Below are 72,089 nucleotides of genomic sequence, written 5' to 3'. Positions count from 1 at the left end.
TTGTGATTGTAAATTTTTATATCCCATATATGAAAATATTTTAGTACAACATATTTCAATATTTAAACCAGCCTTATAATGGCTTTGTTATATTTTATTCTGCTAGTTGTTGTCTGCATTTCTTACCTATCTAAATCATGTTTTCAATTTTATTAATATTGCAATAGGTGTTATTGCAATATAGTTTGTATCTGATTCTATATGTTATCATCGCAGTTAGAATACATACATGCCACTAACAAGCTACCTAGATATTACTTAATTGGTGTTGTAAACAGTTAATCTTATGTGATATTTAGATGTCTGAGAAAACTTTCATAGTATCTGTGGTTGAAACTTTTCATTAGGCAAGGAATATATTATGACTTTTCCCAATTGAAATAATGGAATATAGACTCACACAATACTTGAAAACATATTATGCAATTTATTTTTAAAAATTAGATTATATTTGGAGGAAGAAATTCATTCAAATGTTATATAAGAATGACACTAATGTTAAAAATGTATTTCCTCTATTATTGACTACAGAAGCGAAAGTGAGTCTTTGGTTTAAAAATAGAAAATATAAGTATTGTAGGTATGTTTAGGGGGAATAATCCTCAACTACAATATCTTAATTCCCTGCAATGTTTTGTAATGATGCTTCTCTTGAGGGCTGGGGCAAGACTGTGCACAGAAATTATAAAGTACAAATTCTTGCGTTAGTCAGATATAGATGTATGTTTATCAACAAAAACATATGATACATGTTTAATTGTCTAGCATCCTGAAGGATGCTAGAAAAGTTAAGCATAATTTAATGCATGATAAGATTACAATTCAGAATACGTGGGATAAGGAGAAAATAGACCAAGAGGCTATTCAGAAGGACAGGAGAAAATGAAACACGAGACTACTATTTCAAGCCTTGAATATCAGGCCTTATGATCTCATATCAATTTATGCATAAGACTGATGATTGAGAAGATAAAAACATTGAGTGAGCCCCACACCATGTTTCTCCTCAAGACTGGAAACAAAAGGATTGCTTTTTCTGGGCTTCCTCAGAAAGAGGCCCCAATTGTCCCTTTTTCTTTTCACAAGCCCTAAAGAACCTCTTGGGTTTCCTTGTACTCCCGTGCATGGAGCTCTCCATCCTAGCGAGAAAGATCAAAGTCTTGAAGCCATGCCTTTTCTCTTCTCAACTCCTTTACCTTATTTTCTTAGTAAAGATGTAAATAATTCATGAAATAAGCCATTTGCTTTTTCCTTTTGTTTATTTTTCTCAGTAATTTTGAGAGAAAACTATTGCAATGGGAATGATTAGGGACTATAAGACTTTCGAAATTCATTTTTAATAGAGAAAGTGTTACTGCTTTCAAAAAGAGTATTGTTTTATTTTAAGAAAACACCCCTATCTTCACAATTTTGGTCAAGTTGTTTTCTCCTATTTAAAGTGTCTTTCCTTCGAGCCAGTTACTTTCTCAAGATCCACTGCAAATACTTTCTTCCTATGCAGGCATTTTATAAAATTGGCAATGTCACATACTTTGACGTAGGAAATTATTTTTCTTAACTAATTGTCAATGTTGCCATCTGTAGTCCTTATTGCAGAGGAGTAGACTCAGTCATCTTCTATAACTCCAGATATGACTTCATAAAATCCCAAATAAAAGACATATATTTTGATATATAAATACATTCGCTATTAGCCTTGCCCAGTAAAGTCAATATTCTGGAGATCAGATTGGAAAATACCAGGGCCACCCTTATGGAAGTTGGTATTAGTAAAATTAAAGCCTGACTATTTCACATTATATGTTCACACATGTAGGTGTGTTTCAGATTGATAATACAGAATTCCTTCCCTACCTATCTCAATTTTAAATTGTCTCATAAAAAATGTTTTGCTTAGAGTATTGATATTAAAGTAGGATATTCTAAACATTGATTTTTCTAGATTTCTTATGGTAAAACAAACTACAAAGCTGTATTTCAAGGCTTTGTAGGGTTCACTCCTACTTAACTCATGGTCCTAGGACTTTACTGAGACCTGCAGTAATGGAAGTCCCCTTGTATCACATCTGCCCAGTGAGACTTACCATGAAGACAATTAAGTTGTCCCTTCAGGGCCTGTTACTCCCATAGGTACCTTCCTAGGCCCTAAGAGGGGCCCTTACACTGGGTTCATAAAGTAGAAAATTTCATAAAATTTCAAGATATAAAATATTTTCTCAACAACATATTAAAATCACTGCCTGAGTTCATTCCACTTTCTCCTTTGACACAATTCTTTCCTTGTCTGTTGAAGTTAGTGTGGCCCCAGAAATGTTAGGTATCTAGGAGGAATTCGGGTTGGTCAAACCTTTATTTGAAATTTAATGGGTTGTATTATGTGATGGCAGTCATCTCATTAGAAAATATCGCTATTCCTAGCCATCTTAGTACATAATGTGCCAGCTCGACACAAAGCTGCAGGGCAAGAGTTCATAATGTGGCCAGAATTGGAAGAATGAGGGTAGTGGAAAAGAAACATGCTTTGAAATATAGCCATAACTAGTCCTTCAACAACTCTTCTAACTATAAAACATGCAGAATGGTTAGCAGACCATTCTGTTTCCATTGATGCGAAGTGAATGTAGAAGTTTCTCCCTGCAAGGAATAAACTTAACATAGCATAAATAATTTAAGCAACCGCAGGACATTTTTCCCCCATGGGAAGAGAGGGAAAAGTATCTATCAGAATTTCTGTCTTTGTAAGACACAAACCTGTAGAGGTGCTATAAACAGCAAGTAAGTGTGTGTGAAGTTGCATGTTATATGCATTCCAGTGCTTCAGATCATATCTTTTTATCCAACAGCTCTTCTCTTGCTGAACTCTTGAAGTTTCAGACAAAATGCTAACTAGATCATACTTAAAACAGTAAATCCTGAAGAAGAAAGATAAATTTCTCATAGAAGTAAAAAATAGACTTCTGGATTGTTTGATAATCCAATTAATGAAGAGGAATTCATCATGTGAATACATAGAAAGTATTTAAATTTCTTGCTGATTCTATTTCAATTTGACAGGAATTGTTGACATTAATAGAGACAAAAAGACTCATACATTACTGGAACGATAGTATTGATACCGTATTGGTTCAATGTATGCTGTCAGTTTAAGAAATACTTAAAATTAGTCATTCCAAGAAAACTTAAAATATAAATTCCCTGAATTCTTATAGCTCATATACAAAATGAACTTGATTAAGATTTTCCCAAATTTGACAACAATACTAAAAATTTATGTGGCATTACAAACTATGAAGCTCTAATAAACCTCTTGTAACTATCAGTAATAATAAATACATTTAATCATGCTATTCTCTTTATAGATAATATAATAAAATTATTGTCCTAGGAAGAGGTGTTCCTAGAGAATACAGTCAGCAAACAGGCAAAATACTGCGTTACTGCAGACTGTTAGTTTTTGGTCAAGTTTTCAAGTATTAATTTGCATGATTTATTTTTTTCACAAAATAAATATTTTCTTTCTAATATTGTATGTATAATTGTATATTCTGTTTCTTAAAAAAGTCCTCCAATATATTTCAGGCCTCATTAAAACTAGATTAATTCATGTGTTTCAGTACCTTTTCTGCTATTAAGAGGAAGACCATGTAATTTATTTTAAAAACATTAATGTTTTCCAGTGAAAGTTTTACATAGATAATTATAGGCTTTATATTGGAAGAGCCCCTAGCAAACTGGAAGTAGCCCATGCTATTTATAGAAATACTCACAAGATAAATTTCTGATGGATTGCATAGATAGAGGAGTATTTGTCTCTTCTGGAAAATTGGTATGATTCCTTGTTTTTCAGCTGTTAAAGTTATGTCTCATTGTTTTTCTTCTTTCCTTGACTTATATTCAGAGGTAAGTTTTGTGCTCAATTGCAATGGATTCCCTTAATTCATCATTTCCTGGATAATTCCCTATCCCAATTTACCTCTAATCCTTTATAACATAACTTTCTCACTCTGTTTCAGCTTTTATTAAGTAGTTACTAAGTTCCTTAAAAATTGTTTTTCTAGTACATACTGCTTCAGTGTATTTTTTGGAAGTTAGTATTATATGGAAACAATAGTTGAAAATAAAATACTTTAGAATCATTATTATCACAATAGCTACCATTTATTAAATAGTGACTCTGGGTTAGCTCTTTTATATAAATTACATTTTATCATTTTGTTTTCCTTTGTGGTAATAATTCCTAGCTCCTACTCATTCTGTTTAGACTAACTAGTTGCTTAGATATAAACTACTGACAATTTATATTTGCTTAGAATAGCACAAATTATAATAAAACCATTATCTTCTAGTATCATTCATTCAACAAATACAGGACACATTTTAATATAATGGCCACTTCCTCAGAATATAAATTGATTGTCAGCTTCACAATCATGAATCAAATGATTTCTTTTGGGCACTTTCCATACACACACAAATATACAATATATAATTATAAAAATATAAAAAGACATATAAATAGATATGTCTTTTTATATTTTTATAATTATACTTGATATATGTATATATACTCTCCTATATGTGTATCTTCTAAGTGTGTGTGTGTAGGCACATGTGTGCACAGTTTTTTCAAATATTTTTAAAGGTGTCATATCCTCTGTGAAGGTATCCTGTAATTGTGACATTACTATGGCAATTGTATTCAATTAATGCTTGGCATCTTGACTTTAACAAAGTCCATATAACTTTCACTGCTAAACAAAAAGACAGAATTAATTTCTGGCCATTGTAGGAGTCTCCTATTAACTTAATAGAACCCTGTAGCTGTGAAGAATACTGGGGAGTCTTGGCAACATCACCAGCACAGCAGCCTTGGCTAACTTCCTGAATTAGGCCTTTTCTTTGCAGGTATCCATCTGCTTTCTAATTTTACTTCTCAGTAGCACTAGGTGCTGTCTTCAGTGAAACCCATCAACTTTCTTGATAGTGGCCATTACCTTTTCCAGAGGAGGATCTTAATAAAGATTCATATCACATGACCTCAGTGGGAAAAGTTGAGCCACAAAGGAAATCTCTGAACATTGTATTTCTGATTGTACAACTAAGAGAATATTGTAGTCTACTGCCGAGATCAGCTCGGTTGTGGAGACCCTAACCCCGCGGCACTAGAGGAATTAAAGATACACACACAGAAATACAGAGGGTGGAGTGGGAAATCAGGGGTCCCACAGCCTTCAGAGCAGAGAGCCACGAACAGAGATTTACCCACATATTTATTGACAGCAAGCCAGTCATAAGGTTTACTAAAAATATTCCTTACGGGAAATAAAGGGATGGGACGAAATAAAGGGATGGGTCTGGCTAGTTATCTGCAGCATGAACATTTCCTTAAGGCACAGATTGCTTATGCTATTGTTTGTGGTTTAAGAACGCCGTAAGCGGTTTTCTGCCCTGGGTGGGCCAGGTGTTCCTTACCCTCATTCTGTTAAACCCACAACCTTCCAGCGTGGGCGCCAAGGCCATCACGAGCATGCCACAGTGCTGCAGAGATTTTGTTTACGGCCAGTTTGGGGGCCAGTTTATAGCCAGATTTGGGGGCCTGTTCCCAACAGTCTATGATGAACACACACATAGGAGAGAGGGAGGGAGGGAGAGAAAGAGAGCGAGCGAGAACGTGTGTGTGTGTGTGTGTGTGTGTGTGTACTGAACTGAGAAATGGAGGAAGGAGAAAGTCTCTTGTCAGAATTCAACCACACCTTGTTCCTTCTTTCTTTTTCGTGAGTAATGAGAATACTGAGATTCAAGTGCCTCCTAAGAACATTGATATAATATGCTGTGAATACTCAAAGTATACAATGAAAGAGAAAACAGACTTTTCCAGGCAGGAACACTAAATATATAAATATTATATAAATAATATAAACAAAATATAATATTTGTTTATATTATAAACAAATATAAACATGCAATGAGAAGAAAACATTGAGAAAGAATCAATGCCCCCTTTACTTTTTTCGTGTATTTTGTCCATTAACACTGATCACAGCAGTCCTTCTGTAAATGCATTCATATTTTAGTCATTTAAAAGGTTATCTTTTCTAGACAGTAATTTTAAGCCAGTGAACTTACATTAAAATACTAAAAGCTGTTTATGAGAAAATCAAGCAATGAGGAGATACAAAAAGTTAAAAAAACAACAACAAAAATATACGAATCAAATATACAATAAAAGAAAATGATTGGCTGCACGCAGTGGCTCACGCTTGTAATCCCAGCACTTTGGGAGGCCAAGGTAGGCCGATCACAAGGTCAAGAGATTGAGCTCATCCTGGCCAACGTGGTGAAACCCCATCTCTACAAAAGGCACAAAAATTAGCTGGGCATGGTGGCAGGTGCCTGTAGTCTCAGCTACTCGGGAGGCTGAGGCAGGAGAATTGCTTGAACCCACAGGGAGGAGGTTGAGTGAGCCGAGATCGCGCCACTGCACTCAAGCCTGGCGACAGAGCAAGACTTCGTCTCCAAAAAAAAAAAAAAGAAAAGAAAAGAAAAGAAAATGAGTGCAGGATAGCAAAACAAATGGGTAGTACTGTGTTCAAAATATTGACATGTTTTGGCTTGGGCCGGTGGAAGCAGTGCCAAATTTTGCTCACTGTGTGCTGAGGAGGGGGCTGGGGATTAGAAGAGAAATCAAAGTCCTGAAAAGTACCACTCACAGCTCCACTCAAGAGAATAATGGAAGGCGGATGAGTTTCGGGAGTCTGGGGGAGGAAGTAGACATTTCCACAAGATTAGAAGCCCCCACCTGACCTCTTCTGAGTCACTGTAAGGGACTGGGAAAATGACTGTACTTCACCATTTTGGTGATTCCCTAATGGGCACAAAGCCGTAAAGGAAAAGCTAAACAGTCCCATAAATGCTTAGTGCTAATTATTTCCAGTAGCAAACTGCAATTTAATCAAGCAGAACATAAAAGATAAAATAAATAAGCAAGAAGTTGAGAGCAAGTGGGAGGAAGACATTGCTTATGGAGTTCCTCAGCTGTTTCCCTCGCCACTATATTTTTAATCTCAAAATTAAATCAGTTTAACTCATGGACATAGACAGTAGAAGGAAGAACAATTACCAGAGGCTGGAAAGGGTAGTAGAAGATTGTGGGGAAGGGTAAGTATGGTTAATGGGTAAAAAAAATATGTAAAAAGAATGAATAAGGCCTAATATTTGATAGCACAGTAGGGTGAGTATGGTCATTAAAAACTTAGTTGTATATTTTAAAATAAAGAATGTAATTGGATTGCTTGTAACTGAAAGGATTGAGAAGATGGATTCCCTATTTTCTATGATGTGCTTATTTCACATTGCTTGCCCGTATCAAAACATCTCATGTACCCAATAAATATGTATACCTAGTAGGTGCCAACAACAAATTTAACAAATAACTTAAAAAAGTAAATGCCAAAACCACATTATGCATATGTTTTTCTCCTCTATTGTTAGGAAGTGGATATAAGAGAAAAGATGAGATAACAACTGAACTAATCATAATGAATGTGTCAGCGTCTCCAAATTGGGTTATGGGAATTATCTGATGTCAAAGGTCCTATCTGCACTGGGCAGGGATGCATCCCCCACACAGTGGAATGAACACAGGTATGGAGCATTTAACAAAACTTGGACAAAATAGATGCAGATACCACATAGTCCTACTGAACCCTTCCAGTTCTGCAGTCTCTTACAACCCCCAGTCCACGTGCTACAAAAATCCAGTCCTCAACAAAACGCTCAGAGGAGAGAGAGGCTTCAGATACACAGTAATCAAGAAAAACTTACTCTATTTCAGTATAAAATAAAGGGTATAAATAGAGCTGCCAATCTACACAAAAGAGCAAAATGAAGGACAAAAGTCAGAATTTAGGCAAAGTTAATATAGCATAAATAATAATAAAGTGAATAAAAGGAACATGGCATATAATGAAGAGAGAACAACTTCATTCTGAAAGAAAATATAACCCAAGAACTGACCCCAAATCACAAAAACCTTGTCAGTCCCCAAGTTTTCTCTAATAAGATACCTATTCTGAAAATACTGGGTTTATATCTTTAGGGAGATTGCTGAAATGCCCTTTGAAATCCACATTATTATTGAATATTAAAAAAATCAAAGTCTCTATTAAATAATGAAGATGACTTTAAAAGTTGTTTTGTAATGACAGATGCAGAGTAAAAATTAACAAGTTTGCTAGATAATTAGATAATTTCTGGATAAGCTGTTATTTATATTTAGACCAGGAATAACATCTTGTTTCTCACCATAACTTAGAGAAAAAAAGGGCATGGTTAAAGAAATACCATAGCTATCTACACATTACTTTCAAGTTCTAAAAGTCACTTTCCAGGGTATACAAAATTATTTTTCTTACCTAGTCTTTCTCTCCATACAATATGAGATTTAATAATAGAGTGAGTTTGTAAATTTTGATTTCTGTGAATGTGCAACTGACATACATGCTTTCTGTTAATTTCTGTTCATGCTTCACTTTTTCAGAAACAGCAGGAGTGAAAGGAAGATAGAGCCAAAGAGTCCAGATCAGCATGGTCATTAACTGACTGAAACCTTGGGAAAGGCAAAACCTCTTGGGAAAAGCAAAAATTCTTAGGTTTTCACTTTTTTCTGTTACAAAAAATATGAACATTTTACCTGTAAACTCTGTCTAAAGGAAAGAATAAAAATACCTTTGACCTTAATATTTAGCTTTCTTGTCTTTTTCTAACTCTTGGTTCTTCTAGAAAAAGTTATTGGTCCAAAGCTCTAAGAAAGGTTTCTATTCATGGTATTGCACTGGACCTAGAGTCACGAGAGCAATAATTTAGCCCTAAATCTGCCAGTCATTCATCTTGTGCAGTTGGGACTGTTACTTGACAGTTCTCTGAGCCTCTGTTTCCTCCTGGATAAAAATTAAGCAGTTGAGTAAGCCTTTTCTTGCTCCTCCTCTTTTTCTATCATTTTAACCTTTAACAGACTTCTTTGAGGATCTTATAAACCATAAAACTTCTTCCTATGAAAATATACACAGGCACAATGCTTTGCATGTAACTTCAGTGGAAATTCCTGAAGGGGCCCATTGATGCCACATTAATATTCTATGAACCAGATAATCTGAAAAGTCTTTGCTAGGAGTATCATGGTAGAAATCAACCTTACTATTCTAAGGCATCTGGTACGATTTCATTTTGTAATATCAGAAGATCTTTTCTCAATATGAATAATTTTCCTTCTCATATGTCTATTTCTTTGCATATACATTTTTAAATGTTGGTGAGTTGTGTATCATTTTGAACAGGGTCCTGTGTTAAGTCTGTTTAAAGATTTTAGGATATGAAATGAGAGAAAGCGTGAAACAGTGAATCAAATCCTTGGCTTAGGAATCCATTAAGTTCTATTCTTCAATCTCAGATGTTCTCTATAACTTTGAGTAAGTCATTTTATTGTTCCTTTCCTAATAATGGTGATGAAACTTACTTCCATGATTTCTAAGGTCATGTCCAAGTCTGAGTTTTTATTATAAGTTAATAACAGGGAACCACTGTTTTTATTTATATGAATGCAATGCCATATGGAATTTTATGAAATGATTTATAGTGAATTATGTTGTGTAAATTTCTGGATTTGTTTAGCTGAGTTCACCCAGGCATGGTTGTATAGCCAGACTCAGACTCACCTGAGCTTCTCCAGTTTCTCTATCCTTGGGTCAGTAAGACAACCCCTGAGACAGCTCAGTCTTTATTGGTATAGCTTGCCTGTGCATGCAATCCCAACCTATGCCCTTAGCTTTGTTTCCTGACAACTTAGTATCCCCAGATAAGAAGGCCAGCATTGTGCATGACTTTCATCTTAATGTTGCTAGAGCTATGGAGACTCTGGTTTTATTCACAATGTTCACACTCTGGTGAGGTTCCAGGCCATGGGAAGAGCAATCTGGCTTTTCCAGTGATTGCCTGGTGGGGCTATATAAAGTTTACCCTGAAATTATCAAGGAATTAATGGCTCTGGATCAACCTTTGAACAGTAAGAAAAAATACACTGAAAGGAACAAGAAGGTAAATGATTTGTCCTTCTCCCCCTATGACAGCTTCTAAGCACCATCCATAGTGACTAAGAAATCAGTTGTACTTTCTTTTTGTTTTTCTTTGTTTGTTTTCTTTTTTGTTTCCAATTTAAATTTTATTTTCTGTCAAAGGAATACTTATACATAAAAGCTTTATAGAACAAGAATCTATTTCTTTCATCAGATGTAATTTGTTAACAGTAATTTTATACCACTCTTTAAAAATTATACTTTATGTTCCAGGGTACATGTGCACAACGTGCAGGTTTGTTACATATGTATACATGTGCCATGTTGGTGTGCTGCACCCATTAACTCGTCATTTACATTAGGTATATCTCCTAATGCTATCTATCCCTCCCCCTTCCCCCCACCACACTACAGGCCCCGGTGTGTGATGTTCCCCTTCCTGTGTCCAAGTGATCTCATTGTTCAATTCCCACCTATGAGTGAGAACATGCAGTGTTTGGTTTTCTGTTCTTGTGATAGTTTGCTGAGAATGATGGTTTCCAGCTGCATTCATGTCCCTACAAAGGACACAAACTCATCCTTTTTTATGGCTGCATAGCATTCCATGGTGTATATGTGCTACATTTTCTTAATCCAGTCTATCATTGATGGACATTTGGGTTGGTTCCAAGTCTTTGCTATTGTGAATAGTGCGGTAATCAACATATGTGTGCATGTGTCATTATAGCAGCATGATTTATAATCCTTTGGGTGTATACCCAGTAATGGGATGGCTGGGTCAAATGGTATTTCTAGTTCTAGATCCTTGAGGAATCGTCACACTGTCTTCTACAATGGTTGAACTAGTTTACAGTCTCACTAACAGTGTAAAAGTGTTCCTATTTCTCTACATCCTCTCCAGCACCTGTTGTTTCCTGATTTTTTAATGATTACCATTCTAACTGGTGTGAGATGGTATCTCATTGTGGTTTTGATTTGCATTTCTCTGATGGCTAGTGGTGATGAGCATTTTTTCATGTGTCTGTTGGCTGTATGAATATCTTCTTTTGAGAAGTGTCTGTTCGTATCCTTTGCCCACTTTTTGATGGGGTCGTTTTTTTCTTGTAAATTTGTTTGAGTTCTTTGTAGGTTCTGGATATTAGCCCTTTGTCAGATGCTTTAAAGTTCATATGGAACCAAAAAACAGCCTGCATTGCCAAGACAATCCTAAGCCAAAAGAACAAAGCTGGAGGCATCACGCTACCTGACTTCAGACTATACTCCAAGGCTACAGTAACCAAAACAGCATGGTACTGGTACCAAAACAGAGATATAGACCAATGGAACAGAACAGAGTCCTCAGAAATAATACCACACATCTACAACCATCTGATCTTTGACAAACCTGATGAAAAGAAGAAATGGGGAAAGGATTCCCTATTTAATAAATGGTGCTGTGAAAAGTGGCTAGCCATCAGTAGAAAGCTAAAACTGGATCCCTTCTTTACACCTTATATAAAAATTAATTCAAGATGGATTAGAGACTTAAATGTTAGACCTAAAACCATAAAAACCCTAGAAGAAAATCTAGGCAATACCATTCAGGACATAGGCATGGCCAAGGACTTTATGTATAAAACACCAAAAGCAATGGCAACAAAAGCCAAATTTGACAAATGGGATCTAATTAAACTAAAGAACTTCTGCACAGCAAAAGAAACTACCATCAGAGTGAACAGGCAACCTACAGAATGGAAATCAGTTGTACTTTCTTGTGAAGATATCTTCAGTAGTCACCTTTTATTCACTTTGTATGTTAGTCAGGGTTCTCCAGAAAAACAGAAGCAATAGGACACCTATCTACATCTATCCATCCATGAAGATATTTACTATAGGGTATTGGCTCACATATTTATAGAGGTTGGAAAGTCCCATCATCTGCTCCCTAGGAGACCTATGAACAATGGTGGTATAGTTTGAAGGCCTGAGAGCGAGAAAGCCAATGATATAAATTCTAGTTCAGGTATACCTGAAAATCAGGAGTGCAAGGACAAGGGAAAATTGATATTCTAGCACAGCAGTCGGGCAGTTAATTTAGTCTTCCTCCATCTTTTTGTTATATTCAGGACCTCAGTTGATTGGATGATGTGGGGAAAAGAAAGAGAGATCAGCCTGTTACTGTGTCTATATAGAAAGAAGTAGACATAAGAGACTCCATTTTGTTCTGTATTTGAGATGCTGTTAATCTGTGACCCTACCCCCAACCTTGTCCTTGCAAGAGACATGTGCTGCGGTGACTCAAGGTTTAATGGATTTTGGGCTGTGCAGGATGTGTCTTTGTTAAACAAGTGCCTGAAGGCAGCTTGCTGGTTAAAAGTCATCACCATTCTCTTAATTTCAACTACCCAGGGACACGTACAGGGCCAAAGGTCGCAGGGACCTCTGCCTAGGAAAGCTAAGTATTGTCCAAGGTTTCTCCCCATGTGATAGGCTGAAATAATGCTAAAAGATTTATGGAGATGTTTGCATATGCATCTCAAGGCACAGCATTTTCCTTTAAACTTATTCATGTCACAGAGGTTTTTGTTCATATGTCTTACTGCCGATTTCCTCCCTACAATGATCCTATTGTCCTGCCACCCCCTTATCTTTAAGATGGTAAAGATAATTATCAATAAATACTAAGGGAAGTCAGAGACCGGTGCCAGCATGGGTCCTCTGTAAGCTGAGCGCTGGTCCCCTGGGCCCACTTTCTCTTTCTCTATACTTTGTCTCTGTGTCTCATTTCGTTTCTCAAGTCTCTCGTTCCACCTATCGAGAAACACCCACAGGTGTGGAGGGGCAGGCCACCCCTTCAGGATGAGGCCCACGTGCTTTACTCAGTCTACCAATTCAAACACTAATATTTCCCTGAAACCCCCTCATAGACACACCCAGAAATGAAGTTTAGCCAGCTGTCTGGACATCCCTTGGCCCAATCAAGATAACACATAAAATTTACCATTATGCTCTCCCTCTTACCGTCTCCAGTGCTCTTTTCATTCTTGCTCCCCTGGTATTGCATGCCTAATAAAGTGTAGCATGTAAGCTTCACCTCAGGCTCTCTGTTGTAATGTATCCTGGCTCAGACAGTAATGTTTAGAATCTTCCAAATTTTCTTCTGGTCTACAAGAAAATTTGAGGAAAATTATAGCAGTGTAAGTGGAGGGAGCTGAGTCATATGGTACAATATCAAACTTGAAGTTGTTACAAATGTGTGAGCCTATTAATACTAAAAGAATCTGTAAGTGGTTTCTAATATCTGTAATGTCAGTCTTCTAGTATATTCTACATTAATCTGACCCCGACATTTTTATTCTCCTGAGTTTATTTATGATTTACATGAAGGAGGAGTATTTTATAAAGAAAGTAGATAAAATGAAGAAGAAATAGAGGGGCAAAAAGAAAAGAGGTAATAAGAGAAATGGTGAAACTGATTTAATATTTTTAGACTACAGGAAGATATTTAATCTCACATACATTAATATCTGTGGAAGTCCAAATTTAAAATGTTGTGCATGTGCTAAAACATACAGTTTAAAAAACTTGATCTATGTTCATGTTTTAAAGCCGAACCTATCTTAAAGTGCATTTATCTTTTTTTCAGTGCTATAATAAAACCATAGTGCTGATTTATGATGAACGTGGATTTCTCTTCAAGGAAAGACTTGTTGCCTCTGCTGATGGAATTCCTGTCAGCAGAGACCTTTCAGGTGCCAGTGACTCTGGAGAAGCTCTGAGCTGTAGAGCAACCTCACCTAAGGTCACGCCCTACCTGAGTCAGCAGACTCCACTGATTGACGGAGATTATAAAGACCTGGCCATTTTGTCCCAATGAGGTGCACCTGCAATGGGTCATATGAGGTACAAAGCTCCCTGTGAAGTCAACTCAGGCTGTTGTTGACTTACGTTGTTCCTCAACTTCTCTCTCTGCCCAATCTAGCTCCCTTTATCTCACAATCATAGGTGTTCATCCCAAAGACATCCCTTAATATAAATAATACACAATATACTCTATATGCTAATCTGTTCCCCATTCATTTTTTATGTAAATCTGTGTGTGTGTGTGTCTCCATGTGTGACAGAAAAGCATAAAAGTCAACCCTCTAAACTTTTATTTATATAACTGGTCTCCAAGCCGAAGTGATAATAAAATATTTAGAATTTTGAAAAGCCCAAATGCCCAGTAAAAACAGATACATCCTGAAGAAGTGCATTAACCTTTTGTTTGCTGGCCCTCTGAAGGTCAGAGATGGAGCAGTCAAGATGAAAGCATTTAAATGTTTTAGCAACTGACATGGAGATCTTGGATTATGCTAACTGAATATCAGCCCTCCCCTTAGCAAAGTAGGACCATTGTTGCAGCTGGTTCCTAACATGGAGTCAGATTTGGGGCAGGAACTCAGTGCTCTAAAGATTTTTACGAGAAAAAAAAAAAGGCAAATAAACATGTACAGTTTTCCACAGTGGTAACATCCTCTGTCATATGGCAGCCCTCTAACTGATCTAGAGCCCACAGTGTCATCTCTTTTACTCTAGAAAAGGATTTATAGCTCTGCACCTCTACCAGCAGCGTCAGCAAAGTGCAGACAGGAAAGTGCCTTCACACAGAGTAGCTCAGAGGAAACTGCTAGACTAAGCAGTGAACATTCCTGCCGAGAGACTACCTTTCAAGTGACTTGCTCTCTACTTCTCATGGCCAACTAGAATGCCATTCTAAACAAAACTACAAAAGAGAGAGAAAGCAGGCTACAGAAAATCTCTTCTCTCTCTTTTGTCACTCAGGTATTGACCAAAGATGTACATATTTTTATTGAAGATATTGCAATTGCTAACATTAGATGACTTAGACCTCCCTTTCTAAATTGTGAGCCAGCACAGTAAAATCACTGGAGTGAGGATGGTGTTCTACAGTTTTTATCAATATATGATATTGATTTGGATGCTTTTAGTATTTACCATAATAGGTGGCATACTTTCGCAGCTTGCTTTTTTACACATTTAGTATTTTTTAAAGATCTATCTACATGGATTCATGTGGTTCTATTTCATTAATTCACTACTAAGTAGCCTTCCATCACAGTGATATACCTTAGATTTTTTTAACTTTTATTTGAAGTTCAGGGGTATATGTGCAGGTTGTTACATAGGTAAACGTTTGAGTCATAGGGGTTTGTTGTACTGATTATTTCATCACCCAGGTATTAAGCCTAGTACCCATTAGTTATTTCTCCTGATTCTCTCCCTTCTCCCATCCTCCACTCTCCAATAGGTCCCAGTGTGTGTTGTTCCCCTCTATGTGTCCATGTGTTCTCATCATTTAGCACCCACTTATAAGTAAGAAAGTGCAGTTTTTGGTTTTCTGTTCCTGTGTTAGTTCTCTAAGGATACTGGACTCCAACTTCTTCCATGTCCTGGCTAAGGAAGGACATCATCTTGTTCTTTTTATGGTTGCATAGCATTCCATGGTGTGTATGTACCATGTTTTCCTTATCCAGTCTGTCATTGATGGACATTTAGGTTGATTCCTTGTCTTTGCTATTGTGAATAGTGCTGCAATGAACATACACATGTGTGTGTCTTTATAATAGAATAATTTGCATTACTTTGGGTATATGCCCTGCAATGGGATTGCTGGGTCAAATCCTCTTTCTGTCTTTAGGCTTTGGAGGAATCACCACACTGTCTTCCATAATGGCTAAACTAATTTATGCACCCACCAACGATGTATAAGTGTTTCTTTTTCTCCATAACCTTGCCAGCATCTGTTATTTTTTGACTTTTTGTAATAGCCATTCTTACATGTGTGAGATGGTATCTCATGGTGGTTTTGATTGGCATTTCTGTAATCATTAGTGATACTGAGCTTTTTGTCATATGATTTTTGGCCGCATGTATGCCTTTTTTTTTTTTTAAGTGTCTGTCCATGTACTCATCCACCTTTTAATGTTTTTTACTTATAAATTTGTTCAAGTTCCTTTAGATGCTGGATATTAGATGTTTGTCAGATGCACAGTTGTCAAAAACTTTCTCCCATTCTGTAGATTTTCTCTTTCCTCAACTGATAGTTTATTTTGCTATGCAGAAGCTCTTTAGTTTAATTAGAACCCATTTGTCAATTTTTGCTTTTGTTGCAATTGCTTTTGGCATCTTGATCATGAAATCTTTTCCTATTCCTGTCCTGAATAAATAGCATTGCCTAATATCTTAGATTTTTAATCCTCTTCTGTATATAGGCAGTAACAATAATTTCAGTATTTTTCTATTATAAAAACCTTCAGCAGATTTTCTTGTATATATCCTATTACAGATATGATAGGTTTCCTCTGGTTTATAGAAAATTTATCTAGAGGTGAATATTATGGGTTGTAGTGTGTGTGTGTGGTGTGCGTCTTTGATTTTACTATGTGTTTCCACTTTCATTACGCAAAGTAGTACCAATTTACACTACCACCAGAAATATACATAGTGTCCTATATCCACAAAAAATTTTGAATTGTCAGATTTTAAAATGTTCGATAATATAATCTAATAAGAAGGACATAACAATATAATGACAATGACAGTTCTTTTATTCAAGAAATAATATTTCAGAATATTTCCTTATGTTTATTAGCCTTTACATTCTTGGATAATTTTACCCATTAAATTATTTTACTTAGTGATTTGTACAATATCCTCATATATTCTAGATATAATCCTTTGCCAGACAATGCAGTGCAAATAACTTCTGGTTTAGTTTGTAATTTAACTTTATTTTATAGTTTATTAATTTTATTGTTATCAACTCTATCAATAATTTTTTATATCTTGTATTTTTGCAAGAAATCCTTACGAATCCTAAGGTATAAACACATGCTTGTTTATTTTCTTCATAGGTCTTTATAATTTTGCTTTGCACATTTAGGTCTTTGATCCATTGAGGATTTATTTTTCTGCATGATTATAATGGGAATCTGATAATTTTCCCTCCTACGAATCGTCTCTTTTCTTGTTAACATTCATTGAATAGTTCGTGTTTTTTTCTCCAGATGCTGCCTCTGTCATACCTAATTTCCCATTTATGCTCAGGACTCTTTCTGTGCTGTCTCTTGCTCTATTGGTTTAACTACTGTCTTTTTCAGCACTAGCAACAAACTTTTAATTAATATGATTTCAAAATATTTTCTCTCATTCGGTAGATTGTCTATTCACTATGTTACTTGTTTTCTTTGCTGTGTATAAGCGTTTTAGCTTGACGTTATCTAATTTGTCTATTTTTGCTTCTGTTGCCTGTGCTTTTGAGGTCTTCCCCCAAAATCTTGGCCCAGAGTAATGCTCTGAAGCATTTCCCTAATGTTTTCTTCTAGTAGTTTCACAGGTTCAGGTCTTACATTTAAGTCTTTAAACAATTTTGATTTGACTTTTATACATGGTGAGAGATAGGGATACAGTTTCATTTTTCTGCTTGCAGATATCCAGTTTTCCCAGCACCAGTTATTGAAGAGACTGTCCTTTTCCCAGTCAATACCCTTAGTACCTTTGTTGAAAATCAGTTAGTTGGGAATACTTGGATTTATCTCTGGGCTCTCTAACCTGCTCCATTTGAACATGTGTCTGTTATTAAGCCAGTACAATGCTGTTTTGATAGCCTTATAATATATTTTTGAAGGCAGGCAGTGTAATGCATCCAGCTTTGTTTGTTTTTTCTTTTGTTGTTGTTGTTGTTTTTACTCAAGATTGCTTTGGCTATTTGGAGTCTTCTGTGATTCTACATAAATTTTAGGATTCTGTTTTTCTATTTTTGTGAAGAACATCGTTGTTATTTTGATAGGGATTATATTGAATCTGTAGATTTTTTTTTGGTGATATGGTCATTTTCACAATATTAATTCTTCCAATCCATGAGCATGAGATGCCTACATATTAGAAGAGAATATTTTCAAATTAATGTAGCCAACATGGAACTGATAACCAGAATATATAAGAAACTCAAACAACTTAATAGAAAAAAACAATTCAGTTTAAAAATGGGCACACGGCTGGGCTCCATGGCTCACGCCTGTAATCCCAGCACTTTGGGAGGCTGAGGTAGGTGGATTGCTTGAGGTCAGGAGTTTGAGAACAGCCTGGGCAACATGACAAAACTCCATCTCTACAAAAAGTACAAAAATTAACTGTGTGTGGTAGTGCACACTTATAATCCAGGTACTCTGGAGGCTGAGGTGCTCGGATTGCTTAAGCCCGGGAGGTGGAGGCTGCAGTCAGCTGAGATAGTGCCACTGCATTCCAGCTTGGGTGACAGAGTAAGACCCTGTCTCAAAAACAAAATAAATAAATAAATTTTTAAAAATAGGCAAATGTCTCGAATAGACATTTCTCAAAAGACAACATACAAATCACCAATAGGCATATGAAAAAATGCTCAACATCACTAATCATTAGAAAAATGCAAATAAAAACCACAATGCAAAATCATTTCACCCTATTTAAAATAGCTATTATCAAAAGGACAAAATATAACATGCTGGCAAGGATGCAGAAAAAGGAGAATGCTGGCACACCTTTGGTGGAAATGTACATTAGTACAACCATTGTGGAAAACAGTATGGAGGCTCATTAAAAAATTAAAATAGATCTACCATATGACCCAGCAATTTCTGCTGGGCATGTATCTAAATATAAAACAAGGAAATCAATATATGGAAAAGACATCTGCACTCCCATGTTTATTACTGTACTATTCCTAACTTTACAATCAATGGATGAAGGAAATGTGTTATATATACACAACTGAATACTATTCAGCCATCCAAAAAGAATAAATTCCTGTCATTTGCAGCAAGATAGATGGAACTGGAAGTTATTATGTTAAGTGAAATAAGCAAGAAAGACAATTATTATGTGTTCTTACTCATATGTGGGAGCTAAAAAAGTTGATTTCGTGGAGGTGGAGAGGAGAATTGTGGCTACCAGAGGCTGGGAAGAGGGTGAGGTGGTGAAGAGAGGTTGGTTAATGGGTCCACATATATAGTTAGAGAGAATAAATAAGTTCTAGTGTTTGATAGCACAATGGGGTGCTATAGTTAGCAATGATTTATTGTGTATTACACAGTAGCTAGAAGAGAAGATTTGAAGTATTTTCAACACAAAGAAATGAAAAATGAGGTAATGCATATCCCAATTACCATGATTTTATCATTACACACTGTATGCATATATCAAAATATCACATGTACCCCATACATATGTACAATTATTTTTGCCAATAAAAAAAATTTTTTTTTAATTTATTACCAGTTATTATAAATAAAAATAAATATGAAAAATAGTTTTAAAATAAACTTCCCATCACTATTCTTTAAAGTTATCTTGGCTTTTCTTAGTCATTTAATCTTACAGGTGAATTTTAGAACCAACTTATGAAATTTTAGATTTATCTTAGGAGTTGTCAAATATTGACAGACTAATTCACTAAGTAATTGTAATCACAAATGATCAATAACCATTTTAAAAGTTATTGTAAAAGGTACTCAAACCAAGGTGTGAAAATCCCTGTGTTTACAGAGACTATAAGAATAGTCTTTAATCTGAGGTCTTTACTATATCATAGTGATTTGGCTTTATGACATTAGGATATTTATTGTTTCATTAATAGTATGACCACAGGCTGGGCATGGTGGCTCACACTTGTAATCCCAGCACTTTGAGAAGCCAAGGTGGGTGGATCATCTGAGATTGGGAGTTCAAGACCAGTCTGACCAACATGGAGAAACCTCATCTCTATTAAAAATACAAAATTAGCTGGGCATGGTAGGGCATGCCTGTAATCCCAGCAACTTGGGAGGGTGAGGCAGGAGAATCACTTGAACCCAGGAGGCGGAGGTTGCAGTGAGCCGAGATCGCACCATTGCACTCCAGCCTGGGCAAAAAGAGCGAAACTCCATCTCAAAAAAAAAAAAAAATGACAACAGCAAGTTATTTGCAAAATCTTTAATTTCTGATGAACAAACACTTTTAGGTCTAAACAGTAGTAATATTCTTGATTTTAATGTTACGTTACATGTACTTGCAATATCTTCCTTCCAAGAAAATGTGCATCCAATTACCAAATTGTATGTTTTATAATCATTTTTTTCAAATAAAGTAATGAAACATTGTATTTATTTAAAAGCTAAACTGTTACAAAATCAAAACACTTCCCTTATTATTACAATTCTGTATAACATTAATTTTATGTTAAACTTTGCATTTATTAGTATTTGTTAATTTATCTCAAGAATTATACTTTCTACAAATTAAATAAAATATTCGTTTAGCCCTGAACTTCCAGATTGTCATGTCACAGCCATTTGAGTATGTTACTTTGAAAAATGCACCAAAATAATCATCACCGATTAAGTTAATGCCTAATAGCAGTAATGAAGAGTTTAATTCTGGACTTGCTTAGCTGAAAATTTAAGTTTTAGATATAGTGATGAAGACTTTGCTGGCTGGCAACTTACTGTATATTTGCCTTTGCAAACAAAAGGTACCTGTGTGCTGGTGACTTGTAGATAAAGTAGAATTGACTGTGACAGACTGCCACTGCTACTACTTGAGACAGTCATTACAGCAGTTGCTACTGTTACTGCTTGAGACCATCACTACAGCAGTTACCATTGTTACTACTGTTACTACTTGAGACCATCATTATGAGACTGAAGGAAGGAACAAAATGTAGAAATGAAAACTTAAGACAAAAATAAAACTGTTTTAAAGGAAGGGGCTGGGGAAGAAGAGAGCTCCCTGCTTCTAGTGAGCAAAGGCAGTCCCCGAGCTTCACAGCCCTTAGTATTTATTGGGTAACAAGAGCAGGGAGGAGGAGGTAATGATTGGTCAACTGCTTGATTGATCACAGGTTCACGTTATTGCTAACAGGCTTTAGATCACAAGAAACACTTGTACCTGGGTCATGACTGCCCTCATCATTCCTTCTGGGAGGCAGACGCAGTTTGTCAGTTCGCCAACATCCTGCTTTCATGAGAACAGTTTGCTGTTTACTCACATAGCCTCCAGTGGTATACTGAGTTGATCAAGACCCTCACTCTTTCAGCCTTCAACAATTGACTTTCTAGGGCACTTACTAGAGTAAACAGCAGCTCTGCTAGCTCTACCCAAATCCTGTAATAGAGATGCTGTTTCTGTTAAATGAAGGAAATCTATATACAAAATGTGAGAGCAAATCAAAATCAATTAAGCATACCATGACTTAGCTTCTAGAGATGAGGTTTGGAAAAACATGAAAGATTTATTTTATTTCACGGCAGACATCCTTGACAAGTGGGTAATACACGTTCTGCTTGTATAATTCCTATGATACAGTATTCACTTCAGTTTGATTTAAGTAGAAATTATGGAATGGTTTCTATACATTAAGCACTCTGTTAAAAGCTGCAACTACAAATAGCAATGGTGTGTGCACTTGTGTGTGTGTATGTGTATTAGTATTTTATCTTGTTTCAGGATGTGTTTCTAAATATGTAAGGACTTATAGAAAAAAATTACAGTGAATAAAAAACAAATTTTTTAAAAGCAAGGGGAAGAAAATTAGATGTATCTATAAACATGGATACTATGAATATTTATGCCATAAAGTCCTATTCACTTCTGCAAGTAGGACACTAAATGACAAGTAAGACACGTCCATTTGTGTTCAATTGAATATTTTCTTAGGTTGTTTTTCAGAGAGGAATGAATGAGTGTGACCATTCTAAACATTTTTGACTCATAATGCCAATTTGTCCTCTGTGAAGGTTATTTCAATTTATAATCTTGCCATCTTTGTATAACAATGTCTGTTTTTTCTATGTTAGCTAGTTCTTCTGATCATTCCTTAATTATGTTAATATATTCTTTATTTCTTATATTATCATTCTTTTAATCATTGTCATCCTAATTAAATAATATACCCTTTCTATTTTCATTCCCGTGGCTATTAAAGCAGTCAAAATTACCATATAATTCGGCATTTAATATTGTATGAATTGCCTGTTTAAAATCATTATTTTTTTCTTTAACTTAGGCGTTTGTCATTTTCTTGGTGATTATCTCTTAAATAATCACAAAGACTTCATTTAACACGTAAGGACAATAACTTATTTTCCGTCACATATATTAAACAACTTTTACCCTCCTGTTGTGAACACTTCTTTTTATGAAATTTTTTCTACCAGCAATCTTCCTTCCTTCCTTCCTTCCTTTCTTCCTTCCTTCCTTCCTTCCTTCCTTCCTTCCTTCCTTCCTTCCTTCCTTTCTTCCTTCCTTCCTTCCTTCTCTTTCTTTTTTTTTTTTCTTTTTTTTTTTGATAGAGTCTCGTTCTGTTGCCCAGGCTGGAGTGTAGTGGCACAATCTCAGGTCACTGCAACCTCCACTCTCTGGTTCAAGCAATTCCCCTGCCTCAGCCTCCCAAGTAGCTGGGATTACAGGCGCATGCCATCACGCCCAGCTAATTTTTTGTACTTTTAGTAGAGATAGGGTTTCACCATGTTGGCCAGACTGGTCTCAAACTCCTGACCTCAGGTGATCCACACATCTCGGCCTCCCAAAGGGCTAAGATTACATGTGTGAGATTAAATTTGCATATATATTCATGTAGAGTTTATTTTGTATAACTTGGGCATCTCATACTGTTTATGATTCTAGATGGTTAGAAAATTACAGTAATACTGATCATTAATCATTTATTTCTTTGCCAAGATGAAATGTTAAATTTATAATTCTCTTTGGAACTATTTGTCCTGCTAGATTATTAATATTGTGCTAATACAGATCTTCTGTTTCAATTTTTAGAGAATAATAATACATTTTCTAAACTTTTATTATTTTTTCCTTGATAACATTTTTTCTTTCAATGTTTTGAACTCTTTAGTAGATAGTCATCTTACTATGACTGGGGGATTAAGTCATGTACCAAGGAGATATCCACACTGAGGCTACATGTTGTATGAAAAATCAACACTAAACAAATAATTATGTAATTTGTTGTGTACCTGAAAACTCAACTGGTATACGGAGGAAAGAGAGCTACCCAAAGGATCTAGAAAAGATGAACATGAGGAATCTGATCTGAGATATACACCTACAATGTGCCCACAAAAATTAAAAATAAAAAAGGAGGAAAAAAATCTGAGAAACACATCTTGAAGACCAAGTCCAAAGATAATGAATTAGTAATAAATGGAATAGTAGAATGAATTTCTCAAGAAACAGTGACTGCAAATATGCAAATATCATAAGATGATACAAGAAGAAGAATGCATTTGGAAAATGAAAAAACTGCTGGTTTGTCTGGACTGGAGAAAGCAAAGGGTAGAGTGGCTCGAGCTGAGACTGGTGTCTAGGGCCCACATCATTCAGAACCTTAAAAACCATATAAATATTTCTAGTGTTTTCCCTGGACAATAATAATAAGCTATAAGTGAACTTAAGCAAGAGAAAGGGATTATGGAATTAACGTGGCTTCAATATGAAGAATGAATTGGGAAGAAACCGAGACTGGGCAGGAGGCCATCCCCTTGGTAGGCAAAAGATGATGGTGGCTTAGAAGAGGGTCATGACAGTAAAGAGAGAAGATATATTAAAGAGACACTTAAGTGGGAAAATTAAAGGGATCCATTAATTTAGAGGGAATAGACGTTAAGAGAACAAATATATGAGAGAATCCCTTTAGGATTCTGTGATTGAGACTAGGCAGATGCTGGTGGTGTTCACAGTGATAAGAAACACTGAAGGAAGAGAACCAAGTGTTAGATATATGTAATTTTATTAGTCTATGAATGACTGAAAGAATAATGTGTGCCTATAACTAAGAGGTGGAATTTCAATGAGTAATATATTTTAGGGAGTCATTTAAACCACGTTATCGATGAGACAGCCTATATAGAAAAAGAATATGCCGAGAAAGAAGGCTAAACCTTTAACCTGCAACGCTTACAATTTAGATATCGAAAATAAAATGGCAAAGAAATTTGAAAAACAATGACCAGAAACATAAGAGAAAAACTAGGATAATGCAAGGAAAGCCTAGAAGTACCAGAAGAAAACAGTAAAATAGAGATAATGAAACAAATCTAGCAAAAACAGAGGAAAGCATAATTACCAAAAGCCAGAAATATTAAGTAGCTAGTTAACCTAAAGTACAAAAGGAGAAAATTTAGAGTCATAAGAAATAATTGTGTTTACTTCTATGTAAAACCTAAAAAGTTAAGCAATTTCCTAGAAAAACATAATTTACAGAAATCCATTTTATTGAAAAAACACACCAGCATTTAAAAAGACAAATTAACATAAAAGAAATGAAAAATTTTGTTAAGTACCTATCACCAAAAACTACTAGTTTAAGATTATTTTTCAGAGGAATTTTCTATAAAATCCAAAAGAACAGATAATTCCATTTCTATTTAAGCTGTTGCAGAGGATAAAACAAAAAGGAAGTCCACTATCATTGTTATTTAATAATTTTATAACCAAAACAATTAGAATATAGAGAAAAAATGAGTTATAAGCTTTGAAGATAGGTTTTACATATCTATTTGAAAATTATATGACTGGGGATTGCTATTTTGGAGGTAAATCAAGTATAATTAACAAAAATCACTACAGCAAATAAGAGAACTTGGCAAATAAGCCATAGAAAATAATTATTATAATTAAAGTAAATGATTTCACATATACAACTTGTTAGAAAGTATGACAAAATGAAATGTAAAATTTCTAATAGCAAGAAAAGTACTTAGCAACAAACTTAACAAAAAATTAGTAAAATTTTAATATACTTCTGACAAAAGAAAGCTTGAGGTAATAGCTTACAGAGTTGTTTGATAGGAAGATTTAGCCTAAAAAGTAATCAATTTTCCCCATTAATTTATAAATTTAATATGCTCTTGAAACAAAATTAACATTTTCTTAAAATACATTGCTGACTTTAAATTGCATACTGTAAAATGAAAAAGTAAAAAGAGCCATAAAATGTATGAAAAACAAGAGCAATATTTTGTAATTAGCACTCTTAAATAGCAAAACGTAAGTCTCAGTAATTAAGATATTGTGGTATTGGCACATGAATATGAATTCAATAGAATAGAATTTTCAATAATTGATCTCAAACTTATTTAAAGGTAGTATGTTAAAGCTAGTATGTTATAAAGTCACTTCATACCAGTTATAAAATGACATTAAATAAATGCTATTGGTGCAAAAATAGTGTCAGATCCATACCAGAATAAATTTCAAATGATTCAAAATTTACATGTAAGGAAATGAGTCCACAAAAGCTACAGAGGGTGAGATTGTGTGGGGTGGGGAGACAAGAGAATTGTTTTATAATCTCAATGTATAAAAAGTCCGTTCTAGGACTCAAAATTCAGAATTCATCAAAAAAAAAATAACAAAATAACAAAACACTTTTACATGGCAAAAGTCATCATATTGAAGGGCTAAGGACAAATGATAAACTGAAAAAAATATATGCAAGCCACATCATAGTTTAGATCTGAAATGTATAAAAATTTTCAATGAATTTGTAGTTTAAAAAGTAGAAAAACTCATATTAAATTCAAAATTACTATTAAAGTAAATTGTATTAAATTCATCTTGAAATTAAACATCTGCAAATATCTTAATGCCTGAAAACATATTGATCTCACAATCATAGAGACACAAATAAAAGGTAAACAGAGTGCTCACTTCAGCAACACATATCCCAAAAATTGATGCCATTCAGAAATTAGCGGGGCCTCTGAACAAAGAGGATGTGCAAATTCATGAAACATTTCATAGTTTTTAAAGCGACTATTTTTCAGCATCAACTTGGCAGAAATCAAAGTTTCAAAACACAACTAGCAAGTCTGTGGAAATAGAAACTCTCATTCATTGCTGATAAAAGTCCAAGTTGGTACAGTCTAAATGGAGGATGATTTTGAAGTATTTGTCCAAGACTATAAGGTATCTATCCAAGATTATATACACTTTCGGCAACAAATTCTAGGAAGGTATCATACACATAAGTTCCCATACACAGAAAATAATGTATGTACAAGGTTATTCATTGTGGTATAGGCTGTAATAATGTTTAGAAACAAACTTCATTATCTGTCAACTAGCAACTCTTAAAATATGTTATATCCCCAGAACTGAATGTGATACACTACCATACAATTGAATATGACACAATATGATCTAGGAAGATATTGAAGAAACATTTTAAAGGAAAAAAAACACAAACACATAAAATTTGTATAGTATGATATGATTGGCATAAAACATGAGAAAAACGTTCATTTATATTTGATTTTGTGTACATAAAAATCTCCCTAAAAGTAGAGAATAAAACAGTGGTTACCAGGAGGTGGTCCTGGGGAGAAAATGGGCTCAAATAACACAAAGTAGCAGACAGGTAAGATGAACAGGTCTATAGCAATGTACAACATGAGGACTATAGTTAATAATATTGCCTTGGGCCTCCCAGCCAAGTTAGCAATATTGCCAGTGGCTCACGCCTGTAATATTAGCACTTTGGGAGGCTGAGGCAGGTGGATCGCCTTAGGTTAGGAGTACGAGACCAGCCTCGCCAACATGGCAAAACCCCATCTCTACTAAAAATACAAAAATTAGCTGGGCGTGGTGCCGTGCACCTGTAATCCCAGTTACTCGGGAGGCTGAGGTAGGAGAAATTGCTTGAACTTGAGGAGTGGAGGTTGCAGTGAGCCGAGATCACACCACTTCATTCCAGCCTGGGCTTATCAGCGAAACTCCACCTCAAAAAATAAAAATAAAAATAACTAAATATATAAATAATATTGCCTTGTAATTAGGAGTTTTACTAAATGAGTAGATATTAGCTGCCCTTGCCACACACATATACAATAGAGGAGCTATATGAAATGATAGATATTTTAATTTGTTGCATTAATCATTTTACTATCTATATGTATCCCACAACATCATGCTATATATCTTAAATAAACATAATAACATTTATATTAAAAAGCTGTCTAGGAAGATCCCCAAGACTCTAACACAGCAATATCTATTTATCAGTGTACTGGCAACTGGGCACATGACGAATAGGGTGGCAAGGAGACTTTGCATTATATACTTTTTTATACATTTTTATTTTGGAAACTTGTGAATTTTTAAAAACACATTCAAAGAAGACTGTTAGAAATAAGGAGTAAAAGGTATCCTTGTCTTGGGTTAGGAGTACATTTCTTAATCTGATTGGTAAGCATCATTACAGTCAGTAAGATGTTAATGGACAATAGTTTGTGTACCAAAGGAAGGTTATGATTCTCCAGAGGTTCTGATCTTGCTGGGACTGATGGAACTGCCACTGTCTACACAGCAAGAAAAGTTTTTAAAGTCTTGATACAAAAGGCTCTTACTGGACCATAATATCACCCCCATTATAGCTGAAATTAGCAATAGGCTTATTATTAAACATGTCTTTTTAAAACTAATAGAGAGTGGCATCGCAGAACACATATCCATTTACTCAGTTGAAGACTACGAAGCATGCTGTTGAACTATAAAGCGTATTCAATGGTGCGCTCTGCTCTCAAGGAGCATACATTCTACAATGGCAAATATGTGATGTATGCAAATACTCATAACTATAAACTCAAAAATGCAAAATGTTACAGGAGAGATAAAGTTCCATGGGTTGTAGAAGAGCTAGAAGTGAATTCCCGCTGGAGAGCAGAAAAGGGAAGATGAAGGGAGGCTTGACAGTTGAGTAAAGGAAGAAGGCCAAAAGGATCAGTGAGTCAATCAGCACTTACGGAAGAGAGCACAGCATGCGGACAGGAAGAGAAAAAGAGGACAAGGAGAACAAGCACATAGCTCAGTCTTGCTTATGTATAAGGTATTAAAAAAGTAGAATTGTTGGATCCAGATTATAAGACCCTGAATTGAAGGCTAAAAGGTTTGAATTTTATTCTATAAAACTGGGAAAATTCTGGAAGTTCATAAGAATGGAAATAATAGCATCCAAACAGCCCCATAGCAAGCTTGACCTGGCTGCAGATTTGTAGGGTGGGTTGAAGAAAAGGGTTGATGATGAGAAAAAGACAGGAAGTAAGAGCTATCAGAGAAATCCAAGTGAGGCATGACATTAATCAAGAATGCAAAGCAACAGGTAAGTGGCATTATGTGGAGATGTGAGGAAACAGTGGGGACTCAGTTAATATCTATTATATGAACGGATAATAAATAAATGAGGCCAGACAGATGGAAAGAAAATAAGGAACTATTTTTTTCCTATTTCTGACTCAAGTTATTAGTCAGAAGCCTGCATCCAGTCTTCCCTCCTGAGTTTTATCTCCCTGCCTGACACCCTTAAAGGAAAGGCAGAAACAACAGCCCATTATGAAAAGAGGAAAAGGGCATCTTGGCTTTCCTATCAAAGAGCTTACTAGAAAAATTCTGAGCTGCTGTTCTTCCTGGGAGTTTTTCTGTTGAATGGTACAAAGTTGGGGAATATGGCAGATGGCTGTGTCTTTACAGGTGTGCGCACAGGGCTCTCTCGGTTACGTTAGAAGGGATTTGAACTCGTTATTTTTCTTGTAGCCACAGATTACTCATTACTAGATAGGTATAAACTAGACCAAATTAAAAAATGAGAGAGAAGATCAAGAAATTGTTGGTTCTCTGACGAGTTGATGGGTGCAGTACAGCAACATGGCACAAGTATACATATGTAACAATCTGCACGTTATGCACATGTACCCTACAACTTAAAGTATAATAATAATAAATAAATTAAAAAAAAAAATAAAGAAAGGGTTGCATTTTGCTGTTAAAAAAAAAAAAAAACAAAAAAAACAAAAAAAAAGAATGCATGTCATCATTTTCAAATTATTATATTAGCCCAGTGATTCAATGTATTTTAACCCTGATATCGCCTTTGCAATGTTTTATATGTTTAAAAATTCCCGTGAAGATGGCACGTAATATCTACTGGATAATTTAATAACTGGATTTTCACAGTGTGAGGAAAATATGACAAACTGTTTAATTCCAAGTTGAATAAAAAATAGGTTTTGGTTAAAAAAAAAAAAAAAAAAAGAAAATGTGGCACATATACACCATGGAATACTATGCAGCCATCAAAAAGGATGAGTTTGTGTCCTTTGTAGGGACATGGATGCAGCTGGAAACCATCATTCTTAGCAAACTATCACAAGAACAGAAAACCAAACACCGCATGTTCTCACTCATAGGTGGGAACTGAACAAGGAGATCACTTGGACTCGGGAAGGGGGACATCACACACTGGGGCCTATTATGGGGAGGGGGGAGGGGGAAGAGATTGCATTGGGAGTTATACCTGATGTAAATGACGAGTTGTTGGGTGCTGACGAGTTGATGGGTGCAGCACAGCAACATGGCACAAGTATACATATGTAACAAACCTGCACGTTATGCACATGTACCCTAGAACTTAAAGTATAATAATAATAATAAGAAGAAGAAGAACAAAACAAAAAAAAAAAAAAAAAAAAAGAAATTGTTGGTTCCTTAGTTAGTACAGGACTTAATCCTGGATGCTTTTAAAATATGGAAAGGAAAACAGATGTCTAAGAAAGAGAGGAAAGATGGATGTATAGAAAGAAAAAAAGCTAGGAAGAGGGAGGAAGAGAGAGACAGGGAGAAAGGAAGGAAAGAAGAAAGAAAGGAAAGAAAAAAAGAATGAAGGATAGAACAAATGAAGGGAGAAAAAATAAATGAAGAAAAAGAAGTAAAGAACAAAGGAAAAAATAAGTGATTTGGAAACTTCTCTGCTGGAAGATTTATATACATTTATCTCTAACAAATGAAATAAGCACTATAATTTTTTTTTAATTTACACCTAAATCATTGGTATTACTATTATATCTCTCAAGCCTTCTTACAAAGTCACTCCTTTGGGCAGCAAGTCAATTATATTTAATAAAATAGCAGAGGACAACGTGAGAATGTGGACTGTGTGGAAAAAGATTTTGATAAGACAATTTACGCTTCCTTTTTAATTCAACTGATACTGCTACGGGGGACTGCACTTTTAGTAGTCATTGTCAGATCCAGTTTCTATGGAAATATAAGCTGCTGCGATTGGATAAAGTCAATGATGCCATGGGAACAACATCCTTGATAATGTCACATTTTCTTCTTTGAAGGAGCGATTTGCTACTTTTTTTCTGAAATATGAAAAAACCCAGTGAAAATTTAAAAATTCCTTCATATATGCACACCACATGAACAATTTATGCTACAGTTTTTCTCACAGACGCTGTTAATAAGAGAATTATATATCCAGATAATAATATTTCAATTAATGAGATAAAGAATAACATAAAAATCAATATGAGGCACAGACCATCTTCATTTAAACTTAGGCATTTAAATCACACCTTATATGTAGACGTGTTTTTTATGTGGACTGCTTTCTCCATTAAATATATGACATGTCCTAGCCAGTCAGAGAAACTCTCCCTGCTTCTCTATACTTTGTTACCTCTATCTTGCCATTCACCCTACAGCCTACACTCCACAATGTTATGAATCTCAGCTTCTTGCAGACATCTTAGCCTTCAGTTTACAACTAGCCACTGCTGAGTGGGGTTAGCAGCAGAAAGAAACTATGTGCGATGAAGGGTGAGGTGGGAAAAAGCATTCTCTTATTAAAATATCCGTTATGTAACTTCAACCAATACACGTCACCTACTGAGTAAAGGATATTGTTCATTCTGAGCAAATATTTCAAATTGTTTCACAAAGTATTCTATTTATTTGTATAAGCATGGCTAATATGCAAACTGGATCATCCCTTGGAAACCTGGAAGTGAATTTTGTGATAATACAAGGAATCCTAGGGTAATCATAGCAGATGTCTTCTGCATGCCTTAATTTACAAATGCCCCCAATGAAAAGGAGGAAGAAGGAGCCAGGAAGACTGGATGCAGTAACCACCAAGGTAAGTGAAGTCCTGTCTCTTCTTCCTGTCCTGCTGCCTCCATTTTTCTTGGTAGGAGAGGGGTGTGTGTGTGTGTGTGTGTGTGTGTGTGTGTGTGAATCAAGGAGTTATATGAGAGACTAAAACGTGTTTTAAAACATTGCATGGCAAAATTTAATGTAAATGGAAAATTTACTGAGGGTTGATTTTCGTTTGTTTGCTTTTGTTTTTGATTTGTTTTGCTTAATGGTGGGTGGGGAGGGTTAATGGAGATGACAGAAAAGCGAAATCCTTTCAAGCCATTTCTTAGTACAATGACTGCTTCTTTGACCACCAGTCTTCCATTTCATAAAAGCAGATCTCAGCTCCCGTTTGATCATATTTTAAAAAATTAAAAATTAAGAGGCTGGGCATGATGTCTCATGCCTGCAATCTCAGTACTTGGGGCGAGCAAAGCAGGAGGACTGCTTGAGCCTAGAAGTTCAAGATCAGCCTTGGCAACATAGTGAGACCCTATCTCTACAATAAAAAAGAAAGAAAGAAAGAAAGAAAAATATTAGCTGGGTGTGGTGGCACATGTACCTGTGGCCTCAGCTACTTGAGAGGCTGCGGCAGGGGGATTGCCTGAGACCAGGAAGTTGAGGCTGCAGTGACCCATGATCATGCAACTGCACTCCAGCATGAGTGACAGAGCACAGCCCTGTCTAAAAAAACATTAAAATTAAAATAATGTGTGGATTATTTACCTTTCTCCAGATATGATGCAAATGATAAAAACAGAGACAAATTAATATCTCATGAACATAATGAGACTTTTTCTGTTTTACCTATTGGGTCCAGTGGGATTCTTAGCTTCCTTCTCATTGATTTTTGTTGTTATTTTGGTGCCTGCAGGTCCAAAGAATTGTATTCCTGTTAGATGAATTGCCATTATCCCATTTTTCAGTGTGAAGAAGCTCACAGGGATAGAATCCCTTTGAGTAATCTGTTAAAGTGTAGTGGGGTCCCTTCTGTTATCTTCAGAACAGATTGGGCCTCAAAGGTGAATGTGCCATGCTGCCATGGGCCAGAGTGAGCTGTGCCACCTTAGGCAGGGATTACTAACATAGGTAGATTGTAGGACTCAGATAAACCAGGGGAAGTTATAAATCAATAGTGATATTTGGATACAAATGCTAAGAGTCAGTTATACCTAGACTTCTCCACCAAGTGCTCTCACCATTATTCAGAGGGAAATGGTCTTAACTGACATTAATTTTGCTTATTCTTAGACCTATTTGGTTGACTCTGTCCTTTTAAAGTTTTGCATATCTGAGAGTTTTATTTTGAAATTTTTCTCAGTGTTTGCAGGAATAACTATATTTTCAGCTTGACAGACTGGCATATGTGCCCGGGAACTTCCATAATGCCAGGGTAGAAACGAACTGTTGAGTCTCTCCCAGCTCCCTTCATTCCCCTTGCCCTGAATGTATTGTCTTTGGATTTCTTCTGTCTCCAAAGGCCATAAACAGTATGCAGAGTTCAGTTAAAAGATCCTTCTCGGCCAGGCGCCGTGGCTCACACCCGTAATCCCAGCACTTTGGGAGCCCGAGGTGGGTGGGTCACTTGAGGTCAGGAGTTCGAGACCAGCCTGGCCAACATGGTAAAACTCCGTCTCTACCAAAAATACAAAAATTAGCCAGGCGTGGTGGCAGGCACCTGTAATCCCAGCTACTCGGGAGGCCAAGACAGGAGAATCACTTGAACCTGGGAGGGGGAGGTTGCAGTGAGCCAATATCGTGCCACTGTACTCCAGCCTGGGCAACAAAAAGCAAAACTCCATCTAAAAAAAAAAAAAAAAAAAAAAAAAATCCTTTGCAATCTCTGTATGAGACAGGGACAAATCTGAGTGAACAATAAGACCAGTAAACAATCCATTCCCAACTGCTGCCCTGAATTTAAACCACAGTATCTTGAGATGCTGCTTCATCAAAGCTGCATTGGCTTTGACATGAGAGCCTCCCTAGGTAGCAGTCTTGGGAGGATAAAAAGGCTAATCACACTGCACTTTTGGAAAGAAAAATGGGATCTCTATGTAGTGCTGGTCCATGTATCATCACTATTTTCAGGACAAGTGAAACGTCAAGGCTAAAATACCCTCCAGCTATCTATAAAATAATGTAAGCCAGATACACAGTCATGGCAGAGTTTTGAAGTATTATTCAATTGACTTTCCCCATCAGAAAAAAACCCAAAAATATGTATTTTCTGCCTCACATTTATCAAAAAGGGTACTGAATTAAAAGTAAAAATATAGCAATAGTCTGGTATCCTGTCAAATTTAATCTATGTGAAATAGCCCAATCTATCCCACAAAAAAATGTATTGTAGTAAAATTGGAAGGCTACTTCAGTACAATGCTTGATTTTTCTTTAAGACTACTTTGCTTTATATACTTGTGTATATAAAAGATAGGGTTTGGCTATTGCTAATCCTATAAATTAACTCTTTTGTTCACAAAATGGAATTTTTCAATCCCATTTCAAAAATAAAAAGTCTGTCTTACAGTTTTTTAGTTGTTTAAAATGATTACAAAGAAGCACCACACAAAGATAAAATTTTGGTCCATCTCTGAATAATTTTTCTCTATATATTTTCATATATAAATAGAAAATGAAAGCAAAGAGACTCTATCTTTATATTGATTTTGGGAAAATAGTCCTGAAAAGATGTTCACATGTCAGTGATATTCACATCAATTCTATATTTACTTATCTGGTGCTTAAAAAATCAAAACTCTGCTTACCCACCTAACTTAATCATCATTTCAGCTTTCTTTTTTACTTAACTTTTATTTTAGGCTTGAGGGTACGTGTGAAGGTTTGTTACATAGGTAGATATGTGTCATGGCGGTGTGTTGTACATATTATTTCATCACCCAGGTATTAAGCCCAGTGCCCAATAGTCATCTTTTCTGCTCCTCTCCCTCCTCCATCTCCCTCCTCAAGTAGACCCTAGCATCTGCATTGTGGAAAGCAGTATGGTGATTTCTCAAAGAGCTAAAAGCAGAACTACCATTTGACTCATCAATCTCATTACTGGGTATATACCCAAAGGAATATAAATCATTCTACCATAAAGATACATGTACATGAATGTTTACTGCACAACTATTCACAATAGCAAAGACATAGAATCAACTTAAATGTCCACCGATGACAGATTGGATAAAGAAATTGTGGTACATATACACCACGAAATACTACGTAGCCATAAAAAAGAACAAGATCATGTCTTTTGCAAGAGTATGGCTGGAGCTGGAGGCCATTCTCCTTAGCAAACTAACACAGGAATAGAAAACCAAATACTGCATGTTCTTACTTATAAGTGGAAGCTAAATGATAAGAACTTATCATTTCAACTTTCAAATATATGATATTAATGTCTCAGTCAGTAGGTCAAGCTTTCAATTCTAAGATTTGCTGAAGAAGAGAAGGCAGATGCTGGGAACGGATTCCTATTCTTCCTTTTATCTCTTCTCTGCTGTAAGATCCCCACGTCTCCCTAATGATCTGGAGCTAGTACTCAGGACCCTGACTTAGAAAATATAATGACTATTACTGTAAAACAAGAACAAGATATTTTAACCAAGTTGAGACCTCTGAGAACAGTCAACATATATTTTGCTCTGTGAAAACAAACGATCTGGAGCTAGTACTCAGGACCCTGACTTAGAAAATACATTGAATAATTCTGTAAAACAAGAACAAGATATTTTAACCAGTTGAGGCCTCTGAGAACAGCCAACATATATTTTGCTCTATGAAAGCAAATATAACTTAGAGGGCAGGAAATAATCATGTAAATTAGGGTACCAAAATAAATTAACAAGATTCACTCACTTTTCCACATTAGCAAGGAGAATGCCTTGCTCTGAAAGTAATAAATTTTCCACTTAAAAATAGAAATTATTCAATCAAAAGAAACCTTAGAGATAATTTTATGTAATGCACACTTGCCTATGTTGTAATGAAATCAAAATCCAGAACGATTAATTTCAGAAATGGTAAAGTTCTCTTGTCCTCAATTGTGATGCTTTTCCAGCAGATATTCTTGATATCTGAATAATATAGAAAGGCTTATTTATCATAAACCTGTTGAAACTTAAAGCTGCAAGAGCTCTCACTGGAATAGGCAACTGCTAAGAAATGTCTAGAAATTTTGAATTATTGTATTTGTAATATTTTATTAAAAATTACTCCTCCAAATTGTATAAGCTTCTGATTCCACAAAACCTCGATCCTCCTGTGATGATGTGGATATTGTATAGAGTTTCATATTGTTGTAACTTACCAACTTTTTATTGGGATGGACTAGAGTGACAAAGGTCCAGCCAATTAAAATAATCTCGACTGGATCATTAGATGCTTGCCTGTTTCAAACTGTCAATTTCCAGGCATTCTTTTATTACTTATGAATCAAAGATTCTTCCATTTTAATAAGAACTCATTTCTTACCACCACTCATTAAATAAAGCTAACTAATATCAAGGTAACTTCAGAATTCACACTTACTTAAATAAAAAGTTTTAATATGTTAGGTAAAAAATGTAGAAGATGAACCTATATTTCATGACAAAGAATTTGTCGTAGTAATTTTATATTGAAACAAAACTTCAACTTATGTACAAAGGAGAGGAATTCTAATGAAAGTGATATTTCCTATTTAATTTTCTGTACTTTTGTTCACATAGAAGATAATTTAGGAGGCTTTCTAATAAGGTAATTTTAAATACTGTTCTGTTCCCACTATGCAAATATTTCTCCCTCTCAACTACATATACTTAACATTAAGTTTTAGTTACATGATTGATAGTACGAATAAATAATAAACACTTCAATATTTATCACATTTTGGTAAGAGAGGAGCATAATATCAATAAAAACAAAAACAACAAGAAAAAGAATAACGGTGAGCAGACCATGATATAAATTTTTGAAACCATAAACTACAAATCTACAAATACAGAAGACTTCCTGACCATCTGAAGTGAATATATATGTATGCATATATATGCTTATGAATATATTAGATTATAGTTAGTACTAATTATTCATGACATTTTACAAAGAATTTCTACATAAGGAGATCATTGAGTTTTTATTAGAGTTTATCTAACTCTTTGAGAGCTTAGAAAAATATAACATATTTTAAGCAGTAAAAGCAAATTAAACCTAATTAGATAATATCAAGTTATTCATTTCATGATCCTCTAGATGGCAGGATCCTAGAAAAAGACTCCACTTGGATGGAAAAAATAACATTTAGTAGAAAAAATCCGTTTGAAGTGGAAGAAATCTATGTTTAATTCCAAAATAAATCTAATATTGTCCTTGAGAAAAACTTACATTTAATAGTCTGCAGTCACCCACTCCACAAGAAGAGTAGATTAGAAAAGACGACTTCTCAGGAACAGATTTCACAACACTATAATGTTGATTAATATATTAATAAATATTACTAGGATAGGAGGTAAGGGGCCCATGGCCATTTATATTTGGGAAATTTTATAACACCCTGAATCCCCTTCTTAAAGAATTTTTTAAAAGAACAAGAACTTTTGCCATAAACAAATCTCAATTGCTTTTTAAAATCTAAGATTCTCTAACATTTTGACTCTTGTTTTCTCTGAACAGCTGTTAACAGTAGTATTCTATCCACAAAACTCAAGAAGTAAACAGAAATGGAGAAGATCAAGTGTTCCTCCAAGTTTCACAAAGCAGGTTCTCTTTAAATATTTATTTCATGAATAAACCAAAGCCAGATGTTATAAGCTAACTTGAACATTGTAAGACTTGATTTCCTTTATATACTGTTTTCTGTATTTAGGTGGTGTCTTTGTCTCGTCTGTTTTGTGTTGGTATAACAAAATACCTGATGCTGAGTGATTCATGAAGAAAAGAGGTTTGTTCAGCTTGTGATTCTGGTACCTGGAAAGTCCAAAAGCATGGCACCGGCATCTGCTTGGCTTCTGGTGAGGGTCTTTGTGCTGCCATCCCAGAAGGTCAAATGGGAAGCAGACAAGTGCAAAGAGACAAAACACAAGGAGTGTCCTTGCTTTATTACAGCCCACTCTCCCGGGAACTAATAGATTCCCACGAAAACTAATCCAATCTTGTGAGAGGGAGAAGTCACTACTATGAGAATGATACCAAGCAGCCCAGGAAAGCAGAGCCCCCTAATCCAAATACCTCCCACTAGACCTCACTTTGTAAGGGTTCCACTTCCCAAATTTGCCACACTGGGAATTAAGTTTCCCACATTAAGTTTTGGAGGGGATGCTCTAACAATAGCAGCTGGCAGTGTGATGACAGGGATACATTAATGTTTGTATTATTTGACCAAGGAGTGATATTGAACTCTTATCCCGTTTGTAATAAATATCTAAACTCAATGCTAATTATGTATTCTGAAGATAATATTAACTAAGACAATACTAAATCTTTCTAAAACCATGAATATTTTAGCTAAAATGCAAAGACACATGCCAGTTCTAACATGATGGATTGTCTAGTCCTACTGTCAAATATTTGAAATCTCTCCAAGCAATTAATGAATAATTCTAGCAGGGTCATATTTTTATCTTTGAACCAAATTCAAAGTTAGTATGAATTTTTATCTCAAGTTCTAGAGTTGACATTTCAAATTTTCTGAAATATATTTTTCTAAGAATAAATTCTAGTTGCATGAACTCTATTAAATATAAACAACACATTTTCTCAGACCATTGGTCATGATTTTGATCTATTTAACGTAAAGAGAGCAAGAGAGTGAGATAAATTGTCAGTTTTGTGAATTCTGCTATTGACATTAAACAAATGCTCTTAAATGCTGTGGAACTGATAGTTTTGTATTAGAGTCAAAATGTGATAATGACAATGTAGTGTTATAATATTTATTTGTAAGCAGCTCAAATCTCAGGCTTTTTTATTTTTAAATTATTTTTATTTTTAATTGACTCAATAATTGTACATATTTACGAGGTACACTGTAATGTTTTGATAGACATATATGTTGTGTGATCATCAAATCAGGACAATTAGTATATCCATCACCACAAATATTTATCATTTATTTGTGGTGGCAACATTCAAAATCTTCTCTTCTAGCTATTTTCAAACACACAAGGCGTTATTGTTACTATGGTCACCCTACTATGCAACAAAACCCTAGAATTTATTCTTCCTTTCCAATTGTAACTTTGTATTACACATTAACCAATCTCTCCTCTTTATTCTTCTTTCCTTCCCTTCCCAGTCTCTGGTAACCATTGTTTTATTCACTACTTTTATGAGATCAACTTTTGTAGATTACACATGAGTGAGATCCTATGGTATTTGTCTTTCTGTGTCTAGTTTATGTCACATAACATAATATTCTACTGGCTCATCCATGTTGCTGTAAATTAGAGCATTTTATTTTTTTATGACTGAATAGTATTCCATTGTGTATATAATACATTTTTGTCCATTCATGCAGTATATTTTTATTTTTTAATGGATTATCTTAACATTCCATGAGTCAGAACTTTTTAATTGATAAGAGAATGAAGCTTAGCAAGTTTATATTAGATCAATACTGGGTAAATAAAGCAATCACTTTTGTAATAAATCAAAAGGCAGCAATAAAAATATGAACTTTATGAATTAAAATAGAGGCTTTAGAATGGTACATTTAACTTACACTATGATGTATATTTTATGGTTAATATACGAGCTTTGAAATACAAAATTTGTAATCAGTAGCCCTTCTAATTATAAATGATATAAATTTTTTCTATCTGAAACATTATATTTTCCTACAGTTCAATTGGGTATAAATTTTACTTTTCTCATGTACTTTTCCAAAGCACAATATTATATGGTTTATACATGGATACATTTGCCAAGTAATAGGCATATATCCCATGAGAACTAGGCCCTTTGAGCTTTAGAGAAATAATTGAAGCATGCACTATATCCAATAAATGAGAATAGCTACCATTTAATGAGAGCTAACGATACACTAGGTACTGAGATTAGGTACTGTTTTATTATCATCCCTGTTGCACAGTTGAGGAAAGAGATATTTAGTAAGATTAAATAACTTCCAATTTTAAGAGCCAGTAAATGCCAGAGAACCACGTTTTCTTTTTCTTTTTTCTTTTTCTTTTTTTTTTTTTTTTTTTTTTTTTGAGATGGAATCTCACTCTGTCACCAAGACTGGAGTGCAGTGGCACGATCCTGGCTCACTGCAACCTCTGCCTCCCAGGTTCCAGCGATTCTCCTGCCTCAGCCTCCCCAGTAGCTGGGATTACGTGGTGCATGCCACCACGCCTGGCTAATTTTTTGAATTTTTAGTAGAGACGGGGTTTCACCATGTTGGCCAGGCTGGTCTTGAACTCCTGACATCAAGTAATCTGCCTGCCTCGGCCTCCCAGTGCTGGGATTACAGGCGTGAGCCACCATGCCTGGCCCCACGTTTTCTAATTTTGAAGTTCAGATCATTTGAACTACCTCAGCCTAGTGCTCATTGTGCAAAGGTCCAGAGGTGCAGAAAAGGGAGACTGATTGGGCTACCATGACTACTGGGTTGATTATCTGTCATCCATGGGTAGAACTTTGTAAGCATGAGATGCTGATGAGATGTGATAGGTCAAGGGGCTACTGTCACCCAGGTCACTCAGGGCCCAGGCTGGGGCTAAGCGAGGAAAGTTTTCCCTTTTAATTTCTGAAACCCACCTGTGGTTAATACTGGGTATGGATGAGGACAAAAAATACCTTTCCCACTCTTTGGGAGGTAAAATGCAGGACACAGTCATCCCCCAGTCCCATTTCTAGTTCAGCTGAACCAAAGACAATTCTCAAATGGAAGATCAGTATTTTCAGTAGGTTGAACAAATTGGATAGTGGGACAAATAAAACCTATGTTTGGGACAACTTGGTGGTGGCCACTGCGCAGACCAGACTTCGCTCGTTCTCGCGCGCCTCGCTCCGCTTTTCCTCCGCAACCACGTCTGACAAACCCAGTATAGCTGAGATCGAGAATTTCGGTAAGTCGAAACTGAAGAAGACAGAGACACAAGAGAACAATCCACTGCCTTCCAAAGCAACGATTGCCAACAGGAGAAGCAAGCAGGCGAATTGTAATGAGGCGTGCGCCGCCAATATGCACTGTACATTCCACAAGCGTTGCCTTCTTATTTTACTTCTTTTAGCTGTTTAACTTTGTAAGATGCAAAGAGGTTGGATCAAGTTTAAATGACTGTGCTGCCCCTTTCACATCAAAGCGCCCGCCTCTCTCATCTGTCTATCTGGCTGGCAGAGAAGGAAAGAACTTGCATGTTGGTGAAGGAAGAAGTGGGTTGGAAGAAGTGGGGTGGGACGACAGTGAAATCTAGAGTAAAACCAAGCTGGCCCAAGGTGTCCTGAAGGCTGTAATGCAGTTTAATCAGAGTGCCATTTTTTGTTGTTGTTGTTGTTGTTCAAATGATTTTAATTATTGGAATGCACATTTTTTTAATATGCAAATAAAAAGTTTAAAAACTTAAAAAAAAAACAAAAAAACAAAAAAAACCCCTGTGTTTAGATTAACATCTGACCACTCCAGACCCTTCAGATGTACTGAGTGCCCAGACACATCATTTGTCCTGGCTAGGTGGTCTGAAGTAAATACAATTTTTAAAAATTGTTTAAAAGGCACAAAAATAGAGTTCCAAGCATTTCTACAAATATGAACTCATTAAATTTAATCTTCATAATCATACTATCAAGAAGAATCTATTATTATCCCCAGTGATTAAGGGTCATGCCCGAAGTCTCCCAGCTAGTAAGTGGCAGAGCTAGAATTTGAAACCCTGCAGTCTGGTCCCAACCTGTGTCTTCTTCCATTATGAAATCTATGTTTTTTGTTTTTTGTTTTCCATCTGCCACTGCCTGAGTTGATGGCTCTGGTGGATGACTGTTTCAGACATATTGGTGTGGTTAACTCACTATCCAGTCTATACAACACAGATTAGACCAATCCCACTAATGACTGAAGCAGATTAATTACGCCAAACATTGACTACTTCACCCTGATTAAGATGTTATTTTAAGTATGAATTTTGAACAAGTGCATTAGCAGAGGCCAAAAATAAAATCCCTGATATAAGCAAGCTATATTCTAATCTACAAAAGAGTGAAAATAGAACCCCGAATTAATCAAATAGGCAGTAACCATGGTGGTTAAAAGCATGGACGTGGGGCAGATTGTCTGGATTTGGATTCCAGCTCCACCACTCACCAGCTATGTGGCTTAGTAAGTTACTTAGCCTTTAAAATCGTTGGTTCCTTATCTTTTAAAAGGGAGTAATTATGACTATTTATTTTTGTTATCCTAAGGATAAAGTATAAAGCTTATAATGGAATATGGCACTTTTTTAAGGGCATAAGAGAATGAACAGAACCTGGACAATGCCAAAAGAGAAATACACAATCCATTATTACAAAGATATTTTCTTTATCATAGTTGGTCAAGCAATTTTAGCAGCCTTTTAGTGAGAAGTAACTGGAAATCAATACCCGTGCTCTACTTTGTGTCTCTTTCAGTGTTGATGAAAAGTATGTCCATGTTAGTTGTTCTCAGCTAATTTTTTTGTTACCTGTGGTAGATTTCAAAATATGGCCACAGATTTCTCCCAATCCAGTATGTACCCACTATGCAATGTGATTTTGTCATTCCCATAAGAAATGGAGTCTATTTCCTCCTCTCTTTGAATCTGGGCTGGCAGTTGTCCAGTAGAATTAAGCAGAAGGGATGTCATAATACTTCTAATTGCTAGGACTTAAGAAACTTTGTAGTATATTCCTACTGTTTTCTTGGAAAACTATTTGAGACTGCCATCTAAAGAAGCCAAGCTAGCCTAGTAAGAAATTGGAGGCAATAAAATGTGTTACTTTCAATACAAGCAAAATTATCATGCAATTGTTTCTCCATACACTGTAAGATTTTAGAATTACTTAGCAATTACTATGCTCTTTTATAAGCCATGAAACAGTTATAAAACAGTCACTCCCTTCCACCAGTCAAGTTTGATGTATTAGCTGCTTTGTCGGAATTACCACATTAAATGGACATGACGGTGAATGCAGATGTAAGTGCACTGATTTCATTTCTCTTTTCTTATGTTTTTATTTGTTATAAAAGTTTTTGCTGCTGTGATGTCCCTCCCTAAAAATCCACTGATTTAGGTTTAGCTATCTTCAGTGTTAATCACGTAAACCAGAGTAAATCCGCACGTTATTGCACATTAAATATGAAGATTCAGACTGCATCACTGGTATCTTCTTTCCACTCTGCCATATCTGACTCTTTCTCCTCTCTTCTCCAATAGGTATGAAGAGCTGCTCAGCAACGTCACACTTAGCAAATACAGAATGGAAAGGCAGTTGCAGTTTCATGCCTAAACTCCATGCGTAATTCTCTTGTAGCCAGAAGACACCCATTCTTCCTGGAGAAGGAATGAAAAAGCAAAAACCGTACATTTTTATGTCCAAGTCAAGTCCCATGACAGTAATGACTGATTGTTTATCCCATTCCTTCTCTACTCCTTCGTTTCCTATCACACAGGGGAGGTCCGAGGGGGTGAGGGCTAAAGTGATGCTGGGGTGTAGAAGAACCAGTGGGGTTCCAATTGAGTTCGTTTCTCTCTGGAATGTGAGGTACTTGATATTTTGTCCTCAACTTTGGATACTACCTATGAATTTTGGTAAAAGGAAAAGTCCTTTTCAACACCATTTTCCACTGTGATATGTAATTCTAAAATGACACTGTCATTTTGTTTTTGCCCATGTACTAAAATATTATAATTAATGTAATTTTTTCTTATTCCCAAGCTTCTTTCACAGTGTCTGCTTTACAGGTGGTTGTTTCTATGTTCTTTGGTTCATTTTATTAAATCACTTTTTAAAATAATTTTTAGAAAACTCTACTTTCAGTTCTTTACATACTTCCACTTAAATGGCACTGCATTTGTTAAAATATTGGTTTTATAAGTGTTTGCATGAATATAATTAATTTTAAAATACATGAGGTTTAACTCAGAACAGATTTATTCTAGCTTACATGATGTCTCAGTTTCCTTAAAAAACTGGGTAATTGTGTATATGAATACTCAGGAACAGGATAACAAAAATGAAAAACAATTTTTGAACTATTTAAACCATAATTGATCAGTTTTGGCTTTACATGTGGTTGCATAAATAGAAGTGAAATAAAATATCATTTATTCTTAGCATATTCCCTGTAGTACCTAGTTGGTTCAAATAAAAATGTAGTCAAAATATTCTTTTGCTCCAGAGGAAAAACATTAAACCATTAAGCCACCTGATTAATTTATTTTGTAGCTGAACTATATCAGTTTGTTCAGGGGTCCTAACTCCTAAAGAATTCTTTTTTAAACTTGAATATTTAACAGAAGCTTTCTAGGAAATGAGGAACCATGCCCTAAATGAGGAACCCTGTCCTAAATTCTCCTTCTAGGTCCTATATTGAATGATGAAAGAGTAAATCAATCAACTCATCAATAAATATTAGAATAATTAATTATCACTTTCAACTGTGTCTACTCACTAATATTTGGTTAGTAAACAAACCAGAGATGGAGTGCTTATATGAATCAAACTTATTTGTGTCCTACTGTGGTTAAGATGTCTTCAACTCTTCATCTATTCGTTTGTTCAAAATATGTTTTCATGCCAGAATATTTTGGCTGGGATACAGTAGAAAATGAAATAAATAATCTCTGGGCTTATAGTATTTGTCTTCATATGATTATCCCTGACAATCCTAATTCTGGTTGGGAAACAGACAATAAACAGATTGATAATATAACAAGTGTCAAATTCTAATAAAAATAAAACAAAATAGAGTGATAAAGTATCCTGGGGTTTGGCTGGAAAATTATTTTTGCATTTTAATTATCATCAAATGGATTCCACAATTTTAAGCTCTTTATTTCATTAATTTAACAAGTACTTATTAAGGGCCTAGTCTATGCCAGGCGCTAGAAAGGCAAGAGAGCAGAGCAAAACAAGCATGTTCTTTGTATGGATGTGTTTGGAAGGGAAATAGCAATCCTGTAATAGCTTCAATATGTGCAAAAATTGGTAACTACTACACAGTTTTTGGCATCCCCCATACATATCACTTCATTTTTATGGTGACTCACATGTACATACTATGTCCTTGAATTGGATAATAGTGGCTCTGTTGTGCTTACTGCTGTGAACTCTTTAATCAATCACCCAGAATACAAGAGACATTCTGGGGACTTAGAAAGTAAACCTAAGTAATTCCAGTGGTAAAACCTTGACTCAGGTTAGTCGTCAAACTAAAGCTACTGTTCCCTCAATTACACGGATCATTGCTTTAACTCTTTACCTGGCTTTAGTGGCAAGAACCTTACATCTTAGAATAAGATAACATCAGATGCGATCATTTTTAAAAGATGCATATAAAAGATATTTCTCGTATACCATAATATCTGCTTTAATTTTCCAAAACAATTAAAATAAAATAGCAAAGGAAAAATAAACATTAAAAAATCAGGACATGACAATCAATATTGGGTATTGAGTCATGGCATACTTAAAATAAAAATTGCATTTCAAGTAAAATGGTAATTTTAGAGAATAAAAAGCTCTTTACTTATAATATTATTTTAGCCTTTAATTTTTTTTTTTTTTTTTTTTTTTTTTGCTAAAAGAGTAGCGTTTAAAGCTGAGATGTCAATCAATCTTCACATTTTAAGAGGTGAGCATAAATGAATCTGAATGAGGAAAGAAAGGAGAAAGAGTCAAGGAGATGGGCAAAGAACCTGAATAGATATATTTTAACAGAAGACATAAAAATGGCCATCAGCTATATGAAAAGGTGTTCAATATAACTAATCATCAGGGAAATGTCCATCAAAACCATTATGAGATTTCACCTCACACTTATTAGGATGATTACTATTGAAAAGATGAAAGGTAACAAGTTCAGCAAGAATGTGGAAAAAGAGGAACCCTTGTACAGTATACATTTTGTAGTATACTTTGTACACTAATTTACACTGGTGGGAATGTAACTTAGTATAACCACCATAGAAAAACAATATGAAGGCTCCTCAAAAACTTAAAAGTAGAACTACCATGTGGTCCATCAATCCTGCTTCTGAATATATATCCAAAGAAAATGAAATCAGGATCTCAAAGAGACACCTGTACTTCCATGTTCATTGCAGCATTACTCACAATAGCCAAGAGATGGATGGACTCAACTTATATGTCCATCAATGGATGAACAGATAAACAAAATGTGATATACATGCATACAAACATAAAAGCATATATGCACACACACACATATATATATAATAGAATATTATTCAGCCCTTAAAGAAAGCTCTGCTATTTGTGAAAACACAGCTGAATCTGGAGGACATTATACACAGTGACATAAGCCAGCCACAGAAAGACAAGTACTGCATAATCTCACTTATATGTGGAACCTAAAAAGTCAAACTCACAGAAACAGATAGTAAGAATGGTGGTTGCCAGGAACCGGGTGAGGGAGAAAAGGAAAGATGTTGACCAAAAGGCACAAAGTTTTCATTAATACTAAATGAACTAGAGCTAATTCTGGAGAGCTAATGTACAACATGTTGACTATAGTTAACAATACTCCATCAAATACTTGAAATTTGCTGAAAGAGTAGATCTTGTTTTTCTTTTTTTTATTATACTTTAAGTTCTAGGGGACATGTACACAATGTGCAGGTTTGTTACATATGTATACATGTGCCATGTTGGTGTGCTGCATCCATTAACTCATCATTTACATCAGGTATATCTCCTAATGCAATCCCTCCCCCATCCCCCCTCCCCACACTAGAACCTGGTGTGTAATGTTCCCCTTCCTGTGTCCAAGTGATCTCATTGTTCAATTCCCACCTATGAATGAGAACATGCAGTATTTGGTTTTCTCTTCTTGCAATAGCTTGCTCAGAATTATGGTTTCCAGCTGCATCCATGTCCCTACAAAGGACACAAACTCATCCTTTTTTTATGGCTGCATAGTATTCCATGGTGTATATGTGCCACATTTTCTTAATCCAGTCTGTCACTGATGGACATTTGAGTTGATTTCCAAGTCTTTGCTATTGTGAATAGTGCCACAATAAACATACGTGTGCATGTGTCTTTATAGCAGCATGACTTATAATCCTTTGGGTATATACCCAGTAATGGGATGGCTGGGTCAAATGGTATTCCTAGTTCTAGATCCTTGAGGAATCGCCACATTGTTTTCCACAATAGTTGAACTAGTTTACAATCCCACCAACAGTGTAAAAGTGTTCCTATTTCTCTACATCCTCTCCAGCACCTGTTGTTTCCTGATTTTTAAATGATTGCCATTCTAACTGGTGTGAGATGGTACCTCCTTGTGGTTTTGATTTGCATTCCTCTGATGGTGAGTGATGATGAGCATTTTGTCATGTGTCTGTTGGCTGTATGTATGTCTTCTTTTGAGAAGTGTCTGTTCATATCCTTTGCCCACTTTTTGATGGGGTTGTTTGTTTTTCTCTTGTAAATTTGATTGAGTTCTTTATAGGTTCTGGATATTAGCCCTTTGTCAGATGAGTAGATTGCAAAAATTTTCTCCCATTCTATAGGTCGCCAGTTCACTCTGATGGTAGTTTGTTTCGCTGTGCAGGAGCTCTTTAGTTTAATTAGATTCCATTTGTCAATTTTGACTTTTGTTGCTGTTGCTTTTGGTGTTTTAGACATGAAGTTCTTGCCCATGCCTATGTCCTGAATGGTATTACCTAGGTTTTCTTTTAGGTCTTTTATGGTTTTATGTCTAACATTTAAGTCTCTAATCCATCCTGAATTAATTTTTGTATAAGGAGTAAGGAAAGGATCCAGTTTCAGCTTTCTACTTATGGCTAATCAATTTTCCCAGCACCATTTATTAAATAGGGAATCCTTTCCCCATTTCTTGTTTCTCTCAGGTTTGTCAAAGATCAGATGGCTGTAGATGTGTGGTATTATTTCTGAGGACTCTGTTCTGTTCCATTGGTCTATATCTCTGTTTTGGTACCAGTACCATGCTGTTTTGGTTACTGTAGCCTTGGAGTATAGTTAGAAGTCAGGTAGCGTGATGCCTCCAGCTTTGTTCTTTTGGCTTAGGATTGTCATGGCAATGCGGGCTCTTTTTTGGTTCCATATGAACTTTAAAGCAGTTTTTTCCAATTCTGTGAAGAAACTCATTGGTAGCTTAATGGGGATGACATTGAATCTATAAATTACCTCAGGCAGTATGGCCATTTTCACGATCTTGATTCTTCCTATCCATGAGCATGGTATGTTCTTCCATTTGTTTGTGTCCTCTTTTATTTCACTGAGCAGTGGTTTGTAGTTCTCCTTGAAGAGGTTCTTTACATCCCTTGTAAGTTGGATTCCTAGGTATTTTATTCTCTTTGAAGCTATTGTGAATGGGAGTTCATTCATGATTTGACTGTTTGTCTGTTACTGGTGTATAAGAATGCTTGTGATTTTTGCACATTGATTTTGCATCCTGAGACTATGCCGAAGTTGCTATTCAGCTTAAGGAGATTTTGGGCTAAGACAATGGGGTTTTCTAAATATACAATCATGTCATCTGCAAAGAGGGACAATTTGACTTCTTCTTTACCTAACTGAATACCCTTTCTTTCTTTCACTTGCCTGATTGCCCTAGCCAGAACTTCCAACACTATGTCGAATAGGAGTGTTGAGAGAGGGCATCCCTGTCTTGTGCCAGTTTTCAAAGGGAATTTTTCCAGTTTTTGCCCATTCAGTATGATATTGGCTGTGGGTTTGTCATAAATAGCTCTTATTATTTTGAGATACGTTCCATCGATACCAAATTTATTGAGAGTTTTTTGCATGAAGGGCTGTTGAATTTTGTCAAAGGCCTTTTCTGCATCTATTGAGATAATCGTGGTTTTTGTCTTTGGTTTTGTTTATATGCTGGATTACATGTATTGATTTGTGTATGTTGAACCAGCCTTGCATCCCAGGGATGAAGCCCACTTGATCATGGTGGATAAGCTTTTTGATGAGCTGCTGGATTTGGTTTGCCAGTATTTTATTGAGGATTTTTGAATCAATGTTCATCAGGGATATTGGTCTAAAATTCTCTCTCTCTTTTTTTTTTTTTTTGTATCTCTGTCAGACTTTGGTATCAGGATGATGTTGGCCTCGTAAAATGAGTTAGGGAGGATTCCCTCTTTTTCTATTGATTGGAATAGTTTCAGAAGGAATAATACCAACTCCTCCTTATACCTCTGGTAGAATTCGGCTGTGAATTTGTCTGGTCCTGGACTCTTTTTGGTTGGTAGGCTATTAATTATTGCCTCAATTTCAGAGCCTGCTATTGGTCTCTTCAGAGATTCAACTTCTTCCTGGTTTACTTTTGAGAGAGTGTAAGTGTCCAGGAAATTATCCATTTCTTCTAGGTTTCCTAGTTTATTTGCGTAGAGGTGTTTATAGTATTCTCTGATGGTAGTTTGTATTTCTGTGGGGTCAGTGGTGATATCCCCTTTATCATTTTTTATTGTGCCTATTTGATTCTTCTCTCTTTTCTTCTTTATTAGTCTTGCTAGCAGTCTATCAATTTTGTTGATCTTTTCAAAAAACCAGCTCCTAGATTCACTGATTTTTTGGAGGGTTTTTTGGGTTTCTATTTCCTTCAATTCTGCTCTGAAATTAGTTATTTCTTGCCTTCTGCTAGCTTTTGAATGTGTTTGCTCTTGCTTCTCTAGTTCTTTTAATTGTGATGTTAGGGTGTCAATTTTAGATCTTTCCTGCTTTCTCTTGTGGGCATTTAGTACTATAAATTTCCCTCTACACACTGTTTTAAACATGTCCCAGAGATTCTGGTATGTTGTATCTTTGTTCTCATTGGTTTCAAAGAACATCTTTATTTCTGCCTTAATTTCATTATTTACCCAGTAGTCATTCAGGAGCAAGTTGTTCAGTTTCTTGTAGTTGCATGGTTTTGATTGAGTTTCTTAGTCCTGAGTTCTAGTTTGATTGCACTGTGGTCTGAGAGACAGTTTGTTATAATTTCTGTTCTTTTCCATTTGCTGAGGAGTGCTTTACTTCCAACTATGTGGTCAATTTTGGAATAAGTGGGATGTGGTGCTGAGAAGAATGTATATTCTGTTGATTTAGGGTGGAGAGTTCTGTAGATGTCTATTAGGTCCACTTGGTGCAGAGTTGAGTTCAATTCCTGGGTATGTTTGTTGACTTTCTGTCTCATTGATCTGTCTAATGTTGACAGTGGGGTGTTAAAGTCTCCCATTATTATTGTATGGGAGTCTAAGTCTCTTTGTAAGTCTCTAAGGACTTGCTTTATAAATCTGGGTGCTCCTGTATTGAGTGCATATCTATTTAGGACAGTTAGCTCTTCCTGATGAATTGATCCCTTTACCATTATGTAACGGCCTTCTTTGTCTCTTTTGATCTTTGATGGTTTAAAGTCCGTTTTATCAGAGACTAGGATTGCAACCCCTGCTTTTTTTTGGTTTCCATTTGCTTGGTAAATCTTCCTCCATCCCTTTATTTTGAGCCTATGTGGGTCTCTGCATGTGAGATGGTCTCCTGAATACAGCAAACTGATGGGTCTTGACTCTTTATCTAATTTGCCAGTCTGTGTCTCTTAATTGGACCATTTGGTCCATTTACATTTAAGGTTAATATTGTTATGTGTGAACATGATCCTGTCATTATGATATTAGCTGGTTATTGAAAGAGTAGATCTTAAGTGTTCTTACCACAGAAACAAAGAGAAAGAAAGAAAGAAAAAAAAAAAGAGAAAAAAGGAAGAAAAAGAATAGAGAAAAGAGGCTATGGTAGCTGTGATAGATATGTTAATTAACTTTGTGTTTTTATTGTGATCACTTCATAATGTATAAGAAAACATCAAATTGTATAATATAAATAATTTTTATTTGTCAATTATACCTCAATAAAGCTGAAAAGGGGGTCAAAGAGACGGCTTTAATCAGTTAAGTGAAGATGACAAAAAGTTTTTCCAGTTGTTACTTATTTACAAACAGATATTTGTATTTTCTCCTGTTACTAATCTATAATCAGGGTTTATATTCAAGATATTATCATGTTAAATTTCTCAAAAAAAAAAAAAAAAAAAACAATAGGACAACAGACTTAATTCCATTCCATCATTTCTGAAAAAGTTATTCAACTTCTAAGACAATATAACTCATTATTTCTCAAGTATTAATCTTCCTAATTCACAATGACAGCATTCTAGTTACATGCAAATGACTTAATTACAAACTATTTTGAATATATCAGAATTATGTCAAATTTTAAATTTTATTTATAATTACACAAGTAACATAAATATACATTATAAAATATTAGACAACCTAAAAAATGTTTATGCTCCTTTTTGTTTTTACTGTTTCCAGTTTAAGTTTATTTGTGCGAGGTGACTATGATCAATAGTTTACTGATTAATACATTTCTACAATTACAGACATTTGTACATACACATGTACATGTACACACACGTTTTTAGTTTTCACTTAAATGATAGAAGTGTATCATTTTACAACTTACTTTTTTTCATTTGTTTTTGAGATATGCCCATGTTACTTCTCTACTAAAGAAAAACCGTAGTGTACATCTTTTCATTTTTCTAAATAATATTTTAGTAAAAACATCTGCACATGCTCTTCCAGTCATATATTGAATAATTCTCTTAAGTGAATACTAAGAAGTGGGATTAAGTGGGATTGGTAGATTAGAGCTGCAGTCTGAATCAGTTCTACAAAATTGTCTTCCATTGTGGTTATACCATTTAATACTACCACCAATCATCCTCATCCATGAGAGCACCTGCTCTTGTGCCTTCACCTCAACTGATATTGTCAAACTTTGAAATTATTAATAAACTGTTTGATGTACCTAATTGTATTTTTATTTTGATTTTCCAAAATTACCTGTGAGGTTGAATGATTTCCTTTATGTTTGTTGGCCTTTTATATTTCATCTTTTGTTAATTGTTCATTTGTTTTGCTTCTTTTTCTATTAGATTGTACGTTTTTGCTTTTTAAATAATTTGTAGGATATGATTATTTCAAATATAATAATTTGTTATAAATGTTTAAATACTCTTCCCAGTCTATAAACTATTTTTTTTTTTTTTTTTTTTTTTTTTTTTTTTTGAGACGGAGTCTTGCTCTGTGCCCCAGGCTGGAGTGCAGTGGCGCGATCTCGGCTCACTGCAAGCTCCGCCCCCCCCCCCCCCCCCCCGGGTTCACGCCATTCTCCTGCCTCAGCCTCCCGAGTAGTTGGGACTACAGGCGCCTGCCACCTCGCCCGGCTAATTTTCTTGTATTTTTAGTAGAGACGGGGTTTCACCGTGTTAGCCAGGATGGTCTCGATCTCCTGACCTCGTGATCTGCCCGTCTCGGCCTCCCAAAGTGCTAGGATTACAGGCTTGAGCCACCGCACCCAGCCTATAAACTATTTTTAACTTTGTTTTGGTAACTTTCATTATTTTAAAGCTTACATTTATAAGTAGTCAATTTATTAGTCATTAATTTTATGGCTATGGTTTGTTGAATATTTAAATAAAATGCCTTCCCAAACCAAAGTTGTATACATATTCTCCCAAAGTTTCTTTTGAATATCTTTATTTCCAAAAGGACTAAAATTCATCTGGAATTTATTTTGTGGAATTATGTATTGAAGATACATAACTGCAAATGAATAGCTATTTGTTTCCACATGACTTAGTATTGATCATGGGAAGAAAGTATGTAGATATATAAATCCAAATGTATAGCCAATTATTGAATACAGTTTTTCCCCTATTTGAAAAGCTAACTTTATTATGTGGTAAATTTATATCTCTATATGTTTCTATTTATAAACTATTCTACCCCAGTCTATTGATTTATTTGTCTAATACATTGCCAGTTTTCTACTTGTTATATTATTTCTTCTCATGCTTTCAACCAATACTGTTTTAGTTCCACTGTGTTATTATGCATGCACAAATACACATGCCTTTTTTCAGTAAACATTTATAATCGAAAAGATTTACTAGTTTTGTATCCTGCCATTGCTTCTTGGGTTCCACAAGTTTTTGGTTTGTTTTCAGTTTTGCTAGACTGTATCTTTCTGTAATTGTTTCTGTGAGTCTTTATGGGTGGTAAAATTTCTGAGCATTTGCAAATATTAAAACGTGCAATATTTCCTTTTACATATGATTATATAATTCTATGAATATTTCTTAGATCAACACTATTTTTCTCAGATCTTTACAGATTTTATTGTTTCCTTGTCCCCCTTTTAATGAAGCAGAAGCATATTAATCAAATCCTCATTTCTTTTCAGTTTTCTTGTCTAGAATCACTTACTTTTCATTTTATCAATGAATTTAAGTATTATAAGTATCTGTGATATGGTTTGGCTCTGTGTCCCCACCCAAATCTCATCTTGTAGCTCCCATAATTCCCATGTGTTGTGGGAGGGACCCAGTGGGAGATAATTGATTCATGGAGGCCAGTCTTTCCTGTGCTGTTCTCGTGATAGCAAATAACTCTCATGAAATCTGATGCTTTAAAAACGGGAATTTCCCCGAACAAGCTCTCTCTTTGCCTGCTGCTGTCCATGTAAAATGTGACTTGCTGCTGTCCATGTAAAATGTGACTTGCTCCTCCTTGCCTTCTGCCATGATTGTGAGGCCTCTCGGAACTAAGTCCGTTAGACTTCTTTCTTTTGCAAATTGCCTTGTGCATGACTAATACAATCTGGATGTAGCCTTTCTTATTCATTCTGTTTACTAAATTGTCCTTTCAGTATGGAAAATAAAAATTCAGTTCAGATCTGTATTTTCTTTTTCTATGATGGCTTTCTATATTTGTTACTTGTAAATCACTTGTTTTTTCTTGTTTATCACTTGCTACATGGAAATTGAATGCTCAGTTACTTTTTATTTAACTTTCTTTTTATCTTCTTCAGCTATATTTTGAAAGATTATCTTAGCTTAATTATTTTTACCCTACTAATTTTCTCTTCAGCCATAATCATTGTTATTCAAATTGGGATTTTCATTTCAAAAATCAAATTTTTATCTTTATAATTCCCCCTAATTTCTTCTTTTGAATGTCACCATCTTTCAAATATCTCTGAGAAGATAAATTATATTTATTTTGATTTTTTCTTCTTAGTCTCTTATAAATCTCTCTTCTTGGGTTTCAGTTTTTCTGTTTGTTGAGTTTGGTACCTCCATTTTATGGTGTTAGCATTCCTAAAATGTTAAATGAGTCTTGCTTGTGTATTTGCCTCCATATTTGAGATGACTTGTTACTGGTTAGTGAATGGGGAAGCATCCTGGGATTGTAGGAAAATGGAAATGGCTCCAAGAAATGGACTACTGTTTTAGGCATAGGGGCTCCCAATTCCACTGGGTTTTGCCATTACCAAGGAGTCTCTTCTTGGTTTCCAATAGCCATAGAGGCGATCATGGATTTTTGAAATAGTTACTATATTTAATATTATGTGGAATACAGTTCTCAAAATTTTGTACAGAGTTAATGATGATGAAAGATTCGTCTTCCAATTTAGAGTAAGGAATATCTGCTTCCAATTTTCAAATAACATTTATATTATATTTTCATATTATAAAGATATATGCTTTTTACTTAATTGAATTAAAATAACAAAAGGGAAGTTTTCAAATTAGGGTATTTTTATTGCATTTATTTCCATGGCTAAATAAATGACTACTCTTCTATTTTATGAAAACTATATATTGTTCCTAGAATTATGCCTCTATTCCTAAATAGATTTGAGCCTATTTGGGATAAATTTAGGGAAAAAATATGAAAGCTTATTTCTGAACTATTATCAGTCAATATCTCTGTATGCCAAGATAATAATGTTTTTGTTCTATTTTATTTTTACAAACATTTTCCAAGTTTCCCACAAAATAACTATTAATTTTAATACCAGCAACATCACTATTTATTTGCCTATAAACTGCAAGATTTTAGAACTCTTTAACAATTTCTACACCCTTTCATCAAACACCCAACAGTTATAAAACATTCACTCCTTCCCCAGGTCAAGTTTGGTATGTTAGTTCCTTTATCAAGAATTACCACATTAAATTAACATAGTGAATACAACTGAAACGCATAGATTTCATAATTTCTCTTGTATTAGTTTTTATGTGTCTTATTCTTTGCCATTGTTACTAGCCAATGAATCTCCAGTGCTAGCTGGCTTTGAATCAGAGACTGAGTCATTAAATAAAGAAGTGAAGAATAACTTCCACCACAGTCCACAGAGAAAGTACTTCAGGTTCCCACTGTGCCCTTAGTGCTTCTCCCCTGGGTCTACTGCATTACCCACTGTCCAGTACCAAGACATCATTTTGTTTTACAAATATATGTTTCTTCTACAAAAGAACCCTCCCTTCTCCTCTAATGCCATATCATGAATCCAGCCTTCTCCAATAATGATTACTTTCATGAGTGCTAAGAGAGTTTCAGAATTAGCTTTGATCACAATGTTCTAGATACGTAAATTTCTAAGAACATAATTTGTATCTAAGCAATTAATGTTTATTTAATAAACTCTTAACTAATTTAGTGCCCTACTCATTTTGTGTATCTTTCCTTTCCACATCCAATTTGTAATCAAGCCCAATGCCTATTTCCCTGAAATATCATGTAACTGCATTTCATCTTTTCTATTTCTAGTGATACTTCTCAGTACTAAATCAACTTTCACTTACTTCAACAGTTTTAATAGTCTATTCAATAACTTCTCCAATTTTAATATTACTCTCCTTTTCTTTGTGTTTTATAAAAGCTGTGTCCCTCTAAACCACAATGTGACTATGGTTTGTGATCTTACTATAACTAATGTGATTCATGTAACTCCTCGTTTTTCTGTGGAATAAAATCCTATCTTCATGAAAGGGCTGTCAGTTTTCCCTAAAGGTTTACATCAACTTACTTTTATTAGACTTAATTCTCCCTATGTCTCATTCTTCCCTAAACTGATATATTGTATATAGCAGCTATAAGGCATAATGAAGGAGTCTATTTCTGTTGTCCTTACCATCTTTGACTTTAATGTTCTTCCTATGCAAAGTGCAATAAAAATAATATCAAGAGCAATTTTATTGTTCAACCACAATGGAAATATGTTCAAATTATGAAAACACTGCAACTAAGGCTTTTTAATTCTACCAAAGACAAAGTCTTCCACCCCAACAAATAAAAGGTCTAACAAAATTGTCTCCAATTTAATCTTTATTTAAAAATGACCACCTAGACTTCTGCTTCTATTTTAATAACAAATAACTTATCAACCCTCTGTCTTAGAATAACTATAAAAACAGAAAAACAGGCTAAATTTGTTTTTAAACTTACTATTTGAAAGCATTAGGACACATCCACCCAATACTTGAGGCTAAGATGCAGTGAAGAAAGGAAATGCAGTAGTACTGAGTTAAACACACAATAGAAATTATAGAAACAAGTAGACATTCTATTGTCTGCTGGTATGACATTCTTAATGTGCTGGCATATAATAAATGTCAAACAAAATTTCTATTTCCAGGGAAAATATTATTCAAATGAGGGCAAAATATGAGGGTCATTTTTAAACAAAAAAAGTGAAATATTCATTACATGGAAGCCTACCCTAAAATAAATAGCAAAGAGAATTTTTCAGGCAGAATAAAATGATTACTCTAGAAATTGGAAAATACATGATGGAATAAAGAACACACAAAAGATTAAACATGTAAATAAACACAATACTGTTTACACAGAATAATTATTCTAATGTCTTATGATATTTTAAATACATATGGAACTAAAACAAAGGCAGATATGTAGAAAGAAGTCAGCTAAATTAATTTTTTCTGTGGTTTCAGAATTACTAGGGGAAGGTGAAAAAGTAAGATTTTTTAATTGACTTAAATAATTATGTATGTCATAATTGCCAGGATAACCACAAAGAAAACAGTGAAAAAAATAATAAATAACACATTAATACAGGGAAATGAATTTTAAAAGTTGAGTATCCAAAATAAGAGAAGGAAATATAAAATAATGTAACACTATCGTGTTAAATTGAAAAGAGTAAAGATAGATATGAACTTAAATTTACAAATAAATGTGCAAATTGACTAAATAACACAAATAATTGCCTAAAGTCTTCTACAGAATTAAAAATAAAAAGCATTTAGGTATAAAAACACAGAAATGTGAAGGTAAAGCATGGAAATCATGCACCAGGTATACCAGGTTATATATTATTATATAACAACCCTGAAATTTAGCAGCTTGAAACAATAAACATTTATTATCTCACAGCCTCTGCGGATTAGGAAACTGGGAGGCCTTCGCTGGATAATTGGGTATTAGGATCTCTCATGAGACTGCTATCAAGATTGGGCCAGGACTGCATTCATCTCAAGACTTGATTAGGGAAGTATTTGCTTGTAGGCTCTCTTCATGCCGTCCTTTCCACAAAGCCGCTTTGTAAACTGGCATCTGACTTCTCCCAGAACGTGTGAATCCAGAGGGAGTGAGAATGCACACGTGCCAAAATCTTTTTGAAACTTAGTCATGGAGTCTGCACCCCACCATTTTGCTTCATTCTATTCCTTAGAAGTGAGTCACTATATACACACCACAATCAAGGGGCAGAAATTACACAAAAAATATGAATCTACAGTAGAGTCTGATAAATTAAGCATTCATGTTGAATCTCCAGGATAGCAAGTTCCAAAAAAGAAACTTTCAGAGAATGTGTGCAGTGACAATTATTTTCATAACAACACTAAGATATTATTTGCTTTTTTGCTTTCATTCTCTTGTAATTATATAGTGAAGTTTTCCAAAGGTAACATAACATGTGGTATTATCCTTGCTCTGATGACTAGATGACTAATGTAACAAGTAGTTGTGTGTTCCTTGTTTTAGCACTTTTTCAGTTTTCATGTCTAATATGACAAATATCAATATATGTAGCCTGCATTATCAAGAGATCTTTGGGATTCCCAATAATTTGCAAAATTTTAAAGAGATCCTGAGACATCTTGAAGACTTTTTCTAATATTTGGCATAAAATTACTAAGTGAATGTAAAAGAGAACTAAAAATAATAAAGAGGAATAACAGAATAATTTTAAATAATTACTCAACAAGCAGGTAAGATTGAGGAAAAAAGAACAAATAATTGATTTTTAAATAGTAGAAACAGAAAGTCAAATACTGTATGTTCTCACTTATAAGTGGGAGCTAATTAATCTGTAAACATGGACATAAAGTGTGGAATAACAGCCACTGGAGACATGGAAGGGTGGGGATGTGATGGGGATGCTGAGGGATGAGTAATTTCTTTTTTTTTTTTTTTTGGCAGGGTATCACTCCATCACCCAGGATGCCAGGTCGGAGTGCAGTGGCGCAATCTTGGCTCACCTCAGCCTCCACCTCCTGGGTTCAAGTGATTGAACTCAGCCTCCTGAGTACCTTGGGTTACAGGCATGCACCACCATGCCTGGCTAATTTTTGTATTTTTTAGTAGAGACAGGGTTTCACAATGTTGGCCAGGCTGGTCTCGAACTCCTGACCTCAAGTGATCCACCTGCCCCGGCCTCCCAAAGTGCTGGGATTACAGGCGTGAGTCACCGTGCCCGGCAGGATGAGTAATTTCTTAATGGGTATAATGTACAGTATTCAGATGATGATTACATTTAAAAAGTAATACTTAAAAATATATTATAATTAATATATTAATATATAATAAAATATATTATTAAAGTTATAAGTTTATAAATGTCATAAACAGAATGTTAAGTGAAAGAAGCAAGAAAATAGTCCATCACATAAGATTCTACCTATAGGAAATTCAAAAAGGAGCAAAACTAATCTATTGCGTAGGAAGTCAGTATACTGTAGTTTTTAAAGAAAAGTTTACGCTGTTATGAACTCTATACTACACTAAACTTTACTTTGTTCCCAAGGCAAATTTGCAGACAAATTGTCCCTCATCTAGTTTAGGATTTTACCATCCATTCAAAGATTCCTTTTTATGCCTAAAACTCCTGGGGTTCTTGCTGGTCACTTAGCTAGAAAAACATTTTATATGAGGACAGTGAGACCCAGATAGTTTAAGCAAATTATTTAAGGCCATACATTTAGTTAGCTACTTTCTTTCTTCATTTCCCCTACTGATTTTTTCCTGATCTTCTTGACCCAGTTTCCTCTCTTCCAAATTAATGTTAGTACACTGTTTCTCTACCATTGGAAAGCTATCAAGTGGCTTTACATTATTAGTTGTTTCTTTTGGACACTTAATCTGCTCCAAATTCTCTGTGTGTTCTTTTGGGTCAGTGACTATGTCTCACTTTTGCTTTGATTCTGGAAATCTAATTTTGTTCTTTCACTCCACTAATTAGTAAACATATTCATCCATGCATTCATTCATTCAAAAAACAGTTTTGCGTCCCTATGATGTAGCAAACAAACAAACAAAAAGGTCCTCCCTCCAGAGAACTTAGATCCCAATTAAAGTAATTAATAAGTAAGAAAATAAAATACTGTGCATGGTATGTTGTATTGTGATAAATGCTTTGGAGAAAAAAACTGACTACTGATTAACTTTCAAATAGTGAAGTTTTTATGCTGCTTTGACATCCCTTGGCTTACTGTGGAGGCTCCTTGGGAACTGCTGGTGTGAAAAGCAGTTCAACCAGTTGACCTCCCAATCTGACTTCATTCACAACTTATGCTTTTATCTCTTTCACATAAAGTGTTACCAAATAAAATTCCATTTGAACAAAGCACTTCATAGATGAAAATTAATTCAAAACATCTTTCAGGTTCTAAAATATTTTAGCTTTTTGAAGGGAAAAATAGTGTCTCTGGTTACAGGCTCTGTAAATCTATGTATCAGTGAAACTCATTTTATATTTTATATTTCTGCTCCATAATTATAGGATATATATAAGTAGGTAAGTTTACGTTGTTGGGAAGGGCAGTATAACCCTTGTTTACTCGACTCTAATGATTACTGAATGACCTTACTGAAGACAACAGGGTGCCCTGTGTGCATTTATCTATATACGTAAGTAATAGAATCATTAGATGATTAAGAGAATGACTACATTTCAGTGATGATTTGCTTTTGTGCAATACTGGTTAGCCATGTGGAAACAAGTTAGCACTATCATGCTGAACCCAGCACTTGCTTTCATCAGTAACTGCTAGCTCATTTCAATTAACTTTTCTGTCACTAATTTGAAGGTACCACCATTACAGATCTGAGAGGTACACAAAAATTACTTGAAAGAGAGCAGATGTATTTTTAAAAAGGGGAGCTGTTATGCTGAACAGCAACCAGAAACATACGAGACTTCTTTTTTCTCTACATCTAATTGAATCAGAGCTGAGAATAGCTTCCATGATTGATGATAATAATATCAATGATGGTGATGTAAAGGTTATTAAATACCCCCAAAATTCTAGGAGTCATGTGGTACATGTTGCATTGAAAGACATGTCTTTCCCATCAGGGATTTTCACCTCTAAAAATAAATGAGACAGATTATGACCTACCCATATAACATTCATCAAAAATATACTCAAATATCCTTTTTCTCAAGATTGTATGATTAGAAATAAGATAAAGAAAAATAAAAGGACAAAGGGGAAAAATGTATAGTGTATGCTTGGTAAACAGTTGAGAAGTAGAAAGGAGAGATAACAAAATGTTTTTAAGATAAGTTTTAATTTCTACATATAATACCCGTGTATACCTTAAAGTAAATAATCAACTCAGTCCATGCATTTGAAAACGTGTATATTAATGTAGAGTGTCGAATGGGTATTAGGAGAATTATTAGTATTTTTGTTCTATTTCCTCAGGTATTTGGAGGAGGTAAGTTGCAGTTATTTTTCAGAAATGTTAACATAATCCAGTCCAATTTTTAAGTTTCAAAAAAAAAAGTGTGAATGTGAAACAGGCATAAACACAGAGATGATATTTTCACTTGGAATACATTTCATGCATAAGTTTCAAATACTGTTAGTTCAAGGTATGCAAGTGCTAATTACCTAAAATTTAATTTTAAAAGTATTACCTTTATTTGTCTTTATTTAAAAAGCCTATAATTTCTAATGATATCTCATTTCTATAGGGACCAAAAGCACTGAACCAAATTATTGAACATTTTCAAACAATTTCAAAGATTTATCAACCCAGGGAAAAACAGGACATGATGAAAAGGGAATGAAATTTAGCAATATGTTATTTGGATTTGTACTCCAAGGGGACACAGATAGAAGCCAGACAGCTGGCTTAAAATTCAAGAAGTTCTTAGTAAGATATTGCTAAAGCAGGATTTAGAAGGTGGATTTCTGTTGACTTCCAAGTTATTTAGTTAATCTGTGGCTATCGAGTGGACCGAATCTGCTCCAGAACAGTTAGAATTCACCAGGTGGGGTCCCCAGACCAGCAGCATTGGCATCATCTGAGGACATGCTGGAAATGCAAATTTTTAGGTCCCATCCTAGGCTCAGTGGATACAAAATTCTGAGATTGAAGCCCAGCAATCTGTGTTTTCACAAGCCCGTCAGGCGATTCTGCATGCTTCAGTTTGAGAACTGCTCTACAATAGACTGTGTGCTGAAGTACATTCTGGTTTCACACACACACACACACACACACACACACACAAATGCCTTGAAGAAACAACTTCCTCAGGAACTCTCTAAATGTGTTCAAATCATTCTGAAAAATGCCTCAGGGACCAGCCAGCTATAGATCTTTATGGTATCTCATGACTCAACCAACTACACACTCACCTTGTTATTCACCTACAAACCTTTTCTGGGAATCTGGTTCATTCATTCTGTTCTCCCTATATTCTACAGTGTAAGCAAGATCTTAAAGGTAGGCTCGCTGTGTTTAAGCTATTTAGTAAATAAAATCTTCTAATGTATTGGTGAGGTGGGTTAGGAGGTAAAGAATTTTAATAATTCTTTACCCCCATGTAAAATACTTTAGGGGGAATATGAAAGAACTTCTTTCTCTGAATTATGCCAACTAAAATTGCATTCCAGAACCTTGTTCTTCAACTTCCATCAGTTACTATACCATGAAACCTAACACTCTATCAATGAAATGTAATGTTCAAATCGGGTAATACATTTATTGGAATTCTTTCTCCATTTTATGAGACTGCTATTTTTATGAGACTATTTTCTTAAGTTAACCTGCAACTCCTTTCAAATATTTTAGAGCAAATATGAGGCCAGCTCCTTATGCTGATGAGAACTAAAGAGAAGTGGAGAATTATCTTTCTTTAGTTTATAATGTTTTGGACAAAAACTGCAAACCTGTAGTGTATTTTTGCTGTCCTCAAATCTTCTGGAGTCTGGACCTAGGGGACTGAACTAAAACTATTTTAGCACTTTGATTCATGCAGATTATGTGAAGTTGTTTTCCATTTTGTCCTGCATATACAATTGTAGGCTGAGTCATCAATATGATAATGGGGTCACCACTACAACACTGATGATAGAGACAGAAACAAAAAGACAGATTGCCTTGAACATGGTCAAGGACCTAGTCAAGGTGTAAATACATAAGCTGATTTTTAAAAAAATAATATTTGTAACTTACACAAACAAATATCTTTAACAGGTGTTAACCATAGTTATTTTAAGTGATATATGTCTACTGAGTTTTAGAATTAAATATTAAATATCTAATGAATTTAATCAATTGAATTTGATGATGATAGTTGGGGGATGATGAGTAGTGCTTTCTGAAATATGTATTTTTAAAACCGAAAATACTTAATGTACTGAAAAAATCATGCTGAAATGTTGCTGTACTGAAAAAAATATCATGCTGAACAATCTTGAAGTTTAGAAATTCAAGGTTTTAATACTGGATTCTATACATCAAAAGTTGTCATTTCAGATTTTAGACTAAACAATGAAATCTCACAGTAATGAAAAAGAGAAATAGCAGTCTCAAAAGTCCACTTGAAGATAGGAAGACTTCTTTCACCCAAAGTTTTTTTTCTTCTTGATTTAAGTGTGAATAGGTTAATTAGCACTCAGAAATAGAAACTTTGTTCTTTCACTAATTACATTCTCCTCATCATGAAACTCTTTGACCATTGTAGGGTCCTTGCCTCATTATGTGAGACCTCCTCATTTCCTCATCTCTAAGGCTCTGAGTCACTGTAAATCCCTTGGACTAGATTTTTCGGTGAATAATTATTAATATTCATTAAATGCTCAAATAATGTCACAAAGATCTGTGAAAATTAAATTGTATTAAACAGAGAATCAACTGAGAATACTTTAGTTTATATAAGAAAATCCTCTACATATGTCTGTTAAATAAATTTTTTTTTCAAGTAACCAACACTTAAGAATCATCATAACCTTAGCCTATTGGAGAAAGAGAAGAATTTAGTTATTTTGTGCTTCAAAAGTGAAAAGCAGCACAGATTATCCAAATTACAGAGCATTTTAATCAGTTTGAGTTCTAATCATATCTTATCAATTGCATCCTAATGATTCATTTAATACTTAAGCAATATTTAATTAATAACCACTCTATATAGAATTTGTTTCTAATGATAAAATTATAATACTCTGCCCTCTAGAAGTTTTCAGTCTAAATAAAATTATGACATATACATTAATCAATTAGCATTGTGACTGAAGGAGGAAAAATGTATTTTAACGTAATTTTAATTAAGTGTACTAATTATATTTTGTCCCAAGTGGTCGGTTATTATGAGTCACCCACTTAATATTGCTTGAGAGTTGATTTAACCATGAAAATAATTATCTGAAAAGACAAGAAGTTTAACATTTATAGAGTCCCTTCAATATTCCAGACATTGGAGTAAATATATTCCCATGGACATTATTTAATCCTTACAACACTACTTTGTTTATGTTACTGCTGTGCCTCCAGGTTTGGATAAACACCTCTCCTGGCATCGGAACTTCTCCATAACTTTAATCTAACTTACTTTTCTAAATAACCTCTATCATATGCCATTGCCTCCCCCTTTATTGTCTCACAACATGGCTACTCCATCTTCTTGAATCAACACATGCTCTTTTCCCTACTGGAATCACTACCTCTCTCTTCCTCTCAACTACTTAAAATACCTTCTAACTACTTAAGCATCACTACAGTCAATTTTTATCAAAATCAATTATTTTATACACATGTACAAGTCATCTCTGTATTTCTACAGTGATTCATAATGATCATTTTTAAAACTAGTTTTCATTATTTGACACAAGAAAGTAAAACATGGGACAAAATAATCTTTTAAAAATTAAATATCTAATGTAAGCTTTAAAAAGTTAATAGACTTTATGTTATAGATTAGTTTTAGGTTTACAAAAAATTGAGCAGATAGTACAGTGAGTTCCCATGGACCACTTCTTACTGCTCATGGTTTCCCCTATTATTAACATCTTACATGAGTGTGGCACATTTGTTGCCTAATAAGCTTATATATTATTATTAACTAAAGTCCACAGTTTACATTAGGATTTTCTATCAACATTTTGCAGTTCTACGGTTTTGATGACTCCATAATGCCATGTAGCCACCATTATGCTATCATGGAGAGTAGATTTACTACTCTCCCTTACTTAATAAGAGTAGACTTATTAAATCCCCTGTGCTCCACCCCCATTCCACCTCCTCAACCTCTGGCATCCACTGATCTTACTGTCTCCATAGTTGTGCCTTTTCTAGAATGTTATATATTTAGAATCATACAGTACATAGCTTTTCCAATTTACTTTTTTTATTTAGCAATATACTCTCAACTTTCCTCCATGTCTTTTTGTGGCTTAGGATCTTCACTTCTTTATTGCTGAATAGTGTTCTCCTGTATGCTATAGTTTGTTTATCCATTAACTAATGAAGGGCATGTTGATTTCTTCTGGTTTTTGGCAGTCATGACAAATTATGCTAGTATTTTGATTGAGATTACATTGCATCAGTACATCAATTTGGGAAGAACTGATAACAATATAGAATATTACTATCCACGAACATAGAATGTCTCTTAATTTAGATCTTCTTTGATTTCTTTCATCAGAGTTTTGTTTTCCTCAAATAGATCTTGTACACATTTTGTTAGATTAATAATTTAACATTTAATTTTTTGTTATTAATGTAAATGGCATTGTATTTTTAATTTCCAATTCTAATTGAGCTGAGTACAGTAGTAGTCATTTGTAATCCCAGCCACCTGGGAGGCTATGGTGGGATCGTATCTTGAGCTCAGGAGTTTGAGACCAGCCTGAGCAACATAGTGAGATCTTAAAAACAAATTTCAGGCTGGGTGGGGTGGCTTACGCCTGTAATCCCAACACTTTGGGAGGCTGAGGTAGGCGGATCATGAGGTTAGGAGATGAAGACCATCCTGGCCAAAAGGGTGAAACCCCGTCTCTACTAAATGTACAAAACTTAGCTGGGCATGGCGACCCACGCCTGTAATCCAGCTACTCAGGAGGCTGAGGCAGAAGAATCGCTTGAACCTGGGCAGTGGAGGCTGCAGTGAGCCGAGATCATGCCACTGCACTCCAGCCTGGGTGACAGAGCGAGACTTCATCAAAAAAAAAAAAAAAAACCCAAAGCAAAAATCAAATTTCAATTCTACATTGCTAGTATATAGGAAACAATTGACTTTTATATATTAACTTTATATCCTGCAACCACACTATAGTTTTTTCTTCATTGCAGAAGTTTTTTCTCAGTTATTTGGATTATTCTAATTAGAAAGTCGTGTCTTCTGAGGATAAACTCCTTCTAAATCAACATATATACTTTTATTTATTTAACTTATTGTATTACTTAGAACATCTAGTATGATGTTTAAAAGACATCATGGAGACATCCTTGGCTCCCAATCTTACAGAGAAAGCACCTAGTTTCTCTACCTCCACTCCCTTTCAACACTTTAAATATTCCACTCCACTCTCTTTCTGCTTAATGATTTCTCAGGAAGAGAAAGAGAAATGTGAGCTGGCAGAGAAGATGACCGCAATAAGCAGGAACCAGAAACCACAGGTTTATGATGGAAAATGTCTGGAGTCTGTTTAACTCCCAGAAAATGAGTTATTATTAAAATAATAGACTGATTTCAATTGTTGGAATGGCTATATCACAAGAAAAACAGAAACACCTCTAGGCACCTTTGTTAGCCAATTGAATCTAAACTGTAAATTGTTATGCCCTTCAACTTCATGTCCTAGTAAACCAGTGTTCCTCAAACTTTGGTAGTGTAACTACAGAGTTAGTTAAAAATAAATGTGTAATTATGTGTCTGAATAGGTGCGTATGTGATTAGATATACATGTGAATAGTATAAATTTAAAGCTTAATAAGGTATATAGAGTTTGTTCATATTATTTGTGGTAGTAACATTCTATAAAGTCACCATAAATGTTGTATCTATGAATACTGAATTATCAATCCTAGAGGAAATACAGGGTTAGGTTCCACGGAGCCTCTGGTCATCAGATCAATATATAACCTTGTTTTATGTGTGTTTCTGTTTCAACACACCTTATTTAGTATGTATTGTTGACTCAATGACATCGAATTCACAGTCAGCAGCACTGACTGACTGTGCCTAAATGAAGTATGTCTAACAAACATACGTCCTTCCTCAGGTATATTACAGCACTCTTGTACCTAGCAACACTAGATAGCATTTTAGCACTATACTTGGAGGCCACTTTAAATAGAGAAATAATCAACAAAAGGCACAAAAATGTGAAAAAGTCACCAGACTGTGAACAAAAACACTTATTTACAGTAGGAGATCTGCAACAAGAAGGTGATGCCACACTTTGACCTGAGCTGGGGGAATGTGTGCCTGGGACCAACTCACATTTTTTCCTGCTCTGTGCATACGCATGTCCGTGAATGACCAGAAAAGCACCACCCATATTGGTCTGGGAGTCACAAATAAAGTTTAGCAAATAGGCCACTTCACAAAAATGAAATCCACAAACAATAAAAATGGACTGTGTATATGGGTGTGTGTGTATACACACACATATGTATATTATACAACATTGTTATGTGTGTGAATGTTGACAGAGAATGAAAGCATGCATTTGAAAGCTGCTATATGGATAGAGTAGGCAACAATTAAATAATTTTTCTTTTAAAATTCTATTAATTAAATAAGCCTCTTTAGTTTACTTAAAAATATACATGTTTGTAGAAAATGACAAAATAAGCACTAAATATATGAAGTTATAATTACCTGCAAAATGACTTTTCACTTCCAGGAATGGAAAAAATGATAATAATAATGACAAAATTCACATCTCTAGCACTGCCAAGAATCAATCTAACTACTGTCAGTCTTTGCCAAATTCCTTTTTCTTCAAGTTCTCATGTGACCAAATTTCTGCTTTTCTTAATACTTTGGAATGACTGTCATGACACATATTTCTAACTTAAGCTGACAATTTTAGAAGCTGGACTACAGAGCTGTGAGCCTAATAAAATCACTCGGCAAGAACCAAAAAAAAAAAAAAAAAAGAAGCAAGAAAGAAGATCCTAATATAGGGGATGAAGTTGAAAGTAATAACGCCTTGTTTATGAAATACAAACCACTGGCTTAGTCATTGATTTGGGTGGGTGGTAGAAGTGAATTCTTTTAGCACTGTAGTGAGAAAATAAATATGGATAAAGAAAGGCATAGTTTCTGTTCAATTGCAAGAAAACCCTTTATAATTATTTAGAAAAATTCAACTATGTCCTAAAAGCAAATATTAAAATATGAAAGGATGATAAAGTAAGTATTTCTAAAAGAAAACCTGATAGTACTGGGAATTTTGTTTTTGGTCAGGAATTAGATAATGGTAGGGTCTTGCTGGTGAGCTCACATATATTAGCTAAAGAGACATTAATTAAGAAATTTAGCTAAGGCATCAAGAGGACAAATTCACTCAAATATTCCTCTTAAACAGTTTATGACATCTCTCTGATTACTGTTACAAATGCCACTTAGAGGCTCAACTTCTGCTGACATCCAGCAGTGATATGAACCTTTCCAGGATCAGTAAATATCAGAAAAACTAGCCTATTGAATGGTCGCTTCTAAGTTTTTGAGTAAGTAGAGCTCAGAGGGGATAATTTAGTGATTAGAGGGGAAGCTATTGGACCTGTTTAGAAGAGGCATTTTTAAGAACAAGCTCCTTTTTAAAAATTTAATTATATGCTACCAGATCTACAAAAATGGTACGGTTTATGATATTTCTTTTATTTATATTTTATGTAAGATTGAGAAAACCTCAATTAACTTGACTCTGTGGAGGAATCTCACTTTGTGGAGGAAGGTTGTTAAAAAAAATTCCTCAAGGCTGGGCACGGTGGTTCATGCCTGTAATCCCAGCACCTTGGGAGGCCTGAGATGGGAGGATCTCTTGAATTCAAGACCAGCCTAGGCAAAATATAGAGACCCTGTATCTACAAAAAAATTACCTGGGCATGGTGACATGCATGGGTAGTACCAGCTGCTCAGGAGGCCAAGGTGGGAGGATCGCTTGAGCCCAGAAGTTTGATTGTGCCCCTTCACTCCAGCTTGGGCAACAGAGTGAGACCGTGACCCAAAAGAAAAAAAAAAAAAGAGGAACAATCCTCAAATTACTACTTTGTGTACCATTGTTCCCTTAAGATTTGGAATTAGAATGATTTATATTTGAAACAGTTGTCTATTGGTTTTATAATATTGGACAAAGTACTCAAAACTTTCGGAGTTGCAGATTCTTCATATAACACTGGGCAGGACAGGAATCTCAACTCATGTATTCGAGCTTTTATAAGATAATGAACATAAATCTCTTAGCACAGTACCCAGGTTATGTAAGAAAATTTTATTAGAGTTTGATCACAAAACCGAGACAGGCAGTTCTCAAAAGGCAGGATTGTATGTCGAGGCAGAATTTGGTCCCAAGTTTCCGTGATGTTATCTATCAACATTTCTAGAGAAAAATACTAAAAACTAAAATTATGTCCACTAGAGGAGGTTACTGTGACTTTTGGAACTCCTCATATGGAACAAATTATATTCACTGATTTTAAGAAGTTGCTCACATTTCTAATTAATTATGCATTCTCTTGTGGTTCATTAGAGAAATTACTGATGATGAACTCAAATCTAGCTCATGGCTAACTACAGCATGCTCTTTCCCCCGAGAATTTACATGCAGTGGCTCTGGCTTCCAAGAGTTTTGCCATTGTTTCATTTTCAAAAGTGTTTCACTGCTATTGCTGTTTTTGATACCCCCGGAAAGGCCTGTGCCTCTATTTGCTGTTTGTTTCATTCCTCTGCATTCTCTTGTTCCATACTAACCTCTTACTGGGTTAGTTTTATCCTTCTTGATTGACGATAAAATTTGTCCCCAGGCAATTACTTTCTCTACCTCTTATCACTAAAAGATAGTTTCACTGATATCTCTGAACATTTGAAAAGACCCTAGGCCCCTGTGCAAGTTCCTTGCCTTCCAGACCAAGTGGAGCCCAGTAGAGAGCAAAAGCCCTTTGCCTGGTCTTTGATTTAAATGTTCCCCAATTGCCTGCTAGACCCAAAGTTTCTTAATCTCAATTTTTTGGCTTTATATTTTGTATCCATTGGTTTTATTTTACATGATCCAATAATGTCTACTTTTCCAGTACCCTTAACTTTTATCACTCCACGTTTCTTAGTCTCTTATTATAGACAAATCTGAAACAGAAGATATTCCCATAATCAGCTCCCATGGCAGACTTCCTAGCCTCTTAGGCAGGAAAAGGTATCCAGAAAAAAATTCTAAAGAGGTAAGAACAAAAATGTATAAGTGCCAATGCAACCTGGAAGACAGAAATAGGGGCAGAAGGAATAGAAAGCAGAAGACACAAAATAAAATGATTTACATTTGGTGAGTCTTATGTCTCCAGAATCAGTGCTGGGTGCTTGGTATGTTTATATATGTATGCATATAAATAATATATGTACACATAAATATATGTGCGTAATATACACACATATATGTACACATGTATGTATACATAAATATATACACAAACATATATATATATATATATGATCTCATTTAACTTCATAACAGTCCGGTAGGCTATATTTCACCTCCTTTAAGATAAATAAGCTGAGACTCAAATAGACTGAAGTATCTACTCAAGAGTATATTCTACCAAGTCACAAAACTAAAATTCAAAGCCAGATCTGGCTTATTTTCCAGTGAAGCACCTGGCTCAGACAACCTCAGTTTTTAAAATCAGTGTTAATGAGGTATGCCTTTAGCAGAGCCTGAGACAGTGATTTGACTGAATGGATTTACTAAGGGGATACCTTCAGTAGAAAAAGATTGAAGAGGGAAAGGATGAGGCAAGTGAAGGAACTAGGTAAGGATGTCTTCTCAGCTAGGCTGTACCTGCAATTTGATCCCATGGGCAGTTCTGGAGTATGAATTAAGCCAGAGTTGGATCCACCTTGAGGCAAGAGAGCTATTTGTATCCCCATGCCAGTTAATCCTTGACTGTGGTTTGTCAGGAGGGAAAGGACTGTGAACAGTAAGCCCCAAGTGCCCAGGAACACCTGGAGGATGGCTGCACTGATTATAGGATTTGGGAAGGGTACAGATGATGAACTCTCAAGAAGACACAGTTGAAAGTAGTATATTTAAAAATGTAAAAATAGTTCATTTAAAAACATAAAATGAAATGTAAGCTCATCTTCCTTCTGAAACATGGATATAAAATCTTAATGTGAGTTTTCCCTAGAGAATTCAGAGACTTACACTTCTAAAGTATAGTTAAGAAACCAGAAAAATAGAAAACAATTGTCACAAGGCTCCAATATTGAAATCATGCCTCCATAGAAGAAATTTTTATGAATTAGGGAAAGGTATCTTCTTTTTTGTGCAAAGAAATCAAGAACCAAATAGTTTAAATACCTTGACTAAGATTTCAGAAATAATAAGTAAAAGAGCTAGTATTTGAGTCCAAGTTTATCAGACACTAAAATTATTTTTCATCATCAGTAGACCATAAGTTTCAATTACAATAACATGCTAAAACATTAACTTTTGAACTGGCTAAATAAAAATACTGATTTCCTAATCAAGATCATTATTTCAGATCATGATGCCAAATCATCGCTGATTCCTATTTGTTTTTCCAATGGAATTGCAGAACATATATTGTTTTAAGGAATGTCAAACTCCACATTTAAAATGATAGTTTAAATTTTGTTTTCTTTCTATATCTGCTAGATAACAAAATTGACATTGTAGTTTCAGTGCCCATATAGGGCTCAGTCTTGCTAATTACAAGCAAATAAATTATTGTGAAAGATGAAATATGATATGACTTTTTTTCTTTTTCTTTTTCTTTCTTTCTTTTTTTTTTTTTGGTGAAAAGACTCATCTTCTGGATATTTAGATTCCAAATGACTTGGTAAGGCAGAAAGTCAATGAAGTACAATAAATAGACACAGTGAAAACATTTTTCTTAAACAGCCCAGTCTAAAACACTCATTCTTCAAATAATGTCAAGATTGGATTAGCCTGGTTAGGAGTCCCATTTTCTAAATAAAATTTTGCACCTGAAACGTCACAGTTTTTACCATCCTATTATCCTCTTTAGAAAAATCAGTAGACTACTCACTCTTTTCTGAATATTTGATATGATGCATAAGCCATTTCCATAAGGGAACTAGATTTCTCCCTGATTTGCCAGTACTATATGCTGAGGATAGCAGAGGATCATAAAGCAATTCAATAATGTATATAAACAGTGTTTCAATCACAACTGTGTATAGTATTCAACATTTAATGTATTTCCCATTCAAACATTAGATCCTTAAACAGAAAGACCTTAGAAACCACCCAATTAACCACACCAAGCAGACTGACAGACATACTCTCATCACCACACACATGCACACTGAAGCCACAGTCAATTGGGCCTAAACGTGATGAATAAGTATTAGCATCTTCAGGTCTAGCGTTTTATTGGTGCTGATCCATTATTTGAGACTTTTGAAAGGGAATAAGCAATTATAGTGAATATGGGATCAGGTGAAAGAGATGACAAAAGTCTTAAGAGTCTGATGCATGCAAAGTGAACAGCAAATGGAGGACTAAAATCAAATAGGTAGAGAGACGAACAGAAATATCACTTCCCTATGGTCTTTACGTTCTCCCATGTCATAACACTTCAGGAAAGAAACAAACATGGAATGGTGTAACCCTTATTTTAGACTGATGTATCAAGTCTTATAAAGTACATTATTCAATTCTAGATCATTATTCCTGAGGGTCAGTCTTCTATATAAAATATATGTGTATGTGTGTATATATGTATAGTGTGTATATATATGTGTGTGTGTATATATATATGGGTAATATCCTCAAATATTCTTTCAGAGGAAAATAACCAGTAGTTTTTCTATAAGACAAATGAAAATGAGACCTTTTGTGATAAGTGGCTAGAACATGTATTTATTAAATTACCTAAGCAAGCCAGCAACAGAAGATGAGTTAGTGACAAGGGAATTCCATGGTCTGAGTCCTCTATCTTTTTGCCGTATCTATGCTACCTTAGATTATCAGAGTCTAGTTCCAAAGCTGCCTTTTCTGTTAAGTTTTCCCTGATCCCTTCAGTCTTAAATAACATCTCATTAAAATCTGACTTCTTGTTCAATACTTACTCTTCTGCTCTATAACCAAATTCTTAAAATCTGGCATTATATCTTGGTTTACCTTTATAACTCAGCACCAAGTTGAATATATAATACTTGTCATTGCTAACTTTGTGGAAGCAAACCAAATTACAGAAAAAAGTGACTAAAATCCCAACTTGATGTAGTAATATATACTTTAGT

General features: G+C 34.9%; 1 long non-coding RNA gene across 1 annotated transcript; it reads left to right on the top strand.

Moving 5' to 3' along the window:
* The first annotated feature begins 30,777 nt into the window (after positions 1–30,777).
* LOC123574024 (uncharacterized) lies at positions 30,778–43,858 on the top strand. The gene is made up of 3 exons (XR_006698838.2): positions 30,778–31,059; positions 36,714–36,800; positions 42,431–43,858. It is a non-coding gene; the product is annotated as an uncharacterized lncRNA (long non-coding RNA).
* Positions 43,859–72,089: the final 28,231 nt, after the last annotated feature.

The sequence above is a fragment of the Macaca fascicularis genome, chromosome 6 (genome assembly GCF_037993035.2).
Source record: "Macaca fascicularis isolate 582-1 chromosome 6, T2T-MFA8v1.1".
NCBI classification, from domain to species: Eukaryota; Metazoa; Chordata; class Mammalia; order Primates; family Cercopithecidae; genus Macaca; species Macaca fascicularis.
This window is presented reverse-complemented; position numbering and strand designations above follow the sequence as displayed.